The sequence below is a fragment of the Felis catus genome, chromosome C1 (genome assembly GCF_018350175.1).
Source record: "Felis catus isolate Fca126 chromosome C1, F.catus_Fca126_mat1.0, whole genome shotgun sequence".
Taxonomy (NCBI): Eukaryota; Metazoa; Chordata; class Mammalia; order Carnivora; family Felidae; genus Felis; species Felis catus.
The window spans coordinates 66,298,461-66,370,549 of record NC_058375.1 but is presented as its reverse complement, the minus strand read 5'-3'; the positions used below and the strand labels follow the sequence as shown (position 1 = coordinate 66,370,549).

The 72,089-nt window shown below is 35.8% G+C and overlaps 1 long non-coding RNA gene across 1 annotated transcript; it reads right to left on the bottom strand.

Moving 5' to 3' along the window:
• Window positions 1–46,143: 46,143 nt before the first annotated feature.
• Window positions 46,144–71,379, bottom strand: LOC109503104. Its single transcript, XR_002162004.2, has 2 exons — window positions 71,246–71,379; window positions 46,144–46,362 (listed from the first exon to the last, which is right to left on the bottom strand). It is a non-coding gene; the product is annotated as an uncharacterized LOC109503104 (long non-coding RNA).
• Window positions 71,380–72,089: the final 710 nt, after the last annotated feature.

Genomic DNA, 72,089 nt, shown 5'->3' with positions numbered 1-72,089 from the left:
AATAACTAGTGTGACTGAAATTCCATTATGGCACTATTGTACTTAAAAACGACCAACTCTCCTGAAACCAATGTTGCAGTGTATGTTAACTAACTAGAATTTAAATAAAAAATTGAAAAGGAAAAGCAAAATTAAAAAAAAAAAAACTACCAACTCGATTTGTTGTTAAATCTCCACACAGTTCTATTAGTTAGCCAGTACCAGGCACACTCATGCCAAATTATTCACACAACGGTCTTATTTGAGCCTGCGCACTCACTACATCATGTGATTGGAAACACAGACCTACCGTATCTATTGGGTCATAAACCAGAAGATTTAAAAGTATTTCTTTTTCTTTCCAATTTTTTTCTTTTAATTTTTATTTATTTATTTAAAAAAATTTAATGTTTGTTTTTGAGAGAGAGAGAGAGAGAGAGAGCAAGCATGAGTGGAAGAGGGGCTTCCACTCATGGAAGACACATGAATCCACTCAAGGAAGACACAGAATCCGAAACAGGCTCCAGGCTCCAAGCTGTCAGCACAGAGCCCAATGGCGGGCTGGAACGCACAAACCGTGAGATCATGACCTGAGCTGAAGTCGGACTTTCCACGGACTGAGCCACCCAGTCACCCCTAAAATTACTTCTGATTAACACATCTTTAGCAGAGAGAGGAATTTTGGTTATTCACCAGCCACTCTCAGGAACCCATTCACTCTCGTTCTGGAACAGTTCTTCAGTCTTTCTAATTTTTATCCAGAGATTCATCCCTCCCTCTCAGCTCATGCCATCCAGAAAGGAGACCTGTCAATCATTTGCTCTAGGATGGAGAATGTGAGTCAGGCCCAACTTAATCAGGTCACTGTATTCCATTAGTGATGGTAAATGGTTCTAAGGACAGCATATAACCTAAGACAGTTAATTAAAGTGAATCTTATGGGGGGGGGGCGGTCCTGGGTGGCTCAGTCTGTTAAGCGTCAGACTCCTGGTTTCAGCTCAGGTCATGATATCTTGGTTCGTGAGTTTGGGCTTCACACCTGGCTCAATATTGACAGCGTGGAGCCTGCTTAGGGTTCTCTCTCTCTCTCTCTCTCTCTCTCTCTCTCTGCCACCCCTCTCTCTTTCACAAATAAACTTTAAAAAATTACATTTAAAAAGTGAATCTTAAGACTTTTGGTAAATATATCTAAAACCAAGATCTATCTTTTATACTGAATTTTCTACTGGCTAAATTAAATAGAAAGGGATATGAAAATCGTCAAGAACATTTTATATGACAAATGGAGGAAAAGGCTGTGAATGTGCTTGCATGAAGGAATGTGCTAGGATATATAGAGAAAATAACCAGAACCTTGAAACCTAGTAATATTACTTGAACTTGGATTAAGCTTCCTATGAAACAGAATTATTGCTACACTTAAGAGTTATGAAAACCAATAAATACATTTCCTTTTCCATAGCCATTTTGAGTTTGGTGTCACTTCTTTGTCACTTTGTAATTGATATTTAGTTTTATTCATCTTCGCAGCAATTATATGGTGTAGATATTGCTATTTACATTTACAGAAGTGAAGAAATTTAACCTTAGTGAAATTAAGCAAATTGCCAAAGGTCACCAGTTGGTAAATAACAGAGTTGTGTTTTAAAGCTATATCCACTTCACTATAAATTTTAACCTCTTAAACCTTACAAGATAAAAGCTTCCCTGAAAAGGGGGGTGGGGAGAATAATGTGATTTCAAAATCAGAACTCCTTGTAACTTCTCTGTCACCTGTTTTTACTGGCTTCAGGCACATGGACAAATAATCCCAAAAGACTGAAATAAATATGATTGAATAACGAAGTCATGGAACTTGTGAATAATTTGTACAAACATATGTTATATGATTCGGTTGTGCTTTCTGTAATTTATACTCGTTATAATTGTAGAACCTTCCTCCCAATAGTAGAATGAATCGTAAGCTGACATTTTCCTCTCCCCTCCCCCTGGCGCATTCTGGACTGGATATGACTCATTCTGTTGATCTTAGCTTCACCATAAATCTTCCGAAGGAAAACTTGTTTTGATTAATATTTAAAGTACCATGGGGATTGTTTCCTGTTTTTCTTAAGCTTTCTACCCCCTTGCCATTATCTCACAGATGATTTGTTAGGCATGCAGGTTTGTATTGTTTCTGATACTACAAGAAAAACAAATAAGGCAATGTTTTCCAAACTGCTACACCCAGGAAGCTGGGGAGAGGAGTGGATGTTCCATGTTAAGTTTCTGACTACAGTTTCATATTTTTTTTTCAAAACAGTGCTATCTTTCTTTTTAAAACATTTGAAATTCCTATCTAAAAATTTCCTTTAGAACTATGTCACTTTATGTATGCTATGATTTGGGTTTTTCTCTGTCCCTTAGATATTAGCATAATAAGAAGGCCAGAAAACTAAACAGTACAATTTAATTTATACCTTTTTAGGTGATCTTGACTAAACCGCTTAACTTATCTGATTCTTAGTTTTATTCTCGTAAATTGGAGATAATAACAGAGTGCAGTATATAAATTCTATAATATAGATATGATGAGGATGTCAAAGGAGAACATTTAATCTCCATCCCAGAAGGAGGAGAAGAAAGATTTCTGAATTGATGTAATAGCTAATATGAATTTTAGAACTCAGATATAAATTTATCTTAGAGGTAGGGAGAAAGAGTAGAACGGCTCCAAGTTGAGTGTTCCAAGTGCAAAGAACCAATATATTTAAAAATCTTATACAAGATAGAATGTAGAGAAAAATGCATGCCTAAGCCCATCATGCATTAGCAGACTACAAGCAGTTCATTCTAGAAAAAGCAGGAAGTGGATGGTAAATCAGCATGGGCAGAAGAATAAAGATTTCTTAGAAATCAGATTAAAGATTTTTATCCCCAAGGGAAGAAAGAGGCATGGAAATATTACAAAGAGTTGAGAAAACTTACTGAATTTGCATTTCTAAAATATTCCCCAGGTGCCAGTGCACAAATTGATTGGATGGTCCTAGACTCTCCACTACATGGTGACTTGATGAGATGAAGAAGGTGATTTAGAAAAAAGACTAGAGGCTCCTAACATGGTCCACAGGGTAAATAATGCTGCTATTCATTGAGAAAGTGTCATTTAGGAGAAGCAGTCATATTGGCTGGCATGAAGGGATACTTTTAAGTCTTCTTTTATTCCTTTGGTAGCTAATATTTTTGTACTAAGTAAATAATTCTTTATTTTGAAGTTTTCTTATTGAAATAACATATGCTTTCTGTCTCCTGAATTGCCCTTTGGTGACATTATATGTTTAAATACGTAATTATTAAGAATATAAACTAAGAACAGCATACAACAAGCATACAATAAGTAGCTATAATAAAAATAACAAAATAGTAAAGACTTGTATTTTAATTCTAAATAACTCATTGACCAAAGAGGAAATCAAAAGGGAAATGAAAAAGAAATGGAACTAAATTAAATGATAATTTTTTATGTGAAATATTAATGATTCTAGAAGGTATATTCAATATGAATGATCTAAACTGGTAACTTAAATTAGGAAAAACAGCAAAATATAAATGAGAAGATGGGATAAATAAAAGGATGCAGCAGAGATGAACAAAGTAAAAGACAATAAATGATAAAGTAGCGCACAGCCAGAGGTCGGTTCACTGGACGAGCTGAAAAAAATGATAAATCTCTAGTTAGGTGAGTAAGAAGAAAAGAAAGGAGGTACACATGCAAAAGTAGTAACATAAATAAAGTTATAATTATAGGTCATTAGTGTTTGAAAATGAAACATAAACACCTTTGTAAAAACCTGAAAACTTACATGAAATGGACACATTTCTCGAAATGTAAAACTTAATAGGCAGTGCAGTACAGAAGCTTAAAAAGTTTGGATTTTGGAATCAGCTGCTTGGGTTCAAGTTCTACCTTCCCAGATTGCCACCAGAGTCCCCACAGGGAAGTGATGAACTCTCTAAGCCTACTTTCTTTAGGTATAAAGTGGAGGCAGTAATATTTCCTAAGGACCAATAGTTCCAAAATAGATTAAGAATTAAAATATGTGATTTGCCTCATAACCAGCAAAGTAAATCAGTAATTTAAAAACTTTCCAAAACGAAAACTATCCATCCTAATATCTTTCTGATGAGGTCTACCAAATACAGAAGGAAGATGTAATTCAAATTGTACATTTTTGTTTGCTCGTTTGTTTTTTAGCTAACAGAGAAATAAAAACACTCTCCAATTTAAATTATGAGATTAGCATAGACATTATAGCAAAATAAGACAGAGTTAGAATGAAAAGGAAAAATTATGTTCATGGATAAAGTTGCAAAACCCCCAAATAAAATATTAGCAATCTGGCTAAGCCATATGTAAAAAGATAATTTGGTTTCACTTAATTTAAGGCATTTGGAATAATAATATTAGTTTAACACTATGAATCAATTAACCTGGTCCACATTGTCAACTGATTACACAAAAATAAAAACACAAATTATGACAAATTGACAAAGATAAGGCATTTGATAAAGTTCTACAAATGTTCTAGAGTCAAATATTTTCGGCTCAAATTATGACTCTGTATTTACTTTGTGAATAACCTTGCAAAGTCATTTATCTTTGTTTCTCAATTTTCTTCTCTGTAAAGCTGAGCTTGTTGTAGAACCTTCTTTGAAGGGATTTTGTGAGGATAAATTTAGATAACTCAGGTAAATCCTTTAGAAAATCACCTGGCAGATGATAAACCAGTACTATGATTATTTCATCATGGCTAGTATCTGTATCATTACTACTCCAATAATGCCTATCATTAAACTCTAATCTCCCAACATTAAAAAAGTTACCTCTTGGCCCACAATTTCTCTCCATCTGCTACCCTATCCCCAGTTTCTGTCATAGCAACACTAAGCATTTTGTTTCTTTTTTTAAAAATTTTTTTTAACATTTATTTATTTTTGAGAGACAGAGAGAGACAGAGTGCGAGTGGGGAGGGGCAGAGAGAGAGGGAGACAGAATCTGAAGCAGGCTCTAGGCTGAGCTGTCAGCACAGAACCCCACATGGGGCTGGAACCCACAGACCACAAGATCATGATCTGACTGAGCCACCCAGGCTCCCCACGCATTTGCTATAAACTGTCTCCCCTCTACATTTACCGTATTTCAATTTCAATCATATTTTGTCAAAGTTCGCCATGACCTCTATTTTACTAAATCTGATGACACTTTGTCTGTCTTTCTCTCGTGGAAATGCTCAGCAGAATCTGATACAGTTGGATTCTTCTTTCTTTTTTGGATGAACTTAATCTGATCTCCCTTTTCATTCTTCAGTTCTATATTCAGTGGAACTTTTGACACTTCTAATCAGAGATGCCTCAGTCATTCTACCACATTATACTAACATTGCCCCATAACACATATGCCATCAGAAATTATCATAATTTGCTTTTTTCTTTTTAATTTTCACTTTACTGGATGGTAAACATCACAAGAATAAAACCTGGTATATCTTAGTCTTTGCACTAATTCCAATGCCTTGAACAGGGCCTAGTGTAACATAGGCACATATTGGTTAAATGAACTGACAGAATACATGGTATAACATATAAACAGACGTCTGACAAAAGCAACGACGATTTTTTATCTTTCCAGCTTATGTACGTCTGAAGGAAAGTTACTGGTGGCTTGTTTAGTCAATGATCCTCTGAGTGGTATGAGTAGATGCCCAAATATAACTCCAAAAATAGCCATGGACCAATATTCTCCCTACTCTGAACTACCATCCTTTTATGTTCCTTTCTTTTCCCCATCAGTCAGAAACTGCCATCCTATTGGATCACCAGTTTTGTTTTTTTCTGTTTCCATAAGGAATTCTCTCTGCAGAGCACTTGGCTCTTCCTTTATTCTAGCCTTTCCTTCCCAGAGATGCTGTGCCTAGAAACATCACTCCTTCACCCAAGCAGATCTGCTGCTAGCTTATTCGACTCTGCCGGGTATCTCCCCCAACTGATATTTTTTTCAAAAGACCCATTGTGGGGCATCTGGGTGGCTCAGTCGGTTGAGCAGCCGACTTCGGCTCAGGTCATGATCTCGCGGTCCATGGGTTCAAGCCCCGCGTGGGGCTCTGTGCTGACAGCTCAGAGCCTGGAGCCTGCTTCGGATTCTGTGTCTCCCTCTCTCTCTGACCCTCCCCCGTTCATGCTCTGTCTCTCTCTGTCTCAAAAATAAATAAACGTTAAAAAAAAAAATTAAAGAAAAAACAACAAAGACCCATTGTTTCTCCACCCAGATTCATTTCTGCTAACGATGTCCATTCCCTCTCATAAGTTTATGCTTACTAAAACTGCAACAACAGACATGATCAGAATTCTCTTCTATGAAATTCCAAAGAGCCATGTAAAATTAAAAGTATGGCCAGGCACATGTTCCAACGAGTCTTCTGTGATAGGTAAAATAATTCTCAAACCATTCTGTAATAGTTAAGTTTGTCTACCAGAAAACACTAAGGGATGGTGAGGGCTTAATTCCTTCACATTCTAACCAAACCCTCTCAGCTCCGACCCCCAAGGTAGTGCTATAGTAGTTCTCTAGCGATCTTAAAAATAAGTGAGTACACTAACACACACAATTGAGAAAGGCATAAAGTTGTTTTAAAACATTAAATCGAGCATTTGTTTTATGTAACCAATCAACTAAGAAAGAACTGACCATCAGATGGCCTGAACTGCACACTTAAACAAAACACTATAATTTTCAAATCACTGCACAGATTATTTTATTTAATTTATAGTATTATGAGAAAGTTAGAACTCCCAAAAGCTATTATCACTAGAAACGACCTAAGTTGCCATCTACTTCAATTTCTTTATTTCTATAATAATGATGGTGATAATAACACCACATTACTGATTTCATTATCTTATTCCTTTGTAAGAAACTGAATATATTTTTAAAATTAATTTCAAAGTTGACTTTGACTAGTCAGCGTTCTTCTGTCTCAGTAACAGTGCGACTCGTGTCAATTATTTCAGATACATGATGTTCTATCCTATATGGCAGCAGATGTTTAAATCATGTTCTCAGAATATTGTTTAAATTAAATATAGGAAGAAAATGTAAATTAGAAGATTTAAGAGACGAAGAGGATGTAACATACTGGCAGTTGTCGTACATGTATTATCTTTTATCTGAAAACCTGGCGAATGCGTAGAAGTTGTACCATATTCTGAAAACTCGGAAACAAAGTTTGACATGTGCCACAATGTTAAATCTACCAATGTCAGTTACTAGTACCTTCTGTGAAAGTGTATTAAATTCTTTTATGTCAGTCTTCTTTCTTTCCAGATGCAACTTTGGAAGTTTCATAAGGTATTCATGACCCAGAGAACTCTATTAATTTGTTTCCTCGTAAGTTTTTTTTTTTTAACCTGGCTTTATGGAATCTGTTCAGAAGAATATAAATACCTGGAAACTTACAAGAACTTTTGTCATTTTTCTGCATACCAATTGCCTACCCGTAAAAGAGAAAACTTCAGCTTCAGTTAGCAGCTGGTACCAAGGTAATCATGGAGTCCACCACATCCTTGCTGTGACTCTCTAGATGTCAAACAGACCCTTTTCTGGAGAAACCTTCAAGGGATAACAAGGTTAGAATCTGGGAGTTTGATTGCTCCCATAATTGTTTTCAGCAGGTGAAGCTTTGGTTAAAGTACGTTTCATATTTTAAGCAACTTCCAAGAAATTATGATTTTGTTGACTCATAGATATTACAGTTTTAAGAGTCCAGAATAAAAGCTTCTGCGCACTCATATTGTTTTCACCCAGGTAATAAGTTATTATTCCACATTATGGATGATGCAGTTGAGTTTCTGGGAGCTCAAGTGCTTTGAAAAATATTTCCCAGTTAACTCAACTAGAAATACTTAGTATACTGTCATACTTGCCTGGTTAGTCCTTATTTGTTGGTCCCTCTCAAAATATTCTAAGCGCAAAAAAGGTATATATAAAGGGATCACGTTCATGTTTATCACTTTTGAATCACTGGCTCCTAGCACCCTGCTTGGCACATACAAGTTCAATGTTATTGGAAAAAACTAATAAACAGAGAATGATAGTTCCAGTCCTGAACCACAGTATACTACTCATGTGTGGGTATAAACGAGTGTTTGTTGCAGTTAGAGGTTGTGAATGACACATTTTATTTGCATTTGGTAAAATCATAAAGCCAAATAATTTTTGAAATAGGAGAGGACTGTATCATACCCTACCACACACACACACACACACACACACACACACACAAAACAGAAAAGAAAAAAAAACTTCACTATTTTTCAGTCCTTCAAACTATAGAAAAGAGTATGAATATTGAAACAAAAAATAAGAAACAATACTTATGTCATATTGTTCAATGGGGCTCAAATGAGGCTTTATTTCTTAGGGTGATTGATACCCTCGACGAACAGAATCTAACAAAACATTTGTAAGCTCTTCAGGAAATGTTACATGTTCCTCTCTCTCACCAGAGGAATTTCTTTCTGAGCCAGAGTACTCAATAAATTTCACATTGAAAATTAACTTCAAAAGTATGGTGCTTTCCTACCATCATCATTATTAAAGGCCTCCAGGTGCTCAGTCCTCAGCCTCTTTCAGGCAGGAAACTGTTCAGGATTTTTTTTTTTTTTTGACAGCATTCGAAACAGAGAGCCAATAAATCCATCTACAACCTCAAAGACCTATCTGTCAGTTGCAGATTGACAGGTCTTTGTTTTGTTTTCTTTTGTTTTGCTTTCCTTTGCTTTATCCTGAGGGCACTAATGGCTGCTAATAATTGTGACATAAAGATAATCAAAGAAGAGACACAAACAGCATTATATATTAGAGAATACCATCAGATTGCCGTGAGCATCATTTTTTTTCTCATCTCCCACTAACATGCATGTGTTTACATAAGGTTTCTTTCAAATACAACTGTCAGAAAGCATCATACCAAATTGATACTGTTTAGTATTCAGGTGGTCACTTATTGTGCCAGAGAAGAATGGAAACAACATATTAACAGAGTGACTTTCCTGTAGAAAACACCTATTCTTTTTTAACATACACTTATTTACCAGAGCTCTATCATTATATGAAATATCTCTTAGGTTTTGAATAATCATTTATCAGATCAACTCTGTAGTGACTTTATTCATCAGCCAACTGGAAATTTATTTGCATTCACAAACTCGGTGTTCTGTCATGTATAGTCACTCTAAAAAGACAAACAAACAAAAAAACAGGAAAAGAAAAAGAAAGATGTTGCTTTTTGAAATGTTTTATTCTGATGCACAGATGATCAAGTTATTCTAAGGTTTCTTTCCTAATTCATAAAATGGATTGTGTATTATTCTATTCTTATAATTTTAAAAGTCCTGGCTTCTAGAGAAAAAAATAAAGACTTAAGTGGCTTTTTGTTTTGAAGATAATATATAAAGTGTGCATAAATATCTATATATTTGATGAAATTTGCTCAGCAATTTAGCTATCTTAAAAAATCTGAGGGAAAATAATAATAGACGCCTGGTATTTGATTTCACATTAGTCAGCAGTTTTCCCCTTTTAATTTAAATAAACACATGAGCATCATGGGTCATTTCATTTCCATGTTTCTATTCTGCTGCTATAGATTTTAACACAATAGCTGGTCTAAGGGGATATCGCTATGTTCAGAGGCAAAACAAACTTTAAAGAGATTTCTCTTTTTCATTAATGGCTATTTTAACGACCTCAGTGGAGTAAGATCATTTTTTCATTGCCTCACTTGGAGATTTCTTATTTGAAGCAAACTTAGAGAAACCAACTAAATGTGATGTTAGTCTTCAGATTTCTTGCATTGTCCTATGAAACATCTTTCCTGGCCAGGCCATGCATCTCAAACAGCCCATCATTCCCAATGCCCATCTCTGTGCAATGCAGTTGTATGCCTGTCCCTGAAGGAAGCTACTGTGAATCGGAATGAGAATCTGTATGTGTGGCTATTCCTGACTATTGTAGGGATCGAATTCTCATGTCAAAATGGCTATAGAGGCACTGGTGTATGATGAATCCTGCCAAGTACCAAAATTTGCCTATGAGAGCTGCTCTGTACCACACTGTGACTAGTAAATAAACCATATCTTCTCCCTCAGGGCTTTTAATTATGAGACACACAGAAATACAAAGACAGCTAAGTGCCTTAGAGGCCAAAAACCATTTGGACTGTTATCACTTTGGATGCTTTCTGACTGCAGCTAATAAAATACTCTATCCCAAACTGATTGAATAATGAGAGAACCACATTTTCTCAAATAAAAATTCCAGAAGCAGGTGTGGTCTAGAGGAAATATTTGAAGGCTCCAGCTTCACTTCCCAGGGAAACACACACTGTTCATGGCTTTGCTCTCAGATGGAAGCAAAATGCCTACAGTGGTTTAATAAGCAACCTCCAGAGCCAGCAATACCCGAAAACAAAGTAGAGATACCATTTCTTCTCTGGCTGTACTGTCTTCAGTGCAAGGAAACCTTTCCAGATATCCTCCAGGATATTTACTCATATCCTTCAAAACCTTATCCTTCAAAACCATATCCTTCAAAACCAAATCACTAGCAAAGCGAATAGGATTATCACGATTTACCCAGTTTAGAAGATTCATTTGAGGAGCATAGCATTTTGGAGGTTCCACTTCAATGAAGAAGGAAATACTAAAAGCAAAGAGAGTAAGAAAATATAATTGGACAGGGTGCCAGGGTAGCTAAGTCAGTTAAGTATCTGACTCTTGATTTTGGCTCGGGTCATGATCTTACAGTTCATGGGTTCGAACCCCACATTGGGCTCTGCACTGACAGTGTGGAGCCTGCTTGGGATTTTCTCTCTCCCTCTCTCTGTCCCTCCCCTTCAAAATAAATAAATAAACTTTAATAGAAAGAAAGAAAGAAAGAAAGAAAGAAAGAAAGAAAGAAAGAAAGAAAGAAAGAAGAAAGATTAGAAAAGAATAACAACACTGAGTCAGGATAGCAGTAAGCAGAATTGTTTTTTTCTTGAAAACCTATCAGATCCTCCTAAAACTTGGCTGCAAGTATGCAAATGATTCTATTTTCTGAGCCTACTATCCTGTGTATCTTTGCAACAAAATTTCATAAGTTGAATCAAATTTAACAAGTTCCTATCAACTTCCAAAGACTCCAGCACAGCAACCTGGTCACTAGTTACACCCCAGACGCCAGACCTTTTCTTACTTCTTAACCTGTGTTGTAAAGCACTTTTTTCATACCTCAGTTCTTTAAACCTTACTCGTTGTCATTTAGAGTAAAAATATCATTTAGTACCATAACTTCTTCCCGGATTCAAACTGTCCTTGGCCTAATCAGAACTTAAGTAGGAAAGGGGTTTGCTTTAGGCCTCTCTACCTTACTGTTAAAGATGCTTCCTGTTTCCAAACTCTGTCCCTTTTTCATTTTCTTACTCCTTACTTGCTATCTCGGTTTGCTATGGCTTTCCTTGACTCAGTCATCGCTGGAAGGAAATCAATCATGACTCCACTTAGGATTCTACTGTTGTTAGCTATTCACCATTAGTTTTCCAGCAACTGCCATCATTGCCATGGCCACCACAAGAAATCCTAGAAAGGGAGAGCCTTCTCCTATGACTACAATTCTTTTGACCAACTCAACAAACTATAGCTCTTTCAGCAGGGTAGCTTTTAAAAAAGTATATTAGTTTCAGGGCACCTGGGTGGCTCAGTCGGGTAAGTGTCCAACTCTCGATTGAGGCTTAGATCTCAGGGTTCATGAGTTCGAGCCCCTGCACTGGGCTCCATGCTCAGAGTGCACAGCTTGCTTGAGATTCTCTCTGCCCCTCTCATGCTTGTGTTCTCTCTCTCTCTCTCTCTCTCAAAATAAACAAACTTAAAACAATTAAAAAAATAAAAATAAAAAATTGATGTGCAATAAATTGCTACAACTGAACACACTAAAACAATACAAATTTATTATCTCAGAGTTTCTGTGGGTGAGAAGTATAACACAGTTGGCTGGGTCCTTTGCCCCAGATCTCACGGGATGGTAGTTAAAGTGTTGTCTTGGGCTGAGTTCTCTTCTGTGTGCTCACTCTTCCATGCTCACAAGATTATTCGTGGAATTAATTTCCTTGAATCTGTAGAATTAATGGGGTTTCCTTTTTCAATGACAGCAAGGAAATTTCTCTGACTTTAGGAAAGCCCAGTTCCTTATACGTGTTCACATAATTAGGTAAGTCTCATCCAGGATAATCTCCTTTTTGATTAATTAAAACACAACTGATTTGGGACCTAATCATGGGGGTGATAATCCATCATATTCATGGTCCCATCCAGACTCAATGGGGAAGGATTATAAAAGGTGTATACACCAGAGGGTGCGAAAATTGAAGAGCAAATTAAAATTCCGTCTATCACAAAAAGCATCCTTCATTTTTACTTTATAGTCCTTATGTTCGGCAATTGGGATAAAGAGATGAATGAAGGTTTATCTCTACTCTTAGAGAGATTAATTTGGAAGTCATATGTAAGGTAGTAAATAAAGGCAATGGGATAAGTATTGTGATAAAAAATAGTCACGGAATGCAACAAGTCAGTAGAGGAGAAATGCTAATCCAGTTTGGGGGAGAAGAAAGATACGGGTCACGACGTTAAGAGGTGAAAATCTCAGAGATGAGTAAAAGTTGTTCAGGTTAAAAGTTAGAGAAAGGAGAAAACCATCAGATGTCAGAGAAGAGAGAGAGAAAATCTTCACAGACCTTGAAGTATATATTGTTCATTGATTAAATTAAGAGGCCATTAGACTGAGGTGCTTTTAGCAACCTACTAAGCAAACCGAAGCCCAAGCTTATAAATGTATCAACATTAAGAAATCAAAACCTAAGGACAACAGCCACAGACAATTAGCCTTTCCCAAATAATGCAACTTCTCAAGCTATAGGCAGTCAAATGACTTTCTTGCTTTGCTGCTACCTCTTCTCTGTAAGTCTTTTCTTAACTTCTTCAGGGTGGAGCATTGGCCACACCCACTTGATTCTGGCCAATCTGGATCAATCTTTGCTCAAATAAAACTTTAAACATTTTAAACATGCCCTACTTTATCTTTTAACAGTATCAACATATAGCAAGTCATGAAATACTAGCCATTTTTCATTTTTCTAGAGGTTGAAGTTGGAGACAAGAAGTGGAAACTGTTAAAATGGACAGTGGTATTATATTGAGAAGAGTGAATGCCATTGTATAATGTGACAACTTACTCTATTGTGAATAGGAAACTAAGAGAGTAGTTTCTCTTATACCGCAATATACTCTATATACTGCAATACCGTTATTGCAGATTCAGGTCAGAGATAACAGGGAATGAGGTATTACAACAGTACCACAGCCAGGAGGAAGAGGAGGAATTGTCATTGAGGAGGCAAAGGTGGGCAAGACTTGACAATTGCCAGTATTGAGAGAAAGACCCAAACAATTCCTCATTTCTCATCTTGGCAATTAGGCCTATAGTGATGTACTATAAGTAAGAGAAAGCAAAGGAGAAGAATTTATGGACCTGGGATTGGAGAAGAAATGACTAATGCAGTGTGAGTAAATTCCTTTTGAGGTTCTTGTCGGATGTGCAATTGCAACGTCCAAAACACCATTTTAAATATAAACTAAAGCATATATTTATAAGTTGGAAGCGTAGAGAGAATTCTGAGGTCTAGACATTAGAGTCAACAGCACAGAAGTTTTAGATCACCGTATTAAAATGCCCTAGAAGAATATATGGAGTAAAAAAACAATGAGCCAATAATTAAATAATGGTCAGAAGGAGAGGAAGGATCTTCGAAGCTATTAGAGAAACGATAGCCTAATAACTAGAGAAGTTGGACAAAAAAGAATCATAAAAGTCCAACAAGAAATGTCAACGATGCCACATAAGACTGTATAAAATAAGATACAGATGAGAAGGTACTTGCCACTAGATATGGCATTTAGAAGGTCATTGAGTACCATCATTAGAGAAGTTTAAGGAAGTGTTGGAAAGAAAAAGCCACGTGAAAGTGTCCGCGGGATAACAGGAGGTGATGAAATGGAAATAACACTGAAGACTATTCTGAAGAAGTCTACACATGAAGAAAAGAAGTTTAAGAGAAAATCTAGATGAAGCATAAATTTTAAAAAATGTAAAGCTTAGAATATTTGTAGGTTGCGTGTAATAAATCAATACAAAACTATTAAAGTAAAGGAGTCAGAAAAAATAATTCTTAGAAAGAAATCATGGAAGAGAAAATGGAAATCAAAAGCACTGATAAAGGGGATTCGTCTTGAGAAGCAGAGGTAGTAATATCCTACTGAGGTTGAATAGAAGCAGATATGACAGAAATATAACTATGTTAGACAATAAGGTTTTGTTAATGGAGTTCAGACCAGATTACTCCACTTTGTCTTTTTGCTTATTTGTTCGTCTTACTAAAATAAAAGTGAAATTAGGGTAAAGGGTTTGTTTAGAAGACTTGCATTAGGTAAGTTTTTCAGAGTTTATATGTACATATGTGTGTGTGTGTGCGTGTATATACACATATATATTTAATATATATTATATAATTTAGTTTATATAATTTAAACATATTTAATATATATAATATAATATATATATATTAAAATTATTTCTTTCAGTACAATTGTGTGCTTTTGTCCAGCTACATTTAGCCGTGTTGGCACAGGAATTAAATGGGCAGAGACTTGGAATCAACCTGGAGCATTATGTCCCATTATCTTGTTGCCATTTTTACCCTTAGTGCTTATATAATAAGATTCTAGTTGCCACCAACAGAGCTGCTGGTATTCAAATGCATTCATCTTTAAAGACTGAATATAACATCATTCAATTGATAACCGCCTCCTTTCTCCAGCATGTGCTATTGATTCTTTCTCCTAAATACGTCTCCAGTTCCAAAGCTGTCACTTCAGTTCAAGGAAGTACCATCTCTCCCGTAATCTGAACTAGTGTCACTTTTCATGTTCCACCCCCTTCTTTCTCTCACTTTCATTGTGAAATCTTTAAACATCAAGAACACTGTTGAAAAAAATGGTAGGTATGTATTTGGTCATACATACCACAGAGATTTTAAAGAAAAATGAGATTAAAATATAACCAAAATCCTTTTATACTTCTTTCTGATTGTATCCCTATCTTCTCTTTCCAAGACTAAGCACTGTCCTGAATTGGTGTCTATCACTTCCATGTATGTTTTTAAAATAAATTTACCACACGTTCATCATAAATTAAAATATATGAATATTGTTTTTCATACTTTAAAATCATTTAAATGATATCATACTTTATGCGCCATACTAGGTCTCATTTTTTAAATATGACTTAATTGACAATAAATTCAAACACATAATTACTCAAGCATATTTAGCAAAATATGCAAAATAGAGGCAAATGTTGCAAATGAATAATGAACTATGCTATGTTTATGAATTGGAAAATTCAGTATTGTTAAGACTCGATTTCTCTTTGAGCTATAGATTCAACACGATCCTTTTGTTTTTTTTAAATTTTTTTTTCAACGTTTATTTATTTTTGGGACAGAGAGAGACAGAGCATGAATGGGGGAGGGGCAGAGAGAGAGGGAGACACAGAATCGGAAACAGGCTCCAGGCTCTGAGCCATCAGCCCAGAGCCTGACGCGGGGCTCGAACTCACGGACCGCGAGATCGTGACCTGGCTGAGGTCGGACGCTTAACCGACTGCGCCACCCAGGCGCGCCATCAACACGATCCTTTTAAAAATTGCAGTGTGATTTTTTTTCAAATAAATTTGACAAGCTGAATCTAAAACATATATTAAAATACAAATGATCAGGGTGCCTGGGTGGCTTAGTCGGTTAAGCATCTGACTTACGCTCAGGTCATGATCTCACGAATTGGAATTTTCTGAGTCCAACACATCCCCACCATACAATTCAGAAATTCTATTCATTGGCATTCCGACTAATACCAATTATTTTATTACTGCTGTAGCCAAGCACTTAAAATGACCCAAGGGCCCATGAATAGGTGAAAAGATAACCAAAATATAGTGTATCCATATGGAATACTATTTAGCAACAAAAAGGAAAGAAATACTACATCACTTAACATTGTGAATGAATTTAAAAATCATTTTGTTAAATAAAAGGGTCCAGGGATGCCTGGGTGCCTCAGCTGGTTGACTGTCTGACTCTTGATTTCAGCTCAGGTCATGATCCCAGGGTTGTGATATAGAGCCCCGCATTGGGCTCTGCACTGAGCTTGGAGCCTGCTCAAGATTCTTTCTCTCTCCCTCTGCCCCTTCCCCCAACTCATGCTCTATAAAATACAATAAAATTAAAATTAAAATTAAATAAGATAAATAAAAGGGGCACCTGAGTGACTCAAGTGATTGTTTTCAGTTCAGGTCATGATGTCGTGGTTGGTGGGATTGAGCCCAGCATTGGGCTCTGTGCTGACAGCACGGATCCTGCTTGAGATTCTGTCTCTCCCTCTCTCTGCCTCTCCCCTGTTCATGCTCTCTCTCCCTCTATCCAAAATAAATAAATAAACTTTAAAAAATTATGAATAAATAAATAAATAAATAAATAAATAAGGCCAGGCATGAGTACATACTATATTGCTCTGGTAGCATAAATTTCAAGACAATGAAAACTAACGTGTAATCATAGAGAGTGTTGTTTGGGAAGGGGTTGAAAGGAATTATAGTCTGCAAAGGTGAACATTGTGTATAAGTCAAACAAAATATTGTCACTAAAAAAAAAGAAAGAAAAAAGTAAATTAGAGATACAAGTATACAATTTGGTAAGTTAGCCAACAACAAAAAATCTTGAACAATAATAAAGCTTTCAAAAGTAGATTTAGGAAGGAGTGCCTGGGTGGCTCAGTTGGTTAAGCACCAATTCTTGATTTCAGCTCAGGTCATGATCTCACAGTTCATGGGTTCGAGTCCAGGTCAGGCTCTGTGCTGACAGTGTGGAACTTGCTTTGGACTTTCTCTTTTTTCTTCTTTCTCTGCCCCTCCCTCACTTGTGCTTTCTTTCTCTCTCAAATTAAATAAATGAACGTTTAAAAAAAGGAAGAGGAAGAGGAAATAGGGACCAGTGTGAGTGAACAAATCTTCATCTTCACATTGCATCTTCATTGCACACATAAAAATTAACAGAATAGTAAACAAGCATGTATATTTTTTTAGGTTGTGGAACAGAAATAGCCAAGAGTTAAAGGAAAGAAATAGATATAAAAACGTGGCTCTGAAGAACACATTTGGAGTGAATGTTTAATGGATCAATATACCATACTTATAAATGATCACTTGTTTGTTTTTAATAAATTCTTCATTCACATTTAACTTTCTCCCTCATGCAAATCTGTTAAATGATTTTTATTTCTTTTTAATTTCTTTAATGTTTATTATTTTGAGAGAGAGAGAGAGAGAGAGCAAGCACTAGTGGGGGAGAGGCAGAGAGAGAGGGAGACACAGAATCCGAACAAGCTCCAGGCTCTGAGTTGTCAGCACAGAGCCCTACATGGGGCTGGAACTCACAGACCATGAGATCATGACCTGAGCCGAAATCTGATGCTTAATCAACTGAGCCACCCAGACATCCCTATATTATTTTTAAAAGACATTCTTCTCAACTGATAGTTTTTCTAGACCTAATACATGCCTTTTTTTTTTTTTGGCTTACTTTCTCAGGTATAAGCTCTAGACATTCACCCACACACTTTGTGCCTTATTTTCTTTAAGAAATATTATTCCTGCCTGTCCAGAGAATGGAACAACAACCCCCAAAGTAACCTTCATCTTTTTTCTCAAGAAGGCTTATCATAAGGTATTTTATGCAAATAAAATTCTTATAACTTTTTCTCTGTAACCTTGTGTTTGTTCATAAGAGCTATATCCTTTTCCTCTCCCAGGTTACAAAATTAGAGCCCCATTCAATATAGGAAACCATGGAAATTCCCAGGTGACAAAGGCAAAAAAGCAGAGGAGGTGCTGTAGGTCAGAGGAAAAGCAGTGGTTTCATCTGTATGTGCAAAACTGTAGCTTGATCATAGAAATTTGGTCTAACCAGCCATAGAATGTTGGAATTGGAAAGAAACATATTGGGCCCAATTGACTAAACTCAGTTAGTCCTTATTTGCTAAACATCAGCAGGTATGAGAAATTTGCTTTTAGGCCTCAACGTGTATTCTTGTCTGAATTTCACAATAAGACCCAACTTTCAAATGTGCAGAAAAAGGTGGGTTTGATTCTTTTATTGAGTTTCATAAATATTTTTGTTTACCATTTTTGTCATTTACAGACTCCTGAGAGTATTCCAAGATCCCTGATAATATTGCCAAGCATGCCAAAATGCTAATATTCATTCTGTCTGGAATTAAAAGTGGGGGTGTGAAGGGGTGGGATCTAAGGATATTAAGCTGTAATAATTTTTTTAGCTCAAAAAGCATTGATTTTAACACAAAAATTTAAGCAACTTATCCATTTCAAAGAATCTATTTCTGTGCTCATTTCTATATTCTAATAGAAACAAAACAGATAAATTGATCAGAATATAAATCCACCTTTGAAAGAATAACTTCCATGTATGGGTGTTAATATATATGTATGTATAAATTCCAAATGAACGCTTAACTATGTCTATGAATGAACAGATAAAAAGACATTCAATGTTCAAACTTATTGATATCCTTTAAAATGATGATGATAAAACCTCAGAGGAAGATAGATTCCTATGTCTTCATTCTGAGTCTATGGTGGTACCTGGGAAGAGTATTTATTTACTAGTATTTAGATTTACTTCTGAGAAAAATGAAAGGTTTTGGTAATGTTTATCTCTGTAATTAAAAAATTGTATTTAATTAGTCTTTTTTAAAATCTTTGATTCCCAAGTTCTAGCCAAGTACCTGACACAAAGGTCTAATGATACAATAAACGTCTGCTGAATTACTGAGTGAATAAAAGGACACAAACACCTTTGATTTCTTGTATTTGCAAGTTTTTCATGCCTAAATTATTCTCTAACATAATTTAAACACTATCAGTAGTCATTTAGCTTTCATAGAAGTAGAATATGAAATAAAAAGAACTTTTAAAAAATTCCTACTTGCCTGAAAAAGTCAGTGAAGCACAAGTTTTCATTGTCAAAATCCAAGGATGCAAAATCAACCATTAATCAGAAACTGCCTCTTCCTGTGGAATGAATACAGTAATAATATTAATAACAAAAATACCGTGAAGTAGTTATCCTCTATATATTGTCTACATTAACAAATATCCAGATAATTTGAGTTCAAGTAGATGAGTACTTTTACTTGGCATTTGCAGTGACCTCCTTTTTATAGTCACTGAAAGTGATTTAATCTAGTGGGGGTGAGGAAAGGAGAAATTGTTACATTTTCAGTTTAAAAATTGGTAATCCCTTCTATGGAAGAATCAGCATATTTTTTCATCAGAACCTTTTAAAGAATTAAATCAAAAGGGGAAAAGTATTCATTATCTCTTTTTCAAAATTCAAAATGAGATTATTTATAAATTTGCTTGCAGAAACTTTGACCACATTTTTAAAAAAAACTTTCTGAAAGGTGAATCAGCTGACTGATAAGAACCTGAGCTTTTCCATAAAGAATATATTTTAAATTAGGGCTTAGATTTATCTACCATATGGCTTTTATTTAAAAATATAAAATAATACATTTCTTAAATCTTGCAGAATTAATATTGCTGTAAGAGTATTTTTCTCTCTGGGTATACTTAACTATGTCAATCTTGTTTTCATCATCAATGGTAGAATGGAGAAATACAACATATTACAATACAACTAATCTCCAAAATAATCACTACTGGGAAGAAATCTGGCATAATATTAATAAAATAAGATGTCTGCATACTAGGTAAATGACACTGGCTGTGGTTAAATGTCAGCTTTATTTTTGTAGGTACAGAGTCTAAAACTAGGGATTAGAGATTTTCATATTCACCTATTGAATATACAAATATCATTGATAAAACCAAATCAGGCACATTGCATGAAAACCTTTTGAACTTTAATCACACATGGATAATGGAAAATTTGTCACAGACTTCACGAAGTGAGATTGTGATTTAATTTGGAAACATGTAATGAGAGAGGCTTGCATAAGACAGTCATTAATTCAGGTCCTGAAGATGCATAACCGAAGACACCCTTCTGCAAATTTTCCCAGGTGTATGCTGTATGCTAATTCATTCTGTCCCTGGCTGTCTTGCCTAAAGACATGTATGGTTTTTCAGTTCCTCCTTCAACTCTGTGAGCTGTGTGATTTTTTTTCCCATAAATTTACTCTTTTCGCTTAAGTTATCTTAAAATGTGTTAAAGCTAGCCAGAGTTTATTTCTGATTGCTATCAAACAACTTAAACGACTCTCAAAATCAGTAACAAGAGTAGGTTATGGGCAACCTAACCTTGGAAATATGGAGTATTGGGAATTGGTTATTAGGTTGAAAGGAGCCAAAAGGCTGAAATGCTAGCTCATATTCTACTGCTTCCTTTGTTGACCTGAAGCCACATGCCTACTACCTATTTACCTCCTAGTATCAATGTTTGTATTAGAATCATTCACTACTATTTATTAAAGATAAATTACCTTATATTAAATTGTAAATAATTAGAAGGAGATGCGTAATTCATAAGACTGGGTGGGGGGAGTTGACCAAACAGATCAGAGGAGCAACAGGAACTAGCATGCTGTCTTCACCAAGTAAACATTCTTTTTTTTTTTTTTTTTTTTGATACACACCTCTTGGTTTGGTATTGAGAATTTTTGGAGACTGAATGTTTGATGACAAGATGCAGGAAGGAAAGTTTCATCGACCCTCATAAGGTCCCTGGCTGGGACTGAGAATTAAGTGACAAAGACAGGGTAACAGGGAAAAAGCACACATATTTTATTAACTTTTTACATGTACATGGAAGCCTTCACAAGACAATGAAGACCTGAAGAAGTGACCAAAGAAAGAAGCTTTCAAACCTTTAAGGCCAAGAAACGATAAATTTGTAAAGAATTGTCAAGACAAATGGGTTTGGTCTAGAGGTAGTAAATGGTGAAGAAGTAGGAAGATAAGGGTTAGTTTAATAAGGTTTGTTTGTACAGATGTCTTGGTCTCAAATTCCCTATCTCTGATGATAAGAATGTCTTCCCTCCTACTGGTATACAGACATCACCTTTCACAGGGGAGTCTTATGACCCGATTCAGGTAAGAAGGGTGGGGGTGGTGAAATGTGGATATCAGAGTGACCTTCCTGCTTCTGCTGTTGTGTGTGTGTGTGTGTGTGTGTGTGTGTGGTGTGTTTTTTAATTCCTTTGGCTTAAGCTATATAATACATCATATTGTGAGGTAGCATATCCTGATGCCCATCAAGGACACCAGCAAATGCCCATCATAAACTAGGCATATCAGATCAACTCCCATAGTACACCATTTTAGTCATAAAGGCAGAGATGTGAATGAGAAAGTTGTCCAATCTACATATGTGCTACTGTTTTCATATTGTCACCTGTTCCACAGTCCACAACTATGGTCCCGTGAAGAATTTCCTATGACTGCATGATTGAGACTGAAAAACCTCTAGCCTCATTTACAAAAGGCCCAATAAACTTCAGAAACTCTAGTTGGAAGCAGACATCTTAGATTTTTCAATTTCATAAGGAATGGCCTCTAAGGACTATATAAAGTGATTTTCAGTGGACACAAATAGGTCAGTTCATTTGTCTCCTACTTTACTGAAAAGTGAGATTACCATGCTCAATAAATTGTTAAGAACCTTGGAATAAACAAGATTGGAGGATTAGTGACAAGATTTGGGAATGGGAAATTGAACCACATAAAGTAAGTCTGGAATTTGAACATGTCTGTGTTTGATGTGATCACTCATCAAATCCTTTCCACCCTTATTCCCCATTCTCATTAAAGAAACTCCTCATAATCAGGTGACCAGGCAAACACTCTCTAAATCTTGTCATCCTCTTCACTCAATCAGATGACCAGTTCATTGTTAAATGGGCACACCACAAAGCAACCATGCAAAAAAGGCAATGCACAGACTAAAAACCATGTATTTCCTTCAACACTGACCTGGTTACTTTAATTGCCAAGTTTTTTTTTTGTTTTCTTGGAATAGAAACAAACTTTAAATTCCTTATATGTCAAAAAACTTGCAGAACATCTGGTGTCGGCTTGATTAATTGAAGGAGGACAGAATTATGTCCTCACTGGAACAATGCCTTAGAGTCACTTAGATTATTCTGAATTTGGATTGTGTACTGAGTTGAATATTGTACCCTAAATTATTTAAGGTCACATGTAATTAGTAATTAGTTAAGACAAGATCATACTGGATTAGGATAGGCCCTAAATCCAATATGACTGGTATCTTAACAAGAAAATGTGGGCACAGAAACTGTACTATTTTGATTTGTAAAATAAGAAATTGTGAAGCTGAATAAAGGAAACTTCACTTAAAATAGAGTTAGGAGGCCAAAAGGGGGAGCTCTCACATGCTACCATTTCATCACCTATGGGAAGAAGCCTACTTTGCTACTCCAGCAGGAGGAAGATTTCTGTCCATGCCCACACAGCCTTGCCAATGAGAAACTGTCACAATGCAGCCAATCAGGAAAAGTCACCACCCAGAACTCTCACTTCCTTCCAATAGATTTTCATTCAAAGCAGCCTCTCCCAGCTTTCTCCTTTTTTCTCTATCAAGTAATGCTCCTCTCCTTTATTCATTGGATTTGCCTATGGCTTTCCCATGGCTTGCATGTCCCAAATTGTAATACCCATGCCATTTCCAAATAAACCCAATTTGCTGGTAAAATAACTGGCTGTTTTATTTTCAAAGTCAACAAAATATATATTTGGTCATCCTCTACTGTTCCTGACATGTAGCTCCTAAAACATTATAATTTCCTATATAAGAACAATAGAGGCATCTTTTGTTATAATACTTTGTTTTGTTCACAGTTCCTAAAATAGCTCCAGAGCAATTAAAGGTTAAATGGATGTCTTGTTATTCTTATAGTAAGCCCCTTTCAACTTCACCTGAGTTTATGTTACTGAGGTTACTTTTATGAAGCCCCTAAGGTTGCACTGGTTTCCAGGGGAACCAATTAGGTATTTAGAGGGTTGAAACTTTGAGCTCCATCCCTGGAGTTGGAGACAGTGACTGTAGATTGACTTAATCTCTAATGACCAATGATTTAATCAATCATGCCTAAGTAATGAATAGGCCATAACAATCCCAAAAGGACATGTTTTAGAGACCTTCTGGGCCAGTGAACAAATGGAGGTTTTGGAAGAGTGGTGAGCCCAGAGAGGGTGTGGAAGCGCTAAGCCCTTTCCCATTGACCTTGCACTGCCCATCTCTTCCATCTGGTTGTTCCTGAGTTACTTCCTTTTATCATAAATCAGTAACTGGGTAAGTTAACGGCTTTCCTGAATTCTGTGAGCCACTCTAGCATATTAATTGAACCCAAGAAGGGAGTCGTAGGAACCTGTGATCTGTAGCCAGACAGAAGTACAGATAACAACCTGGATTTACAGTTGGCATTTGAAGTGGGGGAGAGGAAAGGCAATCTGTGGGACTGAGCCCTTAAGCTGTGGGATCTGATGTAATCTCTAATTAGTGTAGAATTCAGTTACATTGTAGGACACCCAGCTGGTGTCCAAAGAATCTGAGAATTGCTTGGTTTGGGACACACACACACACACACACACACACTTGGTGGCCCAGTGTGGGGAATAAATTTAAGAATTCTCTGAGAGGCGCCTGGGTGGCGCAGTCGGTTAAGCCTCCGACTTCAGCCAGGTCACGATCTCGCGGTCCGTGAGTTCCAGCCCCGCATCGGGCTCTGGGCTGATGGCTCAGAGCCTGGAGCCTATTTCCGATTCTGTGTCTCCCTCTCTCTCTGCCCCTCCCCCGTTCATGCTCTGTCTCTCTCTGTCCCAAAAATAAATAAAAGTTGAAAAAAAAAATTAAAAAAAAAAAAAGAATTCTCTGAGCTTACACCAATGGGTTAACAAGACTTGGATTGGAAAGCCTCTACAGGGCGAAAGCACCCAGAGCTAATTAGAGAGAAAAATGTCTTGTTAACTCTTAGGTAGCATGCTCTATCTATTTTAGCCCCTAAAAAAGTTAAGATAAACATACATGGTTCCTGATACCTGCAGTAAATGGCCGTCTGCTTGGCTCTGGGATTTTGATTTGTCTTGACTCTAATGCCTTGACTCTAACACCGCATGCCTTTGAAACCCCCTTTTGCTCACACACATGACTTAATGATCACTGTTTTATTGTCTCTTTCTGCACATTTATCATATATATAAGCCTTCTGATCCTAATAAGTATGGAGACAGGACCCTTACTCAGGGCTCTTGTCTCCTCCAGGACATTAGCCTCTCTCATATTCAATTCTGCATCTGCTATCTTGCTGAACGAGAGAGAATTACAGCCCAGTAGTGCTGTGAGTGTAATGTTAAGAGTAGAGACCCAGAGAAGTATTTTTCCTTTGTGGGAACACAGACCCAAAGAGAGAACACCACAGGAAGATGGAGACAGAGACTGAGTGATGTGTCTATAGCCAAGGAGCACCAAAGATGGCTGGCAACCACCAGAAGTTAACAGAAAGGTATGAAAAAGATTCTTCCTTAGAAACTTCAGAGCACATGACCCTGCCGACATCTTGATCTCAGGATTCTAGCCTCCAGAACTGTGAGAGAATAGATTTCTGTTATTTGAAGATACTCAGTGTGTGGTACTTTGTTATGGCAGCTTAGCAAACTAATACAGGTTTCTTTACATGTCAGATCTCTGCTAGCATCCCCTTCTGTGGATCAACCGAATCAAAACAAAATTTCCTCTGAGCAAAACATTCACTTCAAAATGAAAGAAGCACAGAAATTGTTTGGTTCGCAGAGGATTTATTGTAGTGGCTGGGTTGTTTCTTACTGGAAAAGGGTTGAATGCATCTTCAGTTGTAGTGGGTTAGTGTGGTAAGATTAAAGAAAGGTGCACAAGGTCATGTTCCTTGTGAAAATTGTAGACATAAGCGAAAAAGAAAGGTTTTCAATGTTTACTATATAATTCTGTGTACAAAATGAGAAGAGGAGGTGTATTTGTTTTCCAGAGATAATTTGATAATTTAGGATTTTACATTATATTTCCTTTTCAGACAAGAGCTACATCTCCATACTGTCAACTGTACCCATTGGAATTGCAAAGTTTCGAGGTAGGATGGAGACTTAATAAGACAAATAAGTGATAAAAGAGATAACAACGAAACATGTTAAACCATAGGAAAGTAAGTTATAGAAAAACAAAAACTAACCTCAGGGAGGTTGCAGGAATAAATAGTAGTCAAAGCAGAATAGAGGCTATATTTTATACAACACAATATAGGCATTTAATAAATGTGAATATGTTTTCATTATTACTTTTCTCTTGCTATCATTAACATTATTAATTTATGAATCACTGCAAACTTAGAAAATAGATGGTAATTGTAATGCTTAATTAAACTAGGCAAAGTGTTACCAGAGTAAATGAATAAGTAAAACTTCCAAGTTCATTTTATGAAAACCTCAGCAGTTTTATGTTATTAAAATCCATACTAGTAGGTTCTTTTTTTTACAGATAAATTTTCTGATATTTTTCTACATCAAATATTATATTAGTCGCATAATTTATATACTTATAACATAGGCAACCAAAAATATGTATTTTAGCACATTGTTATATATTTATCTTAGGTTCTACAGAAATTGAAGTAAATCAAAAAGTGTTTGATTAAAATATTTGAGGTGAAAAGAGAGAGAATTGGAATTTAAACAGCATTCAAGGTTTTCTACATTTTGTTATGAAACTGTTTTTTAGAAAACATATTTCAAGGAAAACTGGGTTATATATAGGTTTATTTATAATTTAAGATCTCATCCCCCCAAAGATACAATTAGATTGTAGCAAATTACTTATTATAAAAATACTTTATATCTAATGAGTACTTCCTATGTGCAGGGCACCATTCTGAACTCTGTTCATATATGTGAGCTCACATTCACAGTTCAATGAAAGAATTATTGATATTATCCTCATTTTGCCAGAGGAACTATGACATAGGGAAGTTAAAATAATCTCTCCAAGGTCATAGAAAATTGAAATAACATTCTTTAATATTAACTGGTTAAAATTGTGTAGAAAATAAGATTTCCCTCAAAACTCATAGCCTAACATGGCATTTCTCCAAGTATGTTTTCCTTTCCCATTACAATATAATAAGCAATGTAGGAAAAAGAACTCCATGCCCACAAAACACCAAGAGATGTTGGTTTATATAAAGATAGCTGTGTGTGGGTCATATATCTATGTGTGTGTGTGTGTGTGTGTGTGTATGTGCATTCATGTGTGTGTGTGTATGTATATGCATGAAGATTTTAGTCTTTAATAGACTAATGTATATTGCAATTCATGAAAAAAAAGGGTGTGGACAATTATTTAGCCAAAATATTTACTGAATTACCACTATATTCTAGGTACTGGGCTAGGAACTAAGGAAGCAAAAATGACATGTATATATATGTCTCCTTGAGAAGTCATGAATAATAAGGGCCAAGAAGAAATACAAGGTGTAGTTTAAAGATATAAAAAGTAATCTCAGGGAAGTTTTGGTAGGAAATGACATTTAAGGTTTTTGAAATAAAATCAGTAGAAAAATGAGTTACTTAGCTGAAGAGAAGTGAAGATTTTCCAGACAGAAATACATCATGTGCAAAGACGCTGAGGTTAATAGAATGGTAGATTCAGTAATTATGAGAAGTCCAGCACAGCTAGATTAGGAAGAATGAAAAGATACCACCAGAAGGTGAGCCCAATGAATTTGACTTAGGTTCAGAGACTTAGTGAGATTTGATAAGGATTTTTTATTTTACCTCAAGTGTAATTAACCAATAAAAAAAGTTTTTTATCAAATGTATGTTAATATTAATTATCTATTATGTAAAGATAAAGAGTAATTGCCACTTACCTCAAGACCTGACTTAATAACAGAGATCTTATTCACTCTGCCTCCAAAGTATATTTTTGATCTATTTGCTTCCTTTCATGTCTATTGATACTCCCCTGGTCTAAATCACCATCCTTTCTCAACTTTATTATACCAATTACTCTGCTGCCACTTCCCAACGCCCTCAATTTCTTGACTTACCCCCAAAGATCATTTTAACACATAAACATCAGATTATATCCCTCCCTTGCTCTAATACCTCCAGTACTGTCCATTGTTAGTAAAGAACCAATGTCTCACCATGGCGGTCAAGCCCCTTCATGCTTTCATTTCTATCTATGCTCTGATCTTGCCTACTCCTACTTTAGGGCCTTTGTACTTACTAATCCCTCTGTTTTGTCTTTAGTCACTCCTTAGTACAGGCATTATAGGGACATCCAGACAAAGGGAGGAGCAGATCAGAATTCATCTTCCACCAACTAATATGAAATTCGTAAAGTTGTTTCTTTGTCCAATTATATCATCTCTTAGATTTCTAGAGCTCTGCAAGAAGAACCCAGATAACTCAAAAATCTAAGTATTTCAGGCAATTTGAATAGAAAACATAAAGACTGATAGCTGATTTTTCTCAGAGGATAAAACAAAGTTTGGAGAGTTAGAGAATACACAAAAGTTACAATTATCTCAAATTTCTATTTCCCTTTTTACATGTGGGTACATGTGTGGGGAAAAGTCTGGCCATTTCTTTTTAAGTGAGAAGTCACAACCTTAATTCCCTAGTGCATGAGATATTAATATTGAAACATACTTTCCACTGCCCTTGTTAATTATGATGCCTTATTCCTAGGATTAAAAAAAATGCTTCTGTAAAACAATAGATGGATTGTTAATGTCCTTGAATGTGTCTTTCTACAGTGGGTGCTGGGATCTGGGTGTGGTTCCTGAGTTGATTACTCAGTTTAAGTATGTAGCATATTTTTTAAATAGCAAGCTAACACCATCTGCACAGACTATGTATTTTGACTGCTCATAAGCTACAGGAAATCAACTCTGCCCTAATTTCCTACATGATTCAATAGGGTGGAAGCCAAGGGAATACAAGCTAACGTGACCTTTAAATACATTCCTATGATATTAAGCTTCAGATGAAAAGTTCTGGGAGGTGGACTGCCCTTTAATATTAGGAATATGCATCTTTGCTGGTATTAGTAAATAAAACAGCAATTTTCAAGTTATTAGTCTTAGCAACAGGAATTGCCTCAAATTCACAGAATTTATGCAAATATTGTAAAGCTTAGAATTGTAAAGACTATTTAAATGTAATTACAACCTAGTCATCTAGATGGGTGCCCAAATTTAATATAATATGCTTATAGTGTGGCTTTTTGCAATATTATTTCTAATTATTCTTTATCTTTACATGGTTGCCGGAATCTTCTTAATGGTTTTCTTAGAAGCTCTCTCACATTACTAGATCTCACCATTATATTCTAAATTTATGAATTTGATACATACATATATTAGTTGCAAGGACTACATGATAAAAATGTAAGAACGTCTAAACTAGAGGGTGAATTTTCTAAGAAAGTGTTGGTAATATTGATGGATCATTGTCTGTGGCAGTAATGTTGTTGCTGCTTCTTGGGAAAAAAATAAAGAAACAAAAAAAAAATTGCTCAAACCACTAAAATGACGACTGCAGACCTTCCAGGGACAGCTGGAACTTCAAAGTAGAAAACACTGGAATGTCACTTACATCTTCAGATAAACATATTTGAAACAACAGAATGCAAAAGAGGGTGCAAGTCTGAGAGGAACAATTAGGCCATTATTCTGTCTAGATACAAAGAGGTAATAACACATTTATCACAATCCTAAAATGAACACATGGCAATAATCACATGTTTTCCCTCCATTGAAAATGTTATTATTTAATGTTTTTTTAAAAAATTATTTAATCAAGCAAAAAATGTTAAACAATTTGTTTCAAAATGTTATCATTGTGACAATAAGCCAATTGCCCTTTCCGGTCATGGCAAAGAAATTAAAACCTAAGATATTCGAATTCGGAATATAAATACTAGTGAATGTAAGAGAAACTTGATTTTTCTCTTCATTCATTCATTCAAAAATATTGGAAAGGTATATACCAAGATTGTGGAAGTTGGGGGTTCAGAGATAAAATACTGTCTCCGGAACTTAACAGAAAGATTTGGTTCAACTTCTACTGGAAGAGTGGTCACTCAGCAGTCATGTTTATGTTTTGCTTCTGCTCCCTTACTTTGGCTGATGAAAAGGTGGAGAGTTCTCAGTCCAAGCTGGAATTTTCACATTCTTTCCCCAGCAAATGTGGAAAGGGAGTTCAGAGACATTCTTCATGTAGCTAGAACTATAGAGTCTGTAGTAGACTCTTGAGCTCCAGGTCAGCCATATTGTATTTTGTCATGAGGATAGAATCATAGACAGCTGGTTTACAAGGAGAGAAAATAATGACGTAGAATGGAGACAAAGAAACAACGACAATGGAGAGAAAAACCTCTGTTGATTTTGGTCAAATTTTCAGATTCTTTTTTAATGACTTTCTGTACTTCAGCCCCTGGGTTCCATGAAACATTTCTAAATCTTTACATTAGAATCCTCTGTTTTCCTTAATCCAGTTTATTGCTTTCTGTTAATGTATTTCTGTAGTTAGCAAATACAAGAGCATTTTACTCTAGTGTAAAGCCAGAAAACTAAGCCAATAATTACAATACAGGTGCTAAATGGTAAAGAAAGCACATAGAAAGGATTAGACACCAAACTAAGCTAGAAAGGATTATGGGTGTTGGGAGCAAGGTACAAAAAAGATAAAGACAGAAAATGTTCCTGGAGTGAAGGTTGTCACAGATTTGATGCTTAGTCTCTATGCTAACAAACATAGCAGAAAAACAAAGCAGGGACAGAAAATATATGCAAAGTTTGACAGTGGGTATATAGTTGATAGATACTAGATTTGGGGTTCTCTCTGTGTCTTTACAATACATGTCTGGGGAAAGGCTTCCCGGGAACAATTACCCTGAATCAGAGGGGCCAGTTTTGTTCTAGGGTAAAATGAGAGAGAGCACAGGGAAAACCACATGTGTGTGTGCACATGCATGCACGCACACACATTCCTGTTTGCCAAGGCATCAAGCTGATATCCAGAACAGTGGCTCTTAATTCAGTATCTCTATTTCTTTGAGATGCTACAGATATACAAAACAGTTAGGTAAGCACAGGTGTTATCAATGGAAAATAAAATGCCTACAAACTTCATTAAGATAAACTTTGTCATTGATGTTAAAGAAGTAAAGTCTCTTTTTTAAAAGATAGTAAGGAATATTGTTTCTGTAACAGTTCCATACTTTAGGACTTACCTACTTCAGTTGGCAGTGGATTTTCTTTGCCTCAGGCTTTCTAGTTTAGTTGGTTATCGTGACCAAAAGTCTTACTGCAATTTCCCTTTAGAAACTATAAGAAGGATTCTAGATAAGTTCCATCAGGTCCACTTCAAATACCTGGATATCATATCAACAAAATCTACTACTTCCCATTTCATTCATAAAAATACCACAAAAACATCTAAAGCGAAGTGATTTATAATTTTTTCAAATTTCACCACTTTCCTTCCTTTCTAAAATGAATATGCTGTGTGGAAGCCAGAAGATTCATTTAAAAAAAAAATACAGATAGTAAAACAAACAACTCAACAAACACACTTACACACACACACACACACACACACACACACACCAGCAAAAACAAGGAGAAGGGAAAATCTACTATAATGAAGAAGTCCACATCTTCCTCCTTGATCAATGGAGCTACCAAGTTCTTTGATCCAAGGGGTTCCAAAACACTGACATACCTAACACTCCACAAAAGTAACCTGACATGGAGAAATATACACAGATTATTTGCAATATTACTAGTTCATGTATCATAAAAAATTTAAATCTAAAAACTCTTAGAAATTATTTTTAGTCTCCCAATATTACCAAAAATGGAAGCCTAGAAAACTTAAAAGATTCTTGGAATAATCTATGTTTTGTGGTCTGCCAGAAGTCCCAAGTCATGCTCTAACTACATCATCTCTGGACCTATAAAAACCTTCTTAACATCTGTATTCTTCAATGTTCTCCCTCTCTATAAAAAGCATGGCTATAGAATAATCAGCATAGATTAAAATTAATGGTTTTTCTGCCTCTAGAACTTTTTACAATATGTGTCCCTTATCCTTTATTGTATGCTACTCAGAATTGCACTTATCTTACTTTTGTTTCAGGAGTCTGTACTATTGACAATCACCTCCAAAATAAAACTGAAACCACTTTTTTAAGGCTGGAATTGAATTGCTCTCTAAATAACCACTCATCTGCTCCTGTCTTTAACAGTACCTCTAGTTATGGATCACCCCTCCACAACTTATTGCATCTCCAAATATAACAGCATTCTTCTGAGCCAGTTAACTGAACATTTACTCCAAATCAACTAAAGTCCTATTGAAATCTATCTTTTCTTTTCCTCTCAATTTATATTTGATTTATTTATTCTGGGAAGACAACTCAAAAAAACTCCTTTCTGGGCACCATTGTTTTATGAGTTCCTTTCTCTGTTCAGCATTTTTTTAACAATGCTGTTCATCTCACTGAATCACAGACAGCTTTTGACTTAGAATTTTTTTTTCCAGCAATGGCAGTGGATTACACTACTCTAGCCATAGATGATTGGAATTACTGGTAAAATTACATGATTTGTGAAACAGAGTTTTTCTCCATGCCATGCAGAAGGGTCAGTACAATAATAGTCATCATGACTTTACTGTTATTAACACCATTAACCAAATTCTAGCCAATAAACAATATGTTAACCCATTGGCTGTCTTGTGTTTTTGTGTTTTGGTTTTTTTTTAATTTTTTTTAACATTTATTTATTTTTGAGACAGAGAGAGAGCATGAACATGGGAGGGTCAGAGAAAGAGAGAAACACAGAATCCGAAAGAGGCTCCAGGCTCTGAGCTGTCAGCACAGAGCCCGACAAGGGGCTCGAACCCATGGACCGCAAGATCATGACGTGAGCCGAAGCTGACGCTTAACCAACTGAGCCACCCAGGCGCCCCGGCTGTCTTGTGTTTATGTTTGTTGTTTTGCTGTTGTTTGGTTGTGTTTGTTTATTTATTTATTGTGCACATGCATGCGTGTGTGTGTGCATGCACATGCATGTTTGGCCTACAATTAGATATAAAAGATGAAAGGCCCTACCAAAGCAGACTTCCTACTCCTGTCTTAGAATAATGCATGGCTCTGGATATGATCTAGGCATCTACAACGCACAGGTCCACTTGGTTTTTCAGTTCTCTCCTTTAATCACTTACTGTTTTTTAAGTTACTTCCTGCCGTCACAAAAAGTGCAATCATTGTGATTGCAAAATGTCCTTCTCCTTTCCCCTACATGAATCATCTTTAAACATTTTTATTAATAAATGATCTCCTATGCTCTTCAAATTTTTTTTTAATTTGATATATTTCAGTCTCACTGAATTGCAAACAGTTCCATTTTCCTTCGGCATTTAGATTTTATTAGCTTTCAAAAAAATATTAAATTAACATGCTGAATCATAAAAGAGTCAATAAGATGTTTTTTACAAGCTTTGCATACAGATTTAAGGAAAAGATTGTTGAAGAGCTGACAGATTGAAGACAGTAATAGTTAATGGACATATAGTGCAGGATAAATCACATTCTCTATGGAAATTAGTAGCAAATAATCTTTGAAGACCATTTCTTTTCATCACGGTAAAACCATGAGCAAAGAATCTAAAAACAAAAGAAACTTCTGTGTTGCACTCATAGGAAGGGTCCAAACAAGATTTTTTAAAGTAAATCTGTAGTCAAAGTATGATGCGTAAAAACATACTTTATTAATCTGTGGTTTGAAAGAACCTCATGCATGCACTTCACTTGCCCTTGAATTTCAGCACCTCATTTTTAACTGTACTTAGTTTACATTTTACTTACAGAGATTAATCTTCTCTTTTGCTAAGTGCATTGGAAATCACGAGCACTATGTAAATGATGTGAGGAAATGTATCCCCCAAGTATGAAATAAAGCTCTAACTAGATAATGCTAATAAATATTAATATGTGAAGATAGCAAAGGAATATTAAATGATGAAGCTGCCCCAAATAAGAATAATAATATACCTAAAGTTCTCAGGGAAGCCATTCAGTATTTTAGGGCTCTACAAATATTAACAAAAGCAGAGCCTGAAGAGAATTGTAGATCCTAAAAGCTTTATGACTTGAGTCACCATAAGAAAAATGGACAGTGGAGGTAATTAACCAGGTGAGTTGACTCAGTTGGCTACAGCTGATAATTAAGCCTATTTTATCAGGGTTTTTCTATAGAAATTACCATATACCAGTCTTTTTCTTTCTTTCTTTTTTTTTAAAGTATTTTGTAGGGTTTGGGAGTTCCTGGAAATTTTGCTTCTATCCTAACCATATTACCCATTTTTGGTTGGATAATGAATACTGAAGTCAAGGGAATAGACCGTGTTAAGCAGAATGTAGAAGGCTTTGTCACACAAAGCAGGAGTGAAGTCTACCAGGAAACATTCCATGCTCACCTTGTATGTTTGCAGGTTCACAGAGCAAAAGATGAAATGAGTGGCAAGTTCCTGAATTTTCTAGTGCAAGACAGCATCCTACATTTAGCTTTTATTGTTCCCAGTATTTGAAGAATATCCTGGGCAAGCCATAACAAATAGCTTCAATTCCAGAGGGCATTCTCTCCACTGCCCAGAATCAGGGTTGTTTCCAATACACTCCGATATTGCTGTAAAGTGACCTGACTGATGCCCGGGTCAGTAGGATTTTCTCAGAAATAATTTGTACCAAGCCGTAGTAAAGATTTTGTTTCCATATTAAAGAAGCGGAAGAGAGATGAGGGTTCCTCGTAACACCACCCCTCCCAAACCCCATCTCAGTTCCATCAAAGAAAAGATACAAAATTACGTTACTGTTATATATTAGCAGTATAAATAACAAGCTCTGAGCACCATTGTAAGATCATGTCTCATCCTTGAAAGATTTGAAAGGGATGCCTGTCTACCTGCCACATTAGCAATTACTCTGTGGTCTACTCACTAAATAAGGAAACTGAGTTGGAGATACTAAAAGGCAGTATTCTTAATCACAGAACTGCTGCAGTTTAAATTGCACTTCTTGCTTATGGGGATTATGTAAAACCAATAATAAGAAAATGACCTGGAAACAATTGAGTAGCCGTAGCATGATTGTTAACCTGCTTGCAAAAATCAGAGAAACACAAAAACGGGAAAGGGGAGTTATTAGAAGAAGCAGTACAAAGCAAACAGCACAAAGCAAAGAGTCTACAGATGTGATTTCAAGTAATTCAGGGAGTTTCTAGACAGTGCATAGCTTTCAGCCCCAATAAAAAGCCAATTATTAATCCTGCAATTACCCAGCCTTATCGCCACTGCCCACACATGCTGACTATGGCTAGAGTTCTAGATGAGATTCTTTTCATTAGCGTGGCCAAAGGGAAATTTAATTAGAGATACATCTCTTGAATGGACAACGGAAAATATAAGGATTAACAAATTAATCCTAGCACTTAATTACATTAAAATGTTTATCATTCAGTATAGGAAATATTGACACTCTAGCTAACCTCCTTTTTATCTGTTCTCTCTTATGTAACAGTGAAAACACTATTTTCGAAGAAGGCAAAAAAAAAAAAAAAAAAAGTGGGATTTCCTTCCTGCCAGCTCGTGTACCGCACAGGAAGAAATAATCAACCTAGTTTATTCTGGACCCTATCAGTTCCTGACCACATTCCGTAAAGGCAGGCATCTGGAAGAAAACAAACCGGTACACAGGTAACAGAAACCAAACTCTGTAATGATGGAGAGATAAGGAACGTGTGACTAAATGAGTTCAGGTAAAGTCTAAAACAGAGTGATGGAAAGAAACCCTGGAGGGGTATTTAAAGAGACAGTCATAATTGCACAGCAAAGCTGTATCATCCCAGCCAACAACTAAAACCCCGTTCCATAAGTTGTCATCTCTGCCTGCCCGCCTCATTCTCAGTTGCCTTTTTCTTGCCTTCTCCCTGCACGTGTGTGCCCAGGGAAGATAACGTGTGTGCTTTCTTGGGGGGGATTTCTCAGCTGTCTAAAAATAAGGCCCAGCGACAGGATTTTAGAACACCCACTCAAACCTTTAGGCGTGTATGCTGTAACTTTACTATTATTGTTTTGACATTTAAGAACCAGATGAATATTTTTCACTTTGGAAGGCAGACATCTGTTTTTCAGAATTCTCTCCAGAAGCTGGAGCTGTCTAGCAGGAGCATATTAAATTAAAGGAGCTCTGCCATCTTGCCCCCTACTTGTGTCCCTCAATCAAAAATATTTTAAGAAACAGAACAGAGAAACTTATGAATAAGCTTACAAGCATGAAGACTCTCCTGACGTTGATTAAATAAGTCCATACAATGTTCACTCCAAAGCAATCTATGCTAATGCAATTTACTAGGAAGAAGGAAGTGGGGCTCGGAGCTGTGATATGTGGAGACTTGCCTGAGGGGCCAGGTAGCCCAGAACTTCAGAAAAATTGCATAATTCCCATGAAAATTAATTCTGTCTGTTTTTATTAAGAAAAATCTAGCCTAAAATGCATATAATCATTTGTGTCTGGTTCTGGCATGTTGAACGCCATGGCTAAAGGAGGGAAGGACGTTTCATGAACCGTGCATGGGGGGAATTCTTTTTTGTCTGTTGTTTCGTTTGGGCTTTATTTGAGGACGGGGGTCTGTTTTGATTTTTCTCCGAAAAGTACGCATTGCCAACTCCATCAAAGTGTAGTTTTCAAAATATGAAATTGCAAAGCCCTCAGAACATATCTAGCTCATCTGGAATTTGTAAATATATTAACTTGCTATTCTCCAGGGGGAAAGGGGTATGTTTTAGATGAATTTTGGATGTAAATTCTAAACAGGTGGACAGAGCAGCAGGAAAATGATATGGGGCTTTCCGCAGGGGGCCCACACCACATAGCTGTAGAAAATGAATCACAGGGATTGGTGGTAAAAGAAATCAGATTTGCCAAGCCGAATATTTATACATGAAAGGAGCGTGAATGTTTGGTAAGTTACAGATCGGGGATCCAAAGCCATGTGTCCTCAACCACAGTCATGCAGACTCACTTCAAGCCGCTCACTGGCCTTCACAAAAACAATACACATGTTCTAATTTCATCTTTCACATTTTCTGCGATGGCCTGAGTGTTCATATGGTGAAAAACGTATCTTCCTATATACAGACTGCACGTGGGCCTGGGAGTAATGTTGTTTTTTAATGACAAACATTTGTGAGCTTCCCTCTGATGACATCGTTTGTGACATCGACAGGAACAGAGTTCAAATGGAGAGGTGATGAACTTTACGTCCCTCCTAGTTAAATAATACAGAAGAGGGCCAGGGAGCCCCTGTGTCATTTTCTAGCAAGGTACAAAGTGTCCCGAGAATAAATAACGGATGTTGTGTTTGGTGCCCTACTCCCAGTGGGGACATAGATATTTTTGTGGAATTTCCATTTATTGCTGGCATTCCAAGAAGCGGCAGTTTGTTTGTTTCTTTTTTTCCTAGTTGGCAATTTGCAGGAAGCTTAAGAGTTTTAATTTAAAAATGCATTTTAGCACTTTCAAAACATTGGAAGTTCAGTGTTCACGTGGCCTTGGTTTACAAGGCTTCTTTAAGCGTGGTGGGTTCGTCTGTGTCTCCCCAACATAAATGCGGAAGGATCCCGATCAACACTTGCACGGCCTTCTCACAGCTCCCTAATTGTCCCAGGTGGTTTGCTCTGCATGACAAGCAATATAATGATAATAACGTAATTAAGATTTACTGAGCATTTACTACTTACAAGACACTGGATTAAATGTTTTGCATTCATTATCTCACTTAATCCCCACTCTAACTCTGGGAGCTAGGTAGCATTATTATCCCCTTTGCAAAATGGATGTTGAAGCTGTCGTTTGAAGAGGTTAATTAATTTGTCTGAGATTATTCATTCCAATCATTAGTGTGGCCAGACTCGAAGGCAGACTTCTCTGACAGTAAAGCTGGTTAAGGCCTCTCAATGCAAAGTTTACTGACCATTCTCCAAGTTGATCATTGTACTAACTGCAGTTTTTTAGAGAATTAATCTTCAAAAATTACCTCAAAAACTGTAGTAAGCCCAAGTTGCTTGACTTTATTGAACTTGTTTTTATGAACCCTGAAAAAGGCAGCTGCTGACTTTTCTCTCCAGCCGTTCTCCTTTCTCAGGTAAGTGATGCAGATGATCACTTGGTACTCTCAATTCCTCAGCCCCTAGGTGGTTAACGTCTGATTTCTTCTTACTGGAGCCTCCCCTTGGGCAGCCCAATGAGACAAGACCCACAAAGGTCATGCACATGGCCTACTCCTGCTGGTCCTCATCTAACTGACAACCACTCATTCATTCTTGCTTCACCCAAGTCCAGGCATCTAAGCCCTTCCCCTTTGAACAGTGCTTGGATCAGCTCAGCCACCAAGGCAGTGAGTCAGGCCACAATTATCCTGCGTGTTTGTAGGTGGGAGTTAGACCATCATTTGTCCTGCCTTCTAATGGTGGAGGGTCACAGGTAAGCTCTTTGTGGATCTCCATAGAAGATCTCCACTCTGGGTTTGACGAAAGAAGGAAAGAAATTCTCTCGCTACTTGGGTGAGGGAGGGAATGAAACTCAAAACACAGTCTTCACAAATATTATGTCCTCATAAGAAGAATCCCTCATTCACCCTCATGAAATCTCAAAGTGGCCAAGAAAACTCAAAATTCTAGGCCAGATTCTATAGAATTAACATGTAAACAGGCATTTGGTGATAAGGCAAACATTTTAGCATGTTTTATGTCAGTAACTGCTACAAATTTTAATTTTTTACATCCTGCTATATCCACATCATTATATTTATATAGCTATTTTTTTACCTTATACCAGTTTCCTCAGCTTATTAATTATCTTTCAAGGATTATTCTTTGAATTTACTAAACATTACATTTGCTTATGCATTGTAATGAATGTCTCTATTGTTCATAAAGTTGTTTACAATCTGTAAGATAATATAAAACAATATTGACTTATAAATATTTAGCCAAATCTCTGATTAAAAACTGAGGACAGGCTCTTGGAAATGTAATGATTGAGTCTATGTGCATGAATTTTAGGATTATGATTATATAGTATCAAATTACCTTGTAGTAAGTACTATGGTAGTACCTTTTTTTTTTTCTGTACCAATAGGAACATTGGGTATCATAATTTTTAAATATATTTGATATTTTACTAGATTAATTTAAAAATAGGAACTACCATGCCTATATTTAAGACTTTCGCCTTCCTTTATTATAATTTAAGATTTACAGTGTTCATATTTAACGTGTTATTTCAAAAGAAAAAAAATGTTCAGTGGCATTAAAACTATCACTTATTTTTTTGAACATCATTCTAATAGTGGATTATTATAAAGGAATAGGTAAATTGATAGTAAATACTTATTGTTAAGATAAAATAATCTATAATTCCTTCTTATCAAAGCAAGTATAAAAAGTGAAATTCTTTGTGCAAAACATAAAATATCTCTTATTCTTTTTAAGAAACTTCCTTTCTTTAGACTGCCATTGTCCATTTTATTTCTTTTCTCTATTTTTTTTCTTGAAGTATGCAGGACTTATTCTGCCAGAGTTATTAATGTGTCAGCATTTCCATCCTTTTTGAGAGGTTTATAAATCAGCCATAAAAAATGCGATGCTGCCGTAGACTTGGCATATATCCTTCGCCCAGAAGCATTAGTTTTTTTCACACTTTTTAAATGAAATAGTTTGGCTGCTATGAACCTACAAAAAGGCAAAATCTAAATGTTTTCTGACTCTATGTATGTTATGCCCTTTTCCTAACAAGATCCGTTCAACAGAAAGGAAAGGAAAATTTAGAGACAGTTCAAGATAACAGCTTCAGGGAAGTCATTACAAGTTTGCCCTGTCAAAGATTTCTGTGTTAATAGCTTCATGTATACATCAATGCATACATAATAATAACTTTAGAACTTGTTCGACTCCCACTTAGGCAGCAATGGAAAACCATATTCAAGAGAGAACAGGCAGCATACAAACTGAGGTATTTATTTAAACATTTTAACTATAGAAATTTCTTTTCTGCTATCGCCCACATTTTTGTAACCAAAGCTCACTGAATATAGCTAATAGAAGATAACATGTCAGCAGTGGCAACATGTTACGGAAAAGGAACAGTATAAAAAGCTCACTTATAGATCTGTTCAACATCTACGGAGAAGTCTCTACACAGTGCTCTGGTTTCTTGGGGTTGGGGGTGGGGGAGGAAGGGGGGGACAATAGGAAAAGAAAGGCTTCATTATTGTTGCTGCTTTTGAAACTTCAGAAAAAAAGTCTGAGGCATGTTTTATTTGATTATTTTAATATACAAAGACATTCAAATATTAAGAAAATTGCCTTCCATACAATATTTTTGTAATTATCGCTTTTATAAAGTTTCATTGAAGTATTAACCACATACTCATGGGAAAGCAACCACGAATAATTAAAATATATACTTGTTGTTTCTTTTCTTCTTCCTACTTGTAAGATAAACGCTGCCCAAACAGTAATAACTAAGAGAAATGGTATATAGTTTTCCCACATAGTTGATAATCAAAAGTTAGTAAGAATAAAGTAATTCTCAGTATTTGTTTGAAGTGTATCTTCTATATCTTACATTTCAAAGGGGACACTGAGGTGAGTGTAATAGATAATCATTCCTAAGGGAATTTACTTTTTCAATGAAATAGCATCTTGAAAATCACCAAAAACCTTTTTGACACAGTTCATTGACCTTGCAAACATTAGATTTCGCTTCCAAAGCCTGCCAGGTTATTTTACCAAAAGTATACTCCAAGAAATATCCCATTTTATAGTCCTACTCTAGAAAATGTCCTCCCTATTAAAAATATAGGAAGTAAAAAGCAAATCTTGGATGGGTAATAATATCATCTAAATGTAGAAGAAAAGAAATTTCCTAGTAAAATAAAATATTGCCCAGTGTTCCTTGTATCTCAGGGAACAAATAAGACATTTCACATCCATATCCAGATGGATTTTGACTTCCTTTCATTTCATAATGACTCAACCATTTTCAAATTACAGATTCTAATCTCTGATTAAATTATTCATCACCAATGTCACATAGCTTTTCCTATAATATATAATACATTGCACATAAATAATTTTTGAGAGCCATAGGAAAATAATTCTGATTTAGGATTTAATTCATTGTTGTTTTAAGCTATAAAATTTCTGACAATTAGAAGAACTTCAATGGCATACTCATCAGATTTATTTCTTTGTAACAGAAATACTCCAATCTACAATACAAAAAAACATTTAACTCATGTTTCATTCAATTTTAGATCTGTTATCAAGACTCTTCAGTCTACAGAGCTTTGTAACAGGCCAAGAACTGTTTCTCACCAGGGGAGTAGTTATCTGCAGAGGAGAGCAAAGCTTTGCTTCAAAATCCTAAGGTCCTGTGCTGTAATTCACCTAAAAGGACCTCCCAAAGGCCCCAAGCAGCATTCCTGCCCTAGTGGAGTAGCCAGCAAGGTAGCCTGGACCTTCTGCAGAGCTTTCTCTCATTCTGAGCCTCACTCAAAACCAGCAGCTCTATTTTTTTTTAATGTTTATTTATTTCTGAGACACAGAGAGTCAGAACATGAGTGGGGGAGGGACAGAGAGACAGAGGGAGACACAGAATCCGAGTGGGCTCCAGGCTCCTTCCGAGCTGTCAGCACAGAGCCCTACAAGGGGCTCAACTCACAAACCTTGAGATCATGACCTGAGGGGGAGTTGGTCGCTCAACTGACTGAGCCACCCAGGCGCCCCGTAAAACCAGAAGGTCTTTAGGTCTACCAATGAAAGGGCTGGAGTAACATACCCAAATGAGGAAATATTGATTATTTCCCAATTCTAAATGTCTCACTAAGCATTGCACCTTTTGCATGTGCACTCACTTGCTTACAATCCTATTTTTAGGAAATAGGATCATCCCTTTCTTTAAGAAGAGGAAAACCGATTGGAGGGTTTAAGTAACTTGCCCTGAGTCACATAGATAGAAAAGAGCAGAACTAAAGGTGGAACAGAAGATACATTTTTATCGATTTGAAAGACTGTGTTCTTTAAATTACATCCTTCTCTCTTCTCTTGTACCCCCCCTCAGCTTTACAGAAAAACTAGGCACTGTTGTTGTAGCAAATACAACAATGCTAAGTGCATCCATTCATTCATTTCACGTATTTTATTAATAATTTACTATGTGTTAGGCCTACGATTAGGATTAAGAATATAAATATTAAAATATATCATCCTTTATATCCTCAAGTAGCTGAATCTAGTGCAGAGACAAATATTCAGACTAAAATTATGTATTAATTATATTTATTGACATAAAAAGAAATGTGGTTCCGGTTCCATGGTGGGAGAAGAGAGGAAGGAGAGCTCTGTGTGTGTGTGTGTGTGTTTGTGGGGGTGGGTGAGTGTGGGTGTTAATTGGAGTAAAAAGAGGTTTGTATTAAAAGACAAAAAAATATGTGTAAATGTTGCTAGCATTATAAGAATTATAAGTACCTCCATATTGTTGGAGTGTAGGTACATAGAAGAAAGTGATAAGCTAGATAGATAAGCAGTGGCCACATCTTTCAGAGCCCTATTATACACACTGTGGATGAGAAGGCTTGAAATATTTTCAGCATAGCATGGGGAGACAATGATAGAATTTGGATACTAAAAATAATATTATTTTGGCAATGTGGAGGCTGGCTTTGAAGGCGTGTGATCTACGATAGCTGGGCTCTGCCCCATAGGGCAGTTGAAAAGACATGATACAAAATTCTTTGTTACCCTTCTAATCAAGAATTTGAGTCTCTTGGGGTGCCTGGGTGGCTCAGGACTCTTGATTTCAGCTCAGGTCATGATCTCACTGTTCTTGAGATCCAGCCCCACGTGAGGCTCTGAGCTGACAAAAAAGGAGCCTCCTTGGGATTCTTTCTCTCCTTGTCTCTCTCCACCCCTCCCCCATTCATGTGCTTGCTCTCTCCCTCTCTCTCTGTCTCTCTCAAAATAAATTAAAAGAAAAAAAATTTGAGAACAAACTGGTGGTTGAGAGAAGGGAGGTTGGGGAGGGGGATGGATGAAATAGATAAAAGAAATTAAAAGTACACTTAATCTTGATGAGCACTGACAAATATATAGAATTGTTGAATCATTATCCTGTATACCTGAAACTAATATAACATTATATATTAATGACAGATGGATGGATAGATATACAGATAATAGATAGATAGGTAGATAGATAGATAGGTGAAAGAAGTTGAGTTTAGTCATTATCCCTTGAATCTGAGAAGGGAAGGGGAGATAAAAGTTGGTAGGCTAAAGAAATCATCCAGTCAAGGGGCGCCTGGGTGGCGCAGTCGGTTGAGCGTCCGACTTCAGCCAGGTCACGATCTCGCGGTCCGTGAGTTCGAGCCCCGCGTCAGGCTCTGGGCTGATGGCTCGGAGCCTGGAGCCTGTTTCCGATTCTGTGTCTCCCTCTCTCTCTCTGCCCCTCCCCCGTTCATGCTCTGTCTCTCTCTGTCCCAAAAATAAATAAACGTTGAAAAAAAAATTAAAAAAAAAAAAAGAAATCATCCAGTCAAGATTATTGTGAGCCTTACCTGGGACAGAAGCCCTAGAAATGGAAAGGAGGTGTTACACATGAGAAATGTTTAAGACATAAAACTCTAAAGAAGCATACAATTTGGTGGTGACAGACTTGTATATAAGAATTTCTAATGCAGCAGAGTGTAATAGAGTTATAACACTGTAACAGATACTGTGCCTGGGAGCATATAACGGACACTGTTGGTACATTACTCATATCTTCTGGGTGCTCACCTTTCCAGACTTGCAAATGGTGTCCACTCTGCCTGAGGACTTTGGCATAGCCCTTTGGTAATATCCAAGGGTTAATGCTGCTAGGAGCAGCCCTCAGCCAAGATATATTAAAATTTCAAGCATCCTCATGCCCTGGGTGTGATAATCCTGAGGGATTTTCTATTCCATCTCCCTAAATTCCTGGAGGAACTGAGCCTCAATAGCACCCCCCAGTTTTGACCAACTCATTTAAATACCTATATCTCAACTGAGGGTTGATGGGGGGTGGGAGGGAGGGGAGGGTGGGTGATGGGTATTGAGGAGGGCACCTTTTGGGATGAGCACTGGGTGTTGTATGGAAACCAATTTGACAATAAATTTCATATATTGAAAAAATAAATAAATAAATAAAAATAAATAAATAAAAATAAAAATAAATAAAAAAAATAAAATACCTATATCTCCCTTCCTCAGCCCTGATGAGTGAATTCTGGGGTCTCCTCATAATAAACTACTCTCATACAGGTCCTTGCCTTTAAACCATCTTCTGAAAATTTGAATACATGTGTAACAGGTAAGGAGATTGAATTAGTAATCATGGGACTTCCCACAAAGAAAAGTTCAAGTATAGATGACTTCATTGGCAAATTCTGCCAAATATTTAAATAATAATTAATGCCAACTTTTATAAAATCTTTCAAAAAAATAATAGAGGAAGGAACCCTTCTCGATTCATTCAATGAGGTCAATTTTACCATGATACTTAAATCACCAGGAAAGGAAACTATAATATCCCCTATGGCTATTACACAAAAGTCCTCAACAAAATATTACAAAGCAAACCCAGCAACATATAATAAGGAATATAGATTATAAAAAAGTGGGATGTATCGCAGGAATGCAAGATTGGCTTAACATCAGAAAATCAATCAACGTAATACATGATGTTAATAGAAAGAACAAAAACCATGTGATCACTTCAATAGATGCAGGGAAAACATTTAACAAAATTGAATATTTTTCAGGATAAACGTCCTTAACAAACTTGCAATAGAAAGGCCCTGTGTCACCCTGTTAAAGGACATCTACCCAAAAACCCACACTAACATTATGTTAGACAGTGATGACTGGATCCTTTCACCTTGATATCAAGAACAAGACGATACCCAGTGTCCTCTGTTTACATTGTACTGGAGGTCCTAGCTGGACAAAAATCTGGGGAGTGACTTCTAATGGATATGGGTTTTCTATTTGGGGTGATGAAGTGTTCTGAAATTCGATAGTGAAGATGATGGCACAACACTGTGGGTATACTAAATACCACAAAATTATGCATTTCAACAGCATAATTTTTATTATATGTAGATTATACCTCTACAAAACTATTATTAGAAACAAAGAAATGCATTTGACAAAATTCAACATCTCATTTATTTTATTTTGAAAAGCTCTCAGCAAATTAAAAATTTCCTCTATCTGAAACACATTCTTGAATAAACTTTAGCTAACACTATAATTACATATCTAATATTGCAATATTGAAAGTTTTCCTCTAAGATCAGGATGCCCACTGCCACACTTCTATTCAACAATGCACTAGAAATAAACTCTTTTTATTCACAGACAACATGATACTGTTTTTCATATAAAATTGTAAGGAATCTACAATAAAGCTGCCAGAAATAAAAAGTAGATTTAGCAAGGCAATATTCCAAGAATAATTGTATTTCCATATACTTCCAGCATAAATTTAGAAAATGTAATTCAAGAAATACCATTTACAATAACATCAAAATCATAAAATATTTAGGGATATATGTAACAAGACACAGAGAAGATATCTGCACTTAAAATCACAAAATGCTGTTTAGAGAAATTAAAGACCTAAATAAATGGAAAGATATGCCATAGTCATGAATTGGAAATGATTAAGATGTCAATTTTTCCCAATTTAGTCCATACTTTTAATGCACCCCTGATCAATATCCATTTTCTTGTAGGAATTGAGAAGTTGATTCTAAAATTCATAGGGACATGCAAATGACCAAGAATAGCCATAATATATTTAAAAAGAAAAACATCTTTGGGGTGCCAACACTGCCTGATTCCAAGACTCCCTGTAATGCTACAATAATACACCAGCTTGATATGAGCTTAAGGATAGGCAAATAAGTCAGAGAAACGGTATTCTGTGTCTGGAAATAGAACAAACACAACTGATTTTTGGCAGATACCAAAACAAATTATTAGAGAAAAAATATTTTCAACAAATGTTGCTGGATCAAGTAGATAAATAGTAGGAAAAAAATGAACCAAACTATATCCTCGTTAACAAAAATTAATTTGAGATCAGGATCATAAAATTCAAGGTAAATGCTAAAACCATAAAACTTCTTTTAGAAGAAAATAGAGAATATTTTTGCAACTGGTTGGTCAGCAAAAATTTCTTAAATGGGGCACCAAAAGTACTAATCATGAAAGAAAGCAACGATAAAATATTTTCATGAAAAATTTTAAAACATCAGTTAGCCCAAACACTAGTAACAAAATACGAAAAGGCAAGCTACATACCAGAGAAACTATTCACACTACCTATACCTGCAAAGGGTTTTATAAAGAATGCTGAAGAATGCTTACAAGTCAATACTGAAACACAAGCAAAAACAAAGATAAGCCAATCGAATATACAGACAAAAGATTTGAGCAGATATTTAACAAAAGAATATAAACAAACGGTTAATAGCCACATGGAAACGTTAGCATCATTAGGGAAAGGCAAACCAAAATCACAAAGTATTACTTTATGCCTGCTAGGATAGCTAAAATTTAGACTCTCACCAACAAATGTTGACGAAAATATGGTGCAATTTGTACTTTTCCATGTTGCTGGTGGGAATGTAAAATGATTCAACTACTTTAGGAAATCTCTTATGAATTTATGCCTCCCCTCTAGTTAGGCCATTCTGCTCCTGAAATGTAAGTCCATAAACAAAGACATGAACTAGAACGTTTAGAGCAGCTTTATTCATAATAAACCAAACCCACAAACAACTCCAAATTCCAAGAGAGTGGATAAAGAAATTGTGATATGCTCTTGCAATAGAATACTAGTCATCAAAAAAATTACATGAACAATGTATCCATGATCACAGGTTACGTCTGGCAGGAAGCAGCCACTGAAGAGGTAGGACTGACTGCAGGACAGTATTGGAAAGTAACACCTGAGGAGAGAAGAGAAAACTTGATTGGTCAGGACGTCTCATGCCTTTTCATTCCTGAAAGTCTGTGTCAGCTCAATGGAGAGCTCATGAGCAAGGACTTCCCATCAGAGGGGCTCTGCATAAGGCTTTACTATCATTGGCAGAGGCCATCTGAATAACAGCATGACCTCAACCTATTTCTGCCTTGATTTGCCCTCAAGGAAAGTGTACACTGGACCGAAAGCTGAGGTGGACCTTGGAGGAGCTTCAGGTGGAGGCTATCAGCTAACCAGAATTCTTGCAGCTGGGCAGTGAGTTCTTTCTCAGTGGGGGAATCAGAAGAGAATACTGGATTATTCTGAACCTCAACACACATGGATTATTCTGAACCTCATTTTTGAGTAAATGAAATTAGACACAAAACTGGATATACTCCATGATTCCATTCATATGACATTCAAAATCAGGCATAACTATGTATATAGAAATCAGAATAGTGTCCCAGTCATCTTATGCCTATCTTTTGGTTTAGATTTCCAGTTTCTTTGATCTCATGTTCTTGTCATTTCTTATTTAATTTTCTCAATTTAGTAAATTCCTGAATATGTTTGCAAAGATGATAATTTTTGAGAAATTGCATATCTGATAGTGTATTTTTGTATCTTCACTTTGGATTCATAACTGTCCCAGTACTGAATTCTATGATAAAACCAAGATTTCCTCAGAATTTTAAAATCATTACTCTTTTTTGTTTTCTGACTGCCAGTGTTGCTGTTGAGAATCTCCTGACTTTGTATGAAAACTCTATATAAGAACTGTCTTATTCTTCTCTCTGCAAACTTTGAGCTCTTCACTTAATATTTTTGATTATGAAAATTTAATGATGATTATGTATTTCCACATTATTTTAACATAGCTATTGTAATACTGATTTGATAATTTTCTTCCATCTCTTTTTCTATTTTCTCTTTCTAAATTTCATAGTCAGATGTTTTATCTCCTGTGTCAAATCTCTAACCATTAAAAAAACATGGTTTTCTCCCATTGTCTCATTATCTTTTTTTGTTATTCTCTATAAGATTTCCTTAACTTTGTATCTCATTATTCCACCTTAAAATAAATCATGCATATTATATTTCAGTAATATGATAGAAGTAGTCTGATAGAAACACCTATGTGTTAGATCAACAACCCCACTAATGTATATCTATCTACTCCTATATGCTTCTCTTCCCTCTGGATACAATGAAAGAATTGTCTGTCCTCCCAGCTAAGGTCATACCACTGCTTCATTTGTTTACTTATGTTTTCATTCATGTATTTGTACATATGTTCATTTAACAAATATTTATTATATGCCTGTTTCCTAGCTCTCTTGTAGGTGGGACAACAACAAAGAGTCTTACTTGCGGGGCCAAGAAGACAATAAAAACAACTACAACAAATTACCCTTGATGGTAAATTGGAACATGGTAACTCCAGTCCTTTACAGGTTTAAGTTTATTATTTATTTTGAGAGAGAGAGAGCGAGCAGGCACAAATGGGGGGAGGGAATCCCAAGAAGGCTCAGCATGTCAGTGCAGATGTGGAGCTCGAATTCATGAACTGTGAGATCATGACCTGAGCATAAGTTGGACACTTGACCAACTGAGCCACCTAGGTGCCCAGTCCTTTGCATGTTTTGAAGGATTTCGCTCCTATAACCAATCCCCTCATCTCTTGCATCATCAGTTTCAATTTCCACTGATTCATTTCTATCAGCAAATAAACATGCTACAGTACATCCCAACAGGAAATAAATTCATATACTTTTGTTGTTCCCGTCTATTGGCATGATTTTCTGCTACTAGAATCTGTTGTCTGTACTCTGTACCATCCTTTCCCATGACCTTGCTTCTTTCTCACTCCATCACATTATGAAACTGCTATTATCCAGTTGCCAACACAAATGGCCAATTCTAATTTTTAAAAAATTTTTAACGTTTATTTATTATTGAGAGACAGAGAGACAGAGCATGAGAAGGGGAGGGGCAGAGAGAGGAGGAGACACAGAATCTGAAGCAGGCTCCAGGCTCCGAGCCATCAGCAGAGCCCAACACGGGGCTCGAACTCACAAACTGTGAGATCATGACATGAGCTGAAGTTGGATGCTCAACCGACTGAACCACCCAGGTGCCCCACAAATGGACAATTCTTAATCCTACCATCACCTCATCTTCACAGTGGAAAGAGCTGATCACTCTTTCCTTTTTTGATATACTTTCTGCACTGGGTTTTCAGAATAGTGTCCTTGTTTCCTCAAATCTTGTCAGCCATTCTTTAGTCTCACTTTCTGGCTAAACCTCTAAATACTGGTCTGGCCACTGACATGCAGTCTTGGCTTACTTCTCTTAGCCCGCTTCTCTTCGGGAGCTTCAGTTTCATATCTAAATGCCATTTGTATGTTGCGGAGCCCAAATCCAAGTAGCCAAGTGCCTAGTTTTGATACTTCACTAGGATAACAATTAATAAGAGCGTAGCAGTAATTGAGTACTTTTATGAGCCGGAAACTGTTCTAAAAACAATTAGAACATGAACTGATACATTTTATTTCCCAACAACTAATTTTACAGATGATGAAGTTGAACACAGAGTGCTTAATTAAGTTCTTAATATTATATAGCTAATAAGTTATTTAACCAAATTTACCCCTAAACAGTCTGGTTCCACCTGCCTATGCTCTTACTGACTACACTGTGTTTCTTTTGGCTAATTAACAGCTGGCATTTCAGACTAAATACAGGAAGACATTTAATTTAAATCAGATTTGTTTCTAGTAGAAACCAATGCAATATGAATGTGTGTGTATATGTAAATATACTACCTGTACTTAAAGATTATACAAATATATGCTCAGGACAAAAGTTAGGTAGAAGTTGATTTCCAAGACAGTAAACAAATGTATACTTCCCTGAAATAATATTGTGCCTGTTTTCTGCTTTCATTCAGCTGAAAAGGTGGTCACTATCAGTATTAATGTTGAGGAATCAGTAGTCTGTGGTAAAGATGGCAGAAATATTTACAAATGTGAAAGTAAAAGCCTATTATATATGTAAATAAATTGATAATCAAGCCTAGATCATTTCCATCAACTTATTGCAGAATGAAATTGAGGATGACAGACATAGGCTAAAATATTTCTACAGGATAAATGAACATGTTTCTTGCTTCACGTGACACTTACTATTGATTTCATATAATGTGGAACGATATCATAACCGAAATAGTAATAGACTATATCAATAACTGAAAGCAGCACAAATTGAGTACAAACAACATGAGAAGAGAGAGTCACCAGTTCACTTAGTCAATAAAGATCACAGCTTTCCAGATCATGCTTGAATTGCTGCTATTAGTCACACGACCCGCTTACAGCAGACAATATTGTGCAGGTGATGATTGATAATCATCTTGGATATAATGGCAGGTCTTCCATGAACCAGGAAGACTTGGGCCACATATTGAGATCTCACAGATTGTCGGAATCCACAGTTCAATACCTGCTCACATAAGTTACTTTTTTTTATTGTTATTATTGAATATATTGGGAGAAAACAACAGAAGAGCAATTCTTTGGATTTCTTAGATCATTTTTGAAACTCAGGTGAATTTATGACACATTGATCATGAACATAAAAGTTATTAGAACAATTGTTCTATAATAAAAATTGAGTGCACATAACGTTGTTATAGCGCAAACATCTGCCACTCATGCAGACATCCTTCTGTAAACCCATCTAACTAACTCTATTTTCCTTTCTGATTGTATCAGGGTAGCTTGCGGCATGACAGTGATTTGAGTGACAGGCGTCCACCCTGGCGCAGTGTGATGCATACTTATGTTTTGTTTGTGAGAATCAGCCCTCCTTGAAAAATGTAAATTTTTAAATTGGTTTTTATTGAAAAGAGGTATATAAGGAAGCAATGTTGTTGTCTCCACTCCTTAAAAAAGTCAAAGTTATTATAGGCTCCAGCTTTCATAAAAATTTTACTAAGTTTTTAAGCTGATTTTTGGTTTTGTAATGAAAAAGAGCATGAATTATTAAAAAGCTCCAGACATGTTTTATTTATATATATATATACACATATATATACATATATATATGTATATATATATATATATACACATATATATATGTGTATATATATATACACATATATATATGTATGTGTGTGTATATACGTGTATATATGTATATATATATATATATATATATATATATTAGAATCATACAGTACAATGGAAAAGACAATGTTCAAGAAAAAGCATAGCACTCACTACCTTTAAGAGAGGTTAACATCCTCACATCTACTTTCACAGAAACAGCCAAAATCATTTTCAAATTTTAAAGTTGTGTTCGTGGCGGATTTGTTATATGTCATATACAGCTGTGGTAAATATCAGTTATAGAATTCTTATTGAGAATGTTAGCACGTTAGATTTAAAAGGGACTTTTGAGGGGCGCCTGTGTGGCTCAGTCGGTTAAGCATCCGACTTCGGCTCAGGTTATGACCTCGCAGTTTGTGGATTTGAGCCCTGCATCAGGCTCTGTGCTGACAACTCAGAGCCTGGAGCCTGCTTTGGATTTTGTGCTTCTCTCTCTCTCTCTCTCTGTCTCTCTGCCACTCCCCAACTCGCACTTTGTGTGTGTCTCTCTCTCAAAAATAAATAAACATTAACAAAAACTTAAAAGGGATTTTTGAGGAAACCTAGTTTGATCTCAGAAGCAACATGGAAATTTTGTAATGGTACTCCTGTCAGAGGGTCTTCCAGCATTTGCTCAAACATTTACTTTTATAGGAAATTTATAACTTCACAGGGAAAATTCTATATTAAAATTCTATATTAGAATCTCCTGTCGTAGAAAGGCTTTCTCTTATTAAGCCAACATCTATCTTGCCTTGACTTCACAGACAGGACCTCCAAGGGTACAGGCACAACAAAATAACTTACAAAAGAGACCCTTATAATTCATATAAGTATGTGAAATGTCATTTTGACATTGAAGTGTAACCAATTACTTCCATTGTTTATATAAATACCATAATGAAAACTGTTAACAAATATGAACCTTAATAGCATTTTGGTAAAATAATTGCAATGTCTTTAGATACTGAAATTACTTTTATCAGAACAAACCAATTCCCAGTTTTGACAAGACTGTGAAAAAGAATCATACACAAGTGGAGAAAGATGTATGAGAATTTGGATTCCTAAACTTTTACTTGGTTCCATTTAACCATATCTTCATTCCCTCACAATACAGCAGGTGTAATAGATCATATATCAAATATTGTAAACAGCTTTCCATCACCAGAACTGTCATATAGGCGAAATGTGGTCCCTTGCCAAAAAATTCATGGTCTCCTTTCAATTGTATCAACCTGTAAATTGCCTTTATATACTATGTGCTTATTTGCCAAGCAGTAAATTGATTTGTGAGGGGGAGAGGGAATTTTAAAAGGAGAAAACAATGCATACAGACTCCAATAGTCATGCATCATTACATCGTGGGCCTGTGCAAAAGAACAGACAAAGTTGTCTTTTACTTTTTTTTTTTTAACTCCAGTTACCTCAAGGACAACTTGGCCCTCATGACTATATTTCTATCTTTGAATACTGATGTTCTCTGAGTGTAGTCATTAATAATAAAGATAACTAATGGATCACTTAAAGGACAGGAATTTAGAATTTAGCACAACCATGTCATTTTAATGTAAATTAAACACAGAAGCCAAACCTCCGTTCTTCTGACTCAGGATTCTGATTATTTGAATAATGTAGACAAAGTAACTAAAAATTCTACCAACTGATGTATTTTGCAGCTTTTCATAGACAAATATGTGTTATCTCAAGAAAAAAAGAGAAAATTCTGATGCATTTCTCATAAAAAATGTTGCTCCACTTTGAGTTAAGGGGAAGGAGATAGTAAGTAGAGGACAGGTTAAAGCCTACCTATTTCTCTGTTAAACTTCAGTAATTAATAAGTAAGTATATTACACTGCACAGCAAAGGAAACAATCAACAAAACTAAAAGGCAGACTACAGAATGGGAAAAGATATTTGCAAAGAACACATCAGATAAAGGGTTAGTATCCAAAATTTTAAAGAACTTATTATCAAACTCAACACCCAAAAAACAAATAATGCAGATGAGAAATGGGCAGAAGACATGAAAAGACACTTTTCCAGAGAAGACATCCAGATGGCTAACAAACAAAAAGATGCTCAACCTCACTCATCATCAGGGAAATACAAATCAAAACCACAATGAGATACCATCTCATAACTGTCAGAATGGCTAAAATTAACAATTCAGGAAACAATAGGTGTGGGCAAGGATATGGAGAAAGGGAGACCCTCTTGCACTGTTGGTGGGAAGGCAAACTGGTGCAACCACTCTGGAGAACAGTGTGGAGGTTCCTCAAAAAGTTAAAAATAGAACTACCCTGTCACCCAGCAATAGCACTACTAGGCATTTACCCAAAGGATACAAAAATACAGATTCAAAGGGGTACATGCAACCCAATATTTATAGCAGCATTATCAACAATAGCCAAACTATGACTGATGAAGGATAAAGAAGATGTTACATATATATAAAGAAGATGGAATATTAGCCATCAAAAAGAATGAAATCTTGCCATTACAGCAACATGGGTAGAGTTAGAGTGTATTATGCTAAGCAAAATAAATCAGTCCGAGAAAGACAAATGCCATATTATTTCACTCCTATGTGGAATTTCAGAAACAAAACAGATGCACATATGGAGGGTGAGGAGAGAGAGCATGAAACAAACCATAAGAAACTCAAAGATAGAGAACAAACTGCGGGTTAATGGATGAAGGTGGGTGGGAGTTGGGCTAGATGGGTGATAGGCATCATTGTTATGATGAGCTCTGAGTGTTATATGTAAGTGATGAATCACTGAATTCTATTCCTGCAATATTGCACTGTATGTTAACTAATGAGAATTTAGATAAAATTTTGAGAAAAAAAGTAGGTATGTTACATATATTTTTTTTAATTGTCACGTTAGCTAACATACAGGGTAGTCTTGGCTTCAGGAGTAGATACCTATGATTTGTCACTTACGTACAACATCCAGTGCTCATCCCAATAAGTGCTCTCCTCAATGCCCATCACCCACCTCCTCTACCCTCTCAACCCCCCCACCAGCATCAACCCTCAGTTTGTTCTCTGTATTTAAGAGTTTCTTATGGTTTGTCTCCCTCTATGTTTATAACTGATTTGTCCTTACCTTCTTCTATTAACTTTCTCAAATTCCACATATGAGTGAATCATATGATCTGTCTTTCTCTGATGGACTTATTTCGCTTAGCATAATACCCTCCAGTTCCATACATGCTGTTGCAATTAGCAAGATTTCATTCTTTTCATCACCGAGTAGTATTCCATTATATAATATATATATATATATATATATATATATATATATATATATATGGCACATGTTCTTTACCCATTTATCAGTTGATGGGCATTTGGGCTTTTCCATAATTTGGCTATTGTTGATAGTGCTGCTATGAACGTTGGGGTACATGTGCCCCCACAAATCAGCACTCCAGGATCCTTTGGGTAAATACCTACTAGTGCTATTGCTGGGTAATAGGGTAATTCCATTTTTAACTTTTTTGAGGGATCTCCACACTGTTTTCCAGAGTAGCTGCACCAGTTTGCATTCATACTAACAGTGCAAGACAGTTCCCCTTTCCCCATATCCTTGCCAACATCTGTTGTTTCCTGAGTTGTTACTTTTAGTCACTCTGACTAGTGTGAGATGGTGTCTCATTGTGGTTTCGATTTGTATTTCCTTGATGATAAGGGATGTTGAACATCTTTTCATATGTCTGTGTGCCATCTTCATGCCTTCTTTGGAAAAATGTCTCTTCCTGTCTTCTGCCCATTTCTTCACTGGATTGGTTGTTTTTTGGGTGTTGAGTTTGGTACATTCTTCATAGATTTTTGATATTAAGCCTTCATCCGATGTGTCATTTTCCAATATCTTCTCCCATTCTGTAGTCTGCCTTTAGTTTTGTTGATTGTTTCCTTTGCTGTGCAGCTTTTTATCTTGATGAGTTCCCAGTAGTTCATTTTGGCTTTTATTTCTCTTGCCTTTGGAGACATGTTAAACAAGAAGTTGTTGAGACTGAAGTCAAAGAGGTTTCTGCCTGTTTTCTCCTGTCGGATTTTGAAGGTTTCCTGTCTCACATTTAGGCTTTTCATCCATTTTGAGTTTATTTTTGTGTATGGTGTATGAAAATGGTCCAGTTTCATTCTTCTGCATGTTGCTGTCCAGTTCTCCCAGAACCATTTGCTAAAGAGACTGTCTTTTTTCCATTGGATACTCTTTCCTACCTTGTCCAAGATTAGTTGGCCACATATTTGTAGGTCAACTTCTGGGTTCTCTATTCTATTCCATTGGCTTATGTGTCTGTTTTTGTGCCAATACCATACTGTCTTGATGATTATGGCTTGTAAGCAAATTACATACTTCTAAGAGAACTTGTATTTTTTGGCTTGTATTGGGTAATAGAAAGAAGCTAATTCTCTCAAACCTTGCCATTTTCATTCACAATCTTAAAACATTTGTAATCGTTTAATTACAATTGTGTAATTATAATTGTTTAATAGAGATAAGAAAATGAAGGTTTTCCTTTCTTTTTTTTTTTAAATCGTAATTTATTTTGAGAGAGAGAGCAGGCATGTGCATGTGTGCATGTGCACACATACGAATGGGAGAGAGGCAAAAAGAGAGAGACCTAAGCAGGCTCCACACTATCAGTGCAGAGCTGAATATGGGCCCTCTACCACAAACCCAGAGATCATGACCTGAGCTGAAATCAAGAGTCTGATGCTTACCAGCTGAACCACCCAGGTGCCCCAAGTTTTCCTTTCTTGTAAGAGGATGATGCAGTATAAAACATGGAAACAATTTATTTTGATAAAGTTGTAGAAATAATAGGACAATGATAGGTAAAAAATAAACTGTACAGGGTGCCAAGGACATGAGACTGCACACAAAAGTTGGTTTTCTAGAGCCCTGAATAGAAAATGAATACATTTGCCTTTGACATAGTAGGCAAGAAGGATGTGGTGTTTTGTTTTGTTTTGTTTTGTTTTGTTTTAATTCTCATCACATTGGTGTTCTTATAAAACTCCAAGAATATATACTATATAATATTTATCTGTTTTGTTTTTGCTTGGCTATGTACCCCAAATACTAAATATTGGCACATATAAATCACACACCCTAGACTAGATAAGAAATACATTACACTCCCTTTTATCAGAATGAAAATATGAGAAAAGGATGCCATTAATTTTATTTTTATAAAAGTAGTTTATTTTCTAAGAACTGCATCCTCATAAATGCGAAACCTATCAGCTCCATACCTAATTGTTACTTTGAATCATTCCAGCAAGTTCTTTATCTCTACATTGCATCTGTGAGCTTTCAAATGATTCAAAAAGTCCAACATATTGTAAGGTGACTAACAGTCCTGGTCGGCAGGAGCCAATGGATTTCACTGGACACAGAACTTGAAGTGTTGACATTGGGACTATCTTGGGCAAACTAGGACTGTTGATTACCCCAGTGGATCAACAATTACCAAGGAATCTCTAAATACAACCCATGTATGTCAGTGGAAGAAAAGGAAGACATGATTCCATTACCTAAAAGCCTAAGAATTGATCATTTTCTGTCTTATCTCATAGATGAAATAGAATAATGGTTAACAGTTTTTAAAAATATGGGAACTAACCTAGGGAAAGTGTTTGTTTTGTTTTGTTTTTAGGAGATGGTGTCCCTGGTAGTACTCCAGTTAAAAAAATAATAATTATCCTTTCATAATGATGGCTTTTTTTTGAAGGAAAATAACTACTGCTTTTTTCTATGCAGAGAATTAATTAAGGGAAATCTAGAGCCAACCTATCCATTATGATGCAGTTTGTTAGTTCTGAAAACTAAAGCTTAAAAAAACAAAGCATAAAAATAGAGGAAAAAATTAAAAGCACAAAAATTGAATTCACTTAGAGAAGGCAGCTAAAGAAACATTGTGCATTATGCTGTGACTGAGGATATTTGCTGACTGAAAGATGAAAGTGTTTTAACAATAAATAGAAAGGAGGGAAGGTGAAAAATATACAAGGAAAAGTGAGAAGAAATATAGTAACTCCCATAACATTTGAGAGCTAAGGTAAGCAAGTGAGTAGGAAGAAAGGCTGTCCATAATTATTTCAGGAAAGGAGGGAAAGATATAGAAAAATAGAAATAATTTGGCACTCAGTCACTGTTAATAGAGATCTACAGTTGTGTAGTCCCCAAACTATATAGAGTACAGAAGAGATTTTTTTCAATGGTAGTGGACCAAGAAAGTAGATGTGTTTATTAAGAACTTGGAGGTTTTAGGGAACAGACACATGCACTCCTCATAGGGAATCTTATCAAGACTTTTGGCTTTAAATATCAACTGCATGCTGACAATGACCAAATTTATATACACAGAAAAGACCTCTCCCCTGACCACCATACCTCGCTTAAAACAAATATTGACCTTAACCTTAACCTCATGACCCAGTATACATCTTCATGAGCCTGGCTTCCTCCTACCTGTTCCTTCTCCTTTAAACCTTTGCACGTGGAGGGCAAGAGCAGAAAGGAGAAATCTAAAAAATCCCAAATGTAACATACTCAGAAAGTACAGCCTGCTTTCCATCCTCCTCCTCACCAGCTCTCCAATGCTCTTTATCTCTTTTAATGGTACCACTTTCTACACGTTCCACGACAACCCAACATGGGAATCTTTCTTTCTCTTTTTTTACTTTAGATAGAACTTTCAATTCATCATCAAGTTGGTTGTATCTCCAGAATATATGAAGAAAATGACCTCTCCCCATAGCCACTTCTATTCCCCTCTCTCTGGCTTTGTTCACATGGTCTACTTCAACAGCCTCTGCATCAGTCAGGACCTCAGCAAAAAAGAGATGGCATCCTCAAGCTTATTGGGGATACTATTTACAAAGGGGTGGAAAGGGTTTAGGAAAATTTACAAGGAATGGGAGAATGGCCAGTGATAGTGACAGTGGGATACTTTGCCATTTGAGGCCTGAAAGAGTAAGAAGAGAGAGAAAGCTAAGTGTTCAGGGCCAGCTGATGGGACTTTTGACTTTTTTTAGTAGTATAAAGTCACCTCACATATACCCATTAGGAAAAAATAAATCCCTTACACCTCAGTCTCCCACTCTACTCTGATTTCCTGCTCATACTCCCCATTGGCTAAACTCAACTGGAAGTCAGAGGTCAGAATGCCTCTTGATGCAGTCTATGCCAATCAGTCTCCCATCAGGTGGAAAAAGATGAACACAGGGCAGAGAAGAATAGCACACCTTCTGCCATGGTTTCCTAAGTCCATCTTGCCTCACAGCAGTCAACTCATCATTCTTCACTTATTTAGGAAAGCCTTCCTCAGTGCCCTGTTGCCATTCACCAACCTTTGATCCACTATTCTTACTCTTTGTCTTAGTAGCCAGTTCATTCGCTACCTTCATGGTCATATGTATCTATCTAAATTCATTGTATACATGGAGATTGATGGATAGATGGACAAACAGACAGGCATATGGACAGACAGATGAATGAATCAATAATGGATATGTTAATGCTCTGTCTCCTTCCACAAGAATGACTCTAAACTCCATCAGGACAAAGACTCTGCATGGTCTGTTCACTGCTGTATCTCTAGTATCTGAAACAATGGCTAACTCCATAAATACTTGTTGAACAAATTGAAGGAATATTTGAATTATTTTGGATAATGGAATTCATTATAATGAGGCTTAGAATATTTGGGAGGAAAATAAAAAATCACACTTGTGATATGTTTTAGAAGAAAGGCAATTCAGACTAACAGAAGGCTGTGACCTATTGTTAGAATGCACAAAAAGGCTGAGGATAAAAACAATTATCAAATTTTTATGATGTGATCATTTTTTTAATTTTCTCAAAATTAAGCATCCCCTGGTCTGCCATCATGTCAGCTCATCATTTTATAAAAAAGTCTTAACGGTTTAATAGCCTCAGGTGATGGATTTCCAGATATAGAATTACAAATTTTCTTTTATGATTACTGACTATATCAATTTAAATATATAAATCTTTCATATTATGGGTTATTTTTTCAGCCATTTATATGCATTATTTAATTTTGTTCTTACATTGGTAAATAGGATTACCTCCATTTTGCAAATGATTAACCATGAAACTCAGTGAAATAATTGGCCCCAAAACACAGGCCTGCATGTAATAAAGCTAAGATCATCCCAACAAATCTTTTTTAAATTATTGTAAAATATACCTTACATGATAAAAAAATGTAAAAAAAATATAATTTACAGAAAAGATTTAAAATCAAGTAAATGAAACAAAAAAAGAATAGTCAAGAAATCATTTGTGTATGTGGACCCATCACTCAGGCTGAAAACTCTCCTGTTATTTAAAATTCATAACAACTATTCATCCCTAAAGAATATACTATTTAATTTTGAATGTTTTGAACTCTATATAATGGTATCACGCCTTATGCATTCTTCTATGACTTGTTCCTCTACCTTAATGTCTCATTTTGGAGATTCATTAATGTTGATGCCTATAATTGTTAAACCATTAATTGACATTGCTCTATAATATTGTTTTAGAACATTTCACGATATATTTATCCATTCTACCATTGATAGGCATTTGGATTTTTTCTACTCTGGGGCTATTAAAAACAATTCTGCTAAAAACATTCTATACATGTCTCCCTGTGAATATGTGGAAAAATTTCTTAGCTTGTATACCTAGGAGTAAAGTGTCTAAGTCTTAGACTATGTGCCTGTTGAACTGCTCTAGGTAATGTAAATGGTTTTTTCAGAATTGTGTTAATTAATGTTCCCATTAGTGGTAGGAGTAATAATGCCCCTCACACCTCAAACATGTCCATGTCCTAATCACTAGAACTTGTAAATGTGTTACCTTATATGGCAAAAAGAATTTGCAAATGTAAGAATAAGAACCTTAAGACTGGGAGATTACCCTGGGTTATCCTGCTGTGGACTCAATAAACAAGGGCCCATAAAAAGTAGAAGAGGGAGGCAGAAGAGGCTGAGTGACTCAACATGGGAAGGATTTCACCTACTTTTGCCAGATTTGAAGAACACACATAGCCTTGAGCCAAGGAATTTAACCAGCTCCTAGAAGCTGGAAAAGGCAAGGAAGCAGATTCTTCCCCAGAGTGTTCAAAAGGGAGACTGGTAGACTGCTAACCCACACAATTGTAAAATAATAAATTTACATCCTTTTAAGTTTGTAAGACTTTTTCACAGCAACAAAATAAAATGAATACAATGAGCAAGCATCTCTGCTGTACTTTATCTTTACCAGTACTCTGGTTTGTCTTGGCCAGTTTGCTGGGAATGGCATTCCATTGAAGATTTATTCTGGATTTATATAGATGTAGATGTAGATATAGATAGGTGTAGAGGCTAGTTGAATTCCTTGGCTTGTGGCCCCATCCTCCATCCTTAAAACCAATAATATACACTCTCCTTATCACTTACTACCATCTAACATGTTTTCTATTTTAATTATTTCGTTATTTTATTCTTTCTCTCCCCACTTGAAAATAAGCACCATGACAATAAGGATTTTCAACTATTTTCTTCACTGTTGAGTGCTTGATATATAGTGGATGTTCAATAACTATTTATTGAACAAATTAATGAATAAATTAGCCTTGTTTTGAGATGTACTTACTGAGTGTTGATTGCAGATTGCACATTTTCCATGAGACACATGGTAAAAGTGAGTTCCCTTAGAAAAGATTTACATTTTCTTCTGTCAGGTGACTCAAGGCACTACCATTTTGAGATCACTTTAGCGTAATTGCCCAGTCTCTTCAGATATGTTCTGGGTATTTCAGGTATTATAAATATAGGCTACAAATCTATCAGGTCCCCCTTACTGTTACAACTTTTCAGATACTTCTCCTGCTCAATACTAAGATTCAAGTAGTAATTCATCTTTTGGGTGAGATGATACTAAGGAAATGGGTATTTCTTATCCACTGGTACACTGAGGATGACAGTGTAGCTCTTAGGATAATTGATTTATAGTAAGGTTTTCCTAATAGATACTGTTGTGATTAGTTCCTGAGCTTTGTCTCCTGTCTCTTGTGTCCCTCAAATCCATGACAATCAAAGTTTAAGGTCATCAGGTTAGCAAATCCCCTCAAGGCTAACGCTAGCTTCAGTGCTCAACATGTCCAGCTGGGTTCAACCTTCCCTTAATCCTAAATCTATGTACTTTTAATTTTCTTTTTAGTACCTATCAAATGCTTTTGAGGGTATATTCTACCCTTTTCGTGTGGTATATGTTGACAGAAATGGAAATCCTCAGCCCCCAACTGATTGCATCAGAACCACTATCTACCTGAGAGAGGGCAATGTTGCATGACTGGACCCCAAATGGAAAGAATTACCCAGCTACCAATTAAAATTAGTTACAAAATACTTCAAAATGGCTAAACTTATTAAATCTTCTAGTAAGTAAATCCGATATATTCCTATAAAATCAAATAAAACCATTTTTACTGCTGTACTTATTTTCATACTTTTCCATGTCAGTGGAATGTGAAAAGAAAATCATGTTCTGCTTGTCATTATATCTCAGTGTGTGAGATAGCTCGTGTGTGACTAGCACATACTAGGTGTTCTCATAGTATTTGAACAGATTCTGTGCATGAATGAATAATCTAAATGAACAAACTTTGTTATCTGTGTATAAGTTTATTTTTTCCCCTACATGTTGATGGAGTCTGCAGCTCAGGTTCTAAGAGTATCTAAGTCTATATTAACACTGACTTTAGAGGAGTTCATTTTGTTAATAAGGATGATTTAGCAGCAAAACCAATTTATATCCAACTATGGACACCTTGCTATCTGGCATTTTACTAATACAAAGCTTTGAAATTTATAATTTTAACTCTTTCAGTAATAATAATTTAGCCATGACAATGTTACAAAGAGTTTTGACAAGCAGTCTCACACTCTAGATTCTCTACATTTTTGTGAATTATGAAAGGGAAGAAACTTCTCAAAATTTGGGCAAGAAAACCTAATACTTTATGCCTAGTTAGTGGCATTGCCAGGATCATAAATTAGTTCATCTCTGTCCTGTCGCAGGTTCTTTCTTCCCTTGTTTCAATATTGGTTTGCTACAAATATTAAACTGAGTACCCTAGATCCCTGGTGATACATAGATACCATTAATGAATTAATTAGGTTCTAGTTTAGGATTAATTAACAAATATCAAGTAACAATGGAAATGTCTTATATTTTAAAAACATTAAAAACATCTCCTCCTTTTTCTAAAAAATAGTACATTCATTTATCAAACCTAAAGATTCTTCCCCCCCACCACCAAAAAATGGCAATTTACATGTTGAAATAAATTGCAGTGCGTTATTTCAGAAAAGACTTTTAAGGATAAATTAAACAGCCATTTAGCAGAATTTCTGATTACAGGTACAAGAACTCTGATAATATGTTGGCTATCAAATAATTTGCTCCAATCTAAATTCTTGGAGTGGCACTATTACTCAACTTATTCAAAATCCTCTCTATAACAAAAGAAATTTAGTTGTGTACACTGAGATAACAAATTAATCATCTACTTTTGTTCAAAAGTCATGTTCTAAAAGAAATAAAATGAGTAAAAAGGATGTGAAGGTCTTATACCTCACTAATTTAAATAAATACTTAAACATTAAGTGCCATTTAAAAATTATTACTTCATTTTTTAAGTGTCAGTAATACTTTGAACAAGATTTCAAAAAAAAGCAGCCATAATAAATATTTCTAAGGGCAAAATAATTTAGAAAATCAAATTGGAAAACAAATTTGGTGATATTTATCAAAAGTTTTACAAATTGTTCACAGGCTTTGGACTTAGGTATTTATTTATACAAATATATCCTGAAGAAAATACCTATAGGAAATAGTTACATTGCAACATTTTTACCTAGGAATAAGAGAATATTTAAATAAAGCATGACACATTCATTCAGTGGAATATTTTATAATAGATATAAGCTAGAATAGACTATGTGGCAGCATGGAATACAGTTAAACAAATATTGAGATATAAAAACACTATAGGTGTTCATCATAAGTATTACAATATACACACGGAGTTTTTATTTTCAATGATTTATATGTAAATTATTGGAAAATGTAGTGTTTAATGATAACTTTGAAGTAAATTGATAGATTGGTCAGCCAAACCTGAAAGTTCAAATTTGTAACACTTTGAAAGATAAACACATAATACCTGAAGTTTGATTGAGTTCCACACAAGAGGCAAAAGAGTAAACATAGATTATTGGTCAATCATTCATATAGATAAATGGATGGATGGATGGATGGATGGATGGATGGTTGGATGTAGACAGATAGATAGATAGAAGGATAGATAGATAGATCCCTTCTTTAGGCTAAATCCTATAAAAACACAAAAATAGGTATCTAACAAGTTCCCAAAAAGCTTACATTCTTGTAGGGAAGAAAGAATTAATTAGATAATAATACAAAAACAGTAAGACCTATACTAAGTGAAATTATGGGAATATTTTTTTGCTAATTTATTTACTTATTCATTAATTTATTCATTAATATAGCTCTAGTAACAAGGCCAATATTTAGATTCAGAGATCTTTTGTGGGAAAATTAGTTTACTTGGGAGTATTGTTGGGAAAACTACTTAGATTTTCTAAAATTTGGTCTTTTCACCCGGTAAGTGGGTTCAACAATATTACTGTCAAATTTTAAGGTGAGAATTAAATAGGAAATATGCAAAAGGTACCTGGCACCAAAGTGCAGAGAGCTGTCCCCCAAATATTAATTTACTCCATCTTTTCCCCTTTCTTACCAGGCTATCTTGAAAAGGGACTGAAATTTCTGTAATGAAAAACACATCTTTATTTATGGATTTTTTTTACATTAAGAACACTTAAATTTTAAGTATTCTAACAGTATTTTCTTCAGAATATGTTTTTTTTTTCACTTACTGAAGGATTTAATAGGTCTCTTCAGTCTTCTTAAATATCAAAACTTAACAGTTTTAAGATTTCAGTATAAATGAATCAGAAATTAGCATATTAAACTTTCTTTAAAATGTACCCAACATTTAGAGTTAATGAGAAATATTAAAGACAAAGGAGATTTTCAAAATACATGCTAAAGCCTCGATTTTATACCAAAGAAGAAGATGAAGAGAGTTAGCAAATAGTCACCCTTTTGAACATTATGCCAGTGAAATCAATATACTCATCCTTCAAAGGGAAGTCTAATGTAGGACCTGTACTGATTTCTAGTCCTGAGTATTATTAAGGAGCACTGCATTAACTTCCAGTTCCAATAATGGATATGCTTTAGTTGTCTCTTCCTTGCACTGAAAGGAACAAATCCTTACTTTTCTCATTGGATGACTTCCAAAGTAGTCAGAGAGAGAGAGAGGGAGAAAGAGAAAAAGATGACATTAGCCATATCACACACTCTAGGGGATTTTAATATTACTAAGGTATTATGTTTCTTCTGAATGAAAGCACCCAAAGAGCGTGACATGTTATTTCTTCAAAGAAGCTTTTCCTTTTACCTTCAATTGACATGACTGAGAAATTATCTTATAATTCCTCATAAGTGGATATGTATCCTGACCTGAACGTACATATAAGTCAGTTTTTCACAAAATGTGTATATCTTATCTGTCATTTGTTTGGGATATTATATTTTTCACTGTAAAAGCCCCTTGATGAGCACTGAATTGGTTGTCAGGTTAAATGTATAAGTAATCGACAATACAGTTCTAAGTTTTTCAACTTATATTTGCATTTTGATAACTAAAGAAAAAACTACTAGGATGAGAAAAGGGCTCTTCCTGGTTCTCAAAGAAGCTAGAAGTCATTTGCTCTCATATACTTATAACGTCTCAATTATTCCTGCAAATAGAAGAGGTAACTTCATGCATAATTCAAAAGCATGAATAATAACAAATTGTATTATATTTGGCTTTGTGCTCCGTAATTTGGGGTCAGAGGCTTTACTTTCCTGACATGTAAGCTGCAACCAGAATGATGAGTCGGACTTGGACGGGTTAAAGTGGAGACACTTGGTACATCCTGGAAATGAAGTAGTTGAATAAATCTTGTATAATGTCCAACAGCAAAGCTTTCTATTATATTGATAGCTAAATCAAATACATTTTATTCCTGCTTGCATAAAAAAATTAAAATTATAACCTAGCTGACTTTTTCAGTGAGATATAAATACTCTTGAATTAAGATTCTGAAAATTTCGATTTCGGTCTGGCTCTCTCATTAACTCATAAGCTTTATGTTCTCAGGCAACTAGCATTATTTTTCTGGGTATTAATTTTCCAAGTATTTCATGTGAAAAATGATGGAATTGCATTAATTCATTCTAGGGGTGTTTTCTAGATTTTAAAATCCATATATCTGTAATTACTTCTAACACTGAAGCGGACGGTCTCAGGGAAAGAAAATGGGCCAGAGCACCAATTCTTAAACCTGTTTCCACTCGACACACTTTAAATCAGACGTTTCTATGGTTGCCGTCCCCCACCCTCAACCTCTCTCCTTCCAGTCGTCCTTACATCTACTCCCCCAAAACCACCTGTTAAGGACATCGATGACTTTCATATTGACAATCCAATGATCTTTTGTCGTTATCTTACTATGCCTTTCAGCTACATTTGACACAATGAATTACCTGCTTTCTACGACGGCTTCCTGGAAGGTTATTCGGTCTTAAACCTCTTCCTACCTCAATGCGCTAATGCTCACATACTTTTGCTTGATTCTCTTTTTCTGGACCTTTAACGGCTGCAGTGCTTGGCAAGCATCCATTCTCAGACCTTAACACTTCATCTACACTCACCTCCTGCGTGATCTTGTCCAGGTGTATGGCTTTAACTATGTGGTAGCAACTTACAATAGTATTGTTAGTCCAGAACTATCCCTTTAACTACAATGTCAAAATTCAACTGCCTACCTATTGTATTTATTTGAGTATTGAATAAGCATTTTAGACTTAGCCTAATACGAAACCAGTATCTCAATTCCTACCATCCATCTGCTTCCATATTTTCTTTCCTTCTAATCTTCCCACTTAAGTAAAAGACAATCATTCTTCCGGTGGTGCAAAACAAAATTTTAAGACCATCTCTAATTCATCTTTTAAACAGAAACTTTATTTTATAATTAGAAAATCTTATTTCTTTAATATTATAGATGCCCAGAAGTTTATTAATCCTATTTATTGATTCATTACACACTCATCCATCCAGAGTCTTTTTGAAATGTGTTTATATTTAATTCATTTTTTTTTGTTTTTGATAATGTAATAAGCTTCTAAATTTATCATTCAATATAAAAACTGGCACCCTGTGAATATTTTATATGTGTTCCCCAACCCCCATCCCATCGTCCTACCAGTCGTAAGCCAAAGTAGCAACCATCAAGATCTGTTGTTCATCACTTCTTTTCCATAGTTTTGTATATTTTAAAACTCATCAATATGTATTGCTATATATTTTAATTACTTTTTAACTCCATAAATAGGCTTTTATGGAATATGAAAATTTATTTATTGCTTCATATTTATGTTGCTGAAATTTAACCAGATTGTTGCATGAGGCTGAGGTTAATTCATTCTGACTGAATAAAAATCCATTTTGTGAATATCCCACGGTTGATATATGAGCTGTCATATCAATAAACCCAAAGGTTACAGGGCGCCTGGGTGGCTAAGTCGGTTAAGCATCCAACTTTGGCTGAGGTCATGATCTCACAATTTGTGAGTTCAAGCCCTGCATCAGGCTCTGCATTGACAGTGTGGAGCCTGCTTTGGATTCTCTCTCAATCTCTCTGGCACTCCGCCACTCGCACTTTCTCTCTCAAAATAAATAAACTTCAAAAAACAAAACAAAACAAACAAACAAACAAACAAACAAAAGGTTGCTTCTAGTTTGGGGCCACTGTGAGCAATGCATCTATGAACAATCTCGCATATGTAGAATGTTTCTCTCAGGCTGTGGGAGATGCTGGTACTGCCTTGCCCGGATTTTCCCAGATTCCGTTTACCAGTTGCTGTGGTGCTGCCGCTAAATTCTTAGACCTGCAACCTTCCCTGGAGAATTGCTCTTGGGAAATAGGTGCAGCATCACCTGAGTTGCCTGGATTGCATTTCTTCCTCATCTCCTTATCATCCTGGGGTGGCTGGGAGTCAATGAAAGTGTACAAATGCCTGCCACCCTGCCTCAAGGCAGGGAAGATGTGGAGAGATCACCCCTATTATGGCGTTGCTTGGCTCCCCGCTCTCCTTATTCTGCATACCTGCTCCCTTACAAGCTTCTCCTGTGTGCACAACCTTAACAGAGCATTGCCCAAGAACCCCTGTCTCCTTTTCGAGGGAATTTGGCCCAAAACAAACCTAGGGTTGTAGGGTATAAAAAAAGCATAATTTTGCAAGACAGCTTTTGTTTTTCAAAGGGGGTGTGTTAATTTACATTCCCACTAGAATACGCAAGTTTTCCAGTGGATCCACATCTTCATGGCCTAGTATTGTCAGATTTTTTGAAAATTTTTCCATAGAATAAATATAAACTAGCATTTCATTATGATCGTGATATATTTTTCATACTCATATTTTTTTAATAATACACTGACTCATTTCTTTTCCACCATTTTTTAATTAGTTCTTGAACTTCAAATCCTAAGAAGTTCTTTGTGCATCACTGGTATTAATAATTCTTTTTTATTTGTAGGCATTCTGGTTTTGACTTGTCAGTTTTAGTTTCTTTAGTATTTTTAACCAAAAAAAAAGGGAAAAACTCATTTTAACATAGTAAAATATAATATATATTTTTTTCACAGCCACATGTAATTGTCTTGATTTTAAAAGTCTGCCTACCTCAAGGTCTAAATTTTTTTTTTAATTTTTTTTTTCAACGTTCATTTATCTCTGGGACAGAGAGAGACAGAGCATGAACGGGCGAGGGGCAGAGAGAGAGGGAGACACAGAATCGGAAACAGGCTCCAGGCTCTGAGCCATCAGCCCAGACCCCGACGCGGGGCTCGAACTCAGGGACCGCGAGATCGTGACCTGGCTGAAGTCGGACGCTTAACCGACTGAGCCACCCAGGCGCCCCTCAAGGTCTAAATTTTGATATGTAGTGTGTTCTTTATTACTCAGTTCTGGGCAGTTTTAAATTCTTATTAGGATTTCTTCTTCAATTATGATTTATTTAAATATCAGTGTATAATTACTCAATTTCTAATTATTCAGGATATTTTCATATCTCTTTTGCTATGTACTTCTAATTTAATCATTTTGTGACTAGACAAGAAGACCTTCATATACCTATCCCATACCTATCTTACCGCAGAGTTTTCCGAGGCCTGCTTTTTGGCCTATTTACATAATCAGTATTTATAAATGTTCCATGGAAGTCTGAGAAAACTTTCCTAGTTGTTATATGCAGAATTTTTGTTATATCTCTTGGATAAACTTTGTTGTCCTGACTTTTTGTCTGTTCCTTTGAAGTTAAAAAAAAATGTATTGCAATTCCCTATGTTTATGCTAATTTTTCTAAATCTCCTGGCACTTTTGTTTCATGTTTTACAAGCCCTTTTGATTGATTGTATACATGCTTAGAATTTTTATATTTTTTGGTGAACTGGACATTCTGTTCTCATATAGGGACACTCCCCGATGCTTATGATGTTCTATCCTTAATAATAGTCCCTCAGCCCGTTTGCCAGATACCAGCCAGGGTGATCCTTTTAAAACAAATCAGAGCATGTTGCTCATCTGGCGAAAACTATGATGCTTGTCCTTTGACTCAAAATCAAATTCAGGATAGGGGTGTCTGGGTGGCTTAGTCGATTAAGCTTCTGAGTCTCGATTTTGGCTCAGGTCATGATCTTGAGATTGGTGAGATAGCCCTGGGTCGGGCTCTGCACTGTCATCTCAGATTTTTCTCTACCTCTCTCCTTCTACACGCCACTCGCACTTTCTCTCAAAATAAATAAATGAACTTAGGAAGAGAGAGAGAGAGAGAGAGAGAGAGAGAGAGAGAGAGAATAGAAATCAAGGTTTTACAGAAGAATCTCCCTGCTTATCCTGACAAGGTTGCCCCATTTAGCTCATCGCTTACCCCTGCCCCCTTTTTCATTCCATCCAGCTTATAGTATCTTCCTCACTTTTCTCTGACTCCACCAAACATGTGCTTAGCTCAGGACCTTTGGTTGCCTATTGCCTATGCTTGGATGACTCCTCCATGCACAACTGTACATTTATTTCTGTCACTTGAGTCCCCTGGCTGGAGTACCTTATATAAATATACCACTCACTAACAAACATACCATCTCTTTCTGGTCTTTACTCTATTTACCGTGTTTTTAAAGATCTTCAATCATCATTTGTGTTTCTATTAATACCATAAAAGTAAGGCATGTTATTTTCAACTCTGATACATGTTCTGGTCTCAATGGGTCATTTCTTTCACCTATAAATATTCTCCTTGCCTTCTATCCTGTATTTTTGCGGAGAGACCTCACTCTCTACCATTGTTACAACCAGTATATTCCAAGAGTTACAGAAATAAGAGTGTATGATTGAATGTTAGGTTTTCCCAATGGGAGAAAAGAGAATGAACACAGAGTATAACAGATAGATATCGTCTTCAAGATATCAGAGAACAAAATGAACACAAATTCAGGAAATTCAAGGGATCAGAAACTTTATGTTGAGTAATTAAATATTTTGGAGAACACAGACTGTGGCTGTCATAGGAGTCTCTCAGTCTCCCTTGAAGGGAGAACCAGTAATGGGAAATATAGTCAGTTGACAGTCTCTACCTACCATACCTTTGGGATCTACTGCAATGTTCAAAGTGAGGCACACTCGTGTTGGGTCACTCCCATAAATTGACCATGGTGGGGGTACCAGAGCTAAGGCATGCCTGCCCAGTGCAGCTAAACTCTAATGAGAAATCATTACTCTGAGACACCCCAGTAGGCTAGTCAAGATTTTCTCAAAGCTTTTTGTAATTTGAGGCTCTTCCTATCCATTCTTTCTCATTGACCTCACTCCTTCACAGATATCACACCCACATTATAGGCTGTCTTTGGCTACTTCCGTTTTTCCTCCCCTTTTTCCTTTATAGCCATTCCCACCCCACCCCCAAATTTCTCTTACATTTAATTCCACCTTGGTGTCTGCTTCCTGGAGAACCCAACCTAACAATAAAGAGTAGTCCTTGTTTGTGGCTGTTAGAATAGAAAGCAACAGAACTTTAATTGGGATAAGTTTAAAATCTGCTGGTTATCCACTTCTTCAACAAATTTTTGAGAATCGCTATGCATGCATATAGTTGTCTTAAGAACTACCATGATGTTATAATTTTAAGACTGAATTAAAGCATTTCTATTTCCTGTTCATATATACACAGTTTGCTTTGGAATTCAGGAAAACATCTCCTATTTTTCCATTGTTTGGGCCATGATTGTAAATTATCAGAATGCTACTTTATCTCTTGTGAAATAGAAAAACTCATTTTAAATTACTAGGCTTCATTGGTTAGTCAGGTGTGCCAGATAATAATAGGCCATCAAAAAATAAAGAGAATCAAGTACCAAACTGCACAACTGAAGAGTAAAATAGTAGCAATGTCAAAGTAGAAGATTATATTTCTGGAATGCTTAGATTCTCCAAATAATTAAAATCTGAACAAAAACACAAATCACATACCAAACTATTATCAAGGGTTTAGAACAGTTTTATTAATAAAATAAAGCTTGCCTTCCTTTTATGCGATAGATGTGTCCTGGAAAGTTTTACGCAAATTGAATTTGTCTAATCAAATCATGTACTAAGTGCTTTTTATTAAGGGGAAATTATGAATCCCTTACCAAAGAATTGTCCAGAGTTTTATACCCGCTTTGCTTAAATCAAGGTGAATTCTCAGGATGGAATATTTCAATATACTACACATGACAAATAATTGGAAAGGAAATATCTAATAATTAAATTTAAAAGCTATATCTTAGAGTCTGAACTCCTACAAATTGAAGGGGAAAATATCCCTCGTCCAACTCGATTTCAGTAAATTTGTAAAATAATCAGTTCTTCTAAATGAATAGTTCACTCATTAAGTTATCTTGGCTCTTTTTTCAAGTGACCTTTCCTTTCAAGTACCCAGGAATCCAAATAAGAGCAAATTTTCTTTTTTATAATATATATTAACAGTCCCCTTTCCCAAGAATATTTTTATTCCAAATATATACTCATACATGCAAAAATCAAGACACTCTGTCACCTTAGGTACCATTAATATGATGCTTTCACTTATAAAAATCCTAAATTAAAGCTCATCTAAAATACATCCCTGAAAGAGTAAAAGATGATGAAGGGAGGGAATAGCTAGTCGCTATAGAGGAAACACGATCTGCTGTAGGTAATAGCTGCAAGTTCTAAATGTCAGAATCTGTTATTGGGTAAAATCACCGCCAACATTTCCACTGCCAAAAGAAATTAACAAGTTAAACTATCAAATTCTGTTGAATAACTTGTTTTCTATGGAATGCATTCTTATTTTCATAACAGAAGTTGAACATATTACTATGACAAATAGATATATTTAGTCCATAAACATGCTGATATGGTGATTTCATGAATAATTTCACATCTGGATAAAGATAGAAGAAAAATTTATACCCACTCAGAATCTTGGAACACCAAATGGCAGCCAACAATGTCCAGATAGTGGTTTTGAAATTTAAGTTTTATAGAGGATTTTCTAAATGGCTCTTTTTGATTTTGCAAGCAGACTGCTTCAAAGGGGCTGCTATTTCTCCAGAGTTCACTTAAGTATCTGTGAGCATGATCTTAATGGGTCATCTCTTAATGTCTACTGATTAATGAGTTAGCTTCCCCAGGACACTGGAGTTAAGGAGTTATACTAGCATTCCATTCAAAACCAGGGCTAATATAGAACGCAGAGCGAACTACTTTGAATTTCAAGTCATTGTTATAGCCTTTTTAGCATGAAATGTCATGTGCCACAGACTTTGAAGATATAGTAGTTGAATCCACATGCTTTCAGTTTTCAAACAAAATAAAAATGTAGAATTGCACAATATCACATTGCTTTTACTTAGGGCTGAGGTTCAGAAGGCATAAAAAAGAAATAATAATTAACACAAACTATTTAACTAAACTCAGCAGTATTCCAGCTGCACAGCAGCAATCGGATGGCAGAGACCTGAGTTTAACTTCATATGTATTCCAGAAGTTGTTCTTCATAATCCAGTCTTGACTACAGAAATTATATTAAGCATTGTTTTGATTCTTCTTTGAATATTTAATGCCTCAAGTTTATTATGTATTTATTCTTGCACATTCTATTAGAGGAAAGCATCATTCCAAATCACCATTAGGAGTTTCAACCATAATACCATAGAATACTTGATATATCCCCATTCTGAGTGACTGAAGGCAAACCCCTCATTGCTTCTTTTCAGGATAGAATATAGAAGTTGGTTTTGTATTTAGTTTGTTTAACA